The 72,089-nt window shown below is 29.4% G+C and overlaps 6 protein-coding genes across 12 annotated transcripts; 5 read left to right on the forward strand and 1 right to left on the reverse strand.

Annotated features, from left to right (window-relative positions):
• The first annotated feature begins 2,370 nt into the window (after positions 1–2,370).
• LOC112708141 (non-specific phospholipase C6) lies at positions 2,371–5,216 on the forward strand. Its single transcript, XM_025760297.3, has 3 exons — positions 2,371–3,835; positions 4,321–4,497; positions 4,598–5,216. Exons 1-3 carry the CDS (start codon positions 2,707–2,709, stop codon positions 4,894–4,896), a joined length of 1,605 nt encoding a protein of 534 aa, XP_025616082.1. The 5' UTR covers positions 2,371–2,706; the 3' UTR covers positions 4,897–5,216.
• A 1,589-nt stretch (positions 5,217–6,805) lies between these two features.
• LOC112708142 (mediator of RNA polymerase II transcription subunit 30) lies at positions 6,806–13,834 on the reverse strand. 6 transcript variants are annotated; one of them, XM_072201788.1, is made up of 6 exons: positions 11,253–11,662; positions 10,627–10,659; positions 8,933–9,414; positions 8,208–8,303; positions 7,732–7,902; positions 6,806–6,975 (listed from the first exon to the last, which is right to left on the reverse strand). In XM_072201788.1, the coding sequence occupies exons 3-5, from the start codon at positions 9,341–9,343 to the stop codon at positions 7,804–7,806; spliced, it is 606 nt and encodes a 201-aa protein (XP_072057889.1). In that variant the 5' UTR covers positions 9,344–9,414; positions 10,627–10,659; positions 11,253–11,662; the 3' UTR covers positions 6,806–6,975; positions 7,732–7,803. The 6 variants fall into 6 exon arrangements, with proteins under 6 accessions (XP_072057889.1, XP_072057887.1, XP_025616083.1 ...); XM_072201786.1 differs by having other exon boundaries at positions 6,806–6,972; positions 11,253–11,622; XM_025760298.3 differs by lacking the exon at positions 10,627–10,659 and having other exon boundaries at positions 6,806–6,972; positions 11,253–13,834.
• Positions 13,835–19,277: 5,443 nt separating this feature from the next.
• LOC112708143 (protein-tyrosine sulfotransferase) lies at positions 19,278–23,964 on the forward strand. 2 transcript variants are annotated; one of them, XM_025760301.3, is made up of 13 exons: positions 19,278–20,036; positions 20,203–20,268; positions 20,430–20,592; positions 20,685–20,756; positions 20,936–21,224; positions 21,579–21,719; positions 22,020–22,124; positions 22,229–22,370; positions 22,680–22,726; positions 22,845–22,913; positions 23,012–23,131; positions 23,301–23,432; positions 23,618–23,964. In XM_025760301.3, exons 2-13 carry the CDS (start codon positions 20,220–20,222, stop codon positions 23,756–23,758), a joined length of 1,470 nt encoding a protein of 489 aa, XP_025616086.1. In that variant the 5' UTR covers positions 19,278–20,036; positions 20,203–20,219; the 3' UTR covers positions 23,759–23,964. The 2 variants fall into 2 exon arrangements, with proteins under 2 accessions (XP_025616086.1, XP_025616087.1); XM_025760302.3 differs by having other exon boundaries at positions 23,621–23,964.
• Positions 23,965–24,971: 1,007 nt separating this feature from the next.
• Positions 24,972–28,416, forward strand: LOC112708144 (thylakoid lumenal 17.9 kDa protein, chloroplastic). The gene is made up of 4 exons (XM_025760303.3): positions 24,972–25,368; positions 25,880–25,994; positions 26,172–26,241; positions 28,068–28,416. The coding sequence occupies exons 1-4, from the start codon at positions 25,067–25,069 to the stop codon at positions 28,295–28,297; spliced, it is 717 nt and encodes a 238-aa protein (XP_025616088.1). The 5' UTR covers positions 24,972–25,066; the 3' UTR covers positions 28,298–28,416.
• A 3,578-nt stretch (positions 28,417–31,994) lies between these two features.
• Positions 31,995–35,497, forward strand: LOC112708145 (protein NUCLEAR FUSION DEFECTIVE 4). The gene is made up of 3 exons (XM_025760304.3): positions 31,995–32,460; positions 33,458–34,401; positions 34,626–35,497. Exons 1-3 carry the CDS (start codon positions 32,116–32,118, stop codon positions 35,134–35,136), a joined length of 1,800 nt encoding a protein of 599 aa, XP_025616089.1. The 5' UTR covers positions 31,995–32,115; the 3' UTR covers positions 35,137–35,497.
• Positions 35,498–48,708: 13,211 nt separating this feature from the next.
• LOC112708146 (uncharacterized) lies at positions 48,709–53,283 on the forward strand. Its single transcript, XM_072201789.1, has 3 exons — positions 48,709–48,951; positions 49,156–49,266; positions 50,384–53,283. Exon 3 carries the CDS (start codon positions 50,518–50,520, stop codon positions 52,162–52,164), a length of 1,647 nt encoding a protein of 548 aa, XP_072057890.1. The 5' UTR covers positions 48,709–48,951; positions 49,156–49,266; positions 50,384–50,517; the 3' UTR covers positions 52,165–53,283.
• Positions 53,284–72,089: the final 18,806 nt, after the last annotated feature.

Genomic DNA, 72,089 nt, shown 5'->3' on the forward strand with positions numbered 1-72,089 from the left:
AGGTAACTATTTGTATTTTGTTGTTTTTCACATTTTTGGTGTTTTATATTTTTTTTGTCAGATGAGAGGCTTGGAACGCTCCAGGCTCCAGCATAAAGACATGGTCTGGCCCATTTGGCCCATCTAATCTTTGATTTCGAGTCTCTTGTTTGTATCTGGGCCCTATTGGCCCCATGTTTGTCTGAAAATCAATTTCGTTTTCCCTACTTTTTTCTCCCTCAAAATAATTCAAAAGTAGAAGGACCAAAAAAAAAAAAAAACAAACACAGAAAGCAAAGCGCGTCACAGTTCACAACTATTATTTTCTGTGCTCTTTTGACCATAAGCACCGACAGAATCATAACCATGTTACGCTCATAAAGAAATTGCCATTTTTCTTTTGTTAATTTAATTGTTGCCGGCAACAAATTAGTAAATTACACTCGAAAAGATGACACTACCATAATAAAGCTTAAAAGTTAAAACCTAAATCCTAAAGCGAGGTTCATATAAAAATAACACTATAAAGTAAAAGAATATTAATATATAAAACACTCAAATTTAAAATCTGAATTAAGGAATCCAAATGATGTTATGCTAATTGTTAATAATAATACTAAATATAAATAAATAAATAAATTGCACGTTGTTCTTGTCTCTCACATGCATTACTGTGTGCATGTCAATGTACAAGTGACCACCGATTAGTCTACATAACATAACTAAAATAATATAACATAAAATATAACTAAAATAATTTAATTTCCTCAAGAATATAAAATAATACTAAAATATATAACTACAAATTCCCTTGTGGTCTCAAACGCGTGGATTGTGTTGCTAGTTTTCAGAAAATTTGCAGTTTCAAACTTTCAATTTCTGTCCTTATATGAAAAATTCAACTTATTACTTTCATACTCATTTTAATTGCAAGACCAGATAATATATATTTTTTTATTTTATTTTTCCTTTTCTTTAATTAAGATATTGTTGTACGGGAAAGGATTAAAGTCTCTTTCTTTTTACCTGCTTTATTAATTCATGTGGTGGTAAGTTTCAAATGATTGCCACTTTTAATTCATATATTTATTTTCCAATCATAGTAGTATTTTTATTTTGGAACGAATACGAAATAATGAATGTATATATTGATGATGAACTTTATAATTATTTAATGAACGGAATTTGATACTTATCAAGAGACAGCCAATAATAATTTCTACTAAATTGAAGTTGTTTGCAAATGCCAGCTCAGCATCATTTGTCTTTCTTCATCACGAGAAATTACAACTTCGTTACATGACAAGAAAGATTTATAGGATTAAATTAACTTCAAATTCATATCAACAAGCTAAGTACCTAGCTGCCCAAGATTCATGTCTTTCAAATTCTTCCAAATTTAGGATTCTAATCCACATCAAAGGGTTGGTTAATGGTTATTCCGTTCTTGTGAACCCAAATCACTATTTAATCATATACTTATTTCTATTACATGACAAAGTTCTCTTCCAATCATATGAAATATAATTAATGCTTACTAACCTAATGACAAAAGGACTATCATTATTCTATACATGTACAAAATAATTAAATAAGACATAATCACATAGGATATTTCCTTATAGATTATAAAGTGAACAAAGTTTGAGACTTTGAGGTAGTTAAGAAGGAACAAATTTATATTAACAAAATTCTAGTTTGATTTCTTTTTATTAATGGAAGAATTCTTTCTTGCTTCTCTAAACCCAAAAACAAACTACTTAAAAGAAAATAAAAAATAATAATGACAATCCTAACATTCTATTACAAAAGTTTAAATAATTAACAACTTTTTAAGAATAACTAATTAACAACTCTATTTTCATTCTCTCTTCTTCACAAAATAAAGAAAAAAAATATTTGTGTAGTTAGTTTCTTTAATTTGTTTTCTTATGTTAATTCATATAATAAGATTAAAAATATATATATTAAAAATAAAAAATATTATATAAACAAAAAATCAGTCATTATATATTGTGTGTAAATATATATTATTTAATTTATTTTTAATATATATTTTATATAAATAATTAATTTAATAATTAATTTTTTATATACACATAATATAATTAAAAATTAAAAATATATGGTTGAGTGTTCAATTCACTCGTTAACTTAAATAAGTATAGGAATTTAAATCTTATCTTGTGCATGTAGTACCTCATAAGCCTTTAAAAAAGAGTTTAGATAGACGACAAATTAATTCTTATCTTGTGCATGTAGTACCTCATAAGCCTTTAAAAAAGAGTTTAGATAGACGACAAATTAATTCTTGTTCGGTGGCGTGAAAAAAAAAAAAAAAAAAAAAAACAAACTGGTAACAATGCTTTAAACAGAGTGTGCGTAAAAGGAGGGTGTAGGAACCACCACAACCACAATACACGACACTTTCAATTTTCACATTCCCATTAATTGCGTCACCTTTTTCTTCTTTTTCCAAATAATATTCCCACTTGAACTTGAGTGATTGATTCAGTGAGGTAATGCACAAAAACAGAACAACCATAACCAGAAGCTTCTCTTTGCTCTCTCATGTACTTACTTTGCTATTACTGCTATCTAGACACTTCTTCAACCATATCCAGTGTTACAAAAAAACCTTCTTAGTTCTTAGATTCACATTTACATTACGAAATTTGCATTTTTAGATACCCATTTGGCAAAAGAATCCAACTTTGGTGTTTAACAATGGGGGTTATCAAACCCAAATCATCACCACCAAACCTTGTTTCCTTCATTGTTTTGCTCTTTCTCACTGTGTCAAGTGTGTTCCTTAACCCAACAAGTTCTGTTTTTGCAACAGCACAACAACAACAACAACAACAACAACCTATTAAGACCATTGTTGTTTTGGTTATGGAAAACCGTTCGTTTGATCACATGTTGGGTTGGATGAAGAAGGAAATCAACCCTTTGATTGATGGTGTCACAGGTGATGAATGCAACCCGGTTAATTCCACGAACCCAAGGAATGGTACAATCTGCTTCACTGATGATGCTGAGTTTGTGGATCCGGATCCAGGACATTCATTTGAGGATGTTATGGAACAGGTATTTGGTTCAGGAGGTTCAATTCCTTCAATGTCTGGTTTTGTGGAACAAGCATTGTCTCTGTCTCAGAATCTCTCTGAGACTGTGATGAAAGGGTTCAGACCTGAGTTTGTTCCTATTTATGCCACTTTGGTTAGGGAATTTGCCGTTTTTGATAGGTGGTTTTCTTCAATTCCTGGCCCAACTCAACCCAATAGGCTTTTTGTGTATTCTGCTACTTCTCATGGCTCAACAAGCCATATCAAGAAGCAATTAGCAAAAGGGTATCCACAAAAAACCATCTTTGATTCATTGCATGAGAATGATTTGGACTTTGGGATTTATTTCCAAAACATCCCCACAACTTTGTTCTATAGGAATTTGAGGAAATTGAAGTACATTTGGAAATTCCATCAGTATGATTTCAAGTTCAAGAAAGATGCTAGAGATGGAAAGCTTCCACCATTGACTGTGATTGAGCCTAGGTACTTTGATTTGACTGGTATTCCGGCGAATGATGATCATCCATCTCATGATGTTGCTAATGGACAAATGCTTGTTAAGGAGGTTTATGAGACACTAAGAGCAAGCCCTCAATGGAATGAGTCTCTTCTCATCATTACATATGATGAACATGGTGGATTCTATGATCATGTCAAGACTCCTTTTGAAAACATCCCTAGTCCGGATGGAAACACTGGTCCAGCTCCTTATTTCTTCAAATTTGATAGATTAGGCGTTCGCGTGCCCACGATCATGGTGTCTCCTTGGATCAAGAAAGGGACTGGTAAGGTTAAAATCCTCATAGTTTATCATTTTGTAGCTTCTAGTGGGTTATCAAAACCAATTCCATTGGATACTAGATTTGTTTTCCTTGTCCTTGACCTCTGTACTTTCTTTTCAAGGGTATTCTGATCATAGTTACATGAATTCACCAATTAGGTAGTATACTGCGTACCAATTCGCACGTGCTGCGTATCAATTCATCTATGTACTGGAACATATTGCGTCCCATGTAATGATGATTACTATGCCTTTTAGGGATCAGATAGCCTTAACTAACCTTGAACCCAATTCCATTGGTTGATTTTCTAGAGCCTATATATGCTTTTGTCCTTTTCCTTGTGTTTTGAGGTTTGTTCTTTTGTAGTTGAATGTTGAGTAAGTGTGGGTTGTAATTGATTGATTGTATATGTTGGAATCTTAAACTTCAAGCTACCCATGATTAGTTTGAAATGTGAACTAATGTACTACACTGATCTGGTTTTGTAGTTGTAAGTAGGGCAAAAGGACCTACCGAAAACTCCGAGTTTGAGCACTCTTCCATCCCTGCCACCATAAAGAAGATGTTCAACCTTTCATCTAACTTCTTGACTCATAGAGATGCATGGGCTGGGACATTTGAGCATATTGTTGGGGAGTTAAGTTCCCCAAGAACAGATTGCCCAGGTATCAATTCCAAATCTTTTCGTATCGAATTGTCAAGTTCCTTCATGTATGTGGCATCATGTGGTAATTGAATTAAGATTGTGTGGTATGTTTGTTCTAGTGACTCTGCCGGATGTAACACCTCTAAGGAAGACCGAAGCAAAAGAAGACGGCAAGCTATCCGAGTTTCAGAGCGAGGTGGTTCAATTGGCAGCTGTTCTCAATGGTGACCACTTCTTGAGCAGTTTCCCCGACGAAATGGGCAAGAAGATGAGTGTGAAGGAAGCTCATGGATATGTAAAGGGAGCTGTTTCAAGGTTCATAAGAGCTAGCAAAGAAGCCATCAAGCTAGGGGCTGATGAATCTGCTATTGTTGATATGAGATCCTCCCTCACTACTAGAACTTCAATTCACAATTGATAGGAGTAATTAAAGAAAAAAAAAAGGACAAGTGTGGTTATCTTTTATCTAATTATTAATCATTATAGGTTGTGAGATTGTTCTGGTGTTGAGATATTGTTAGGTTATTGAAACTGAAGTTTCAATAGTAGGGAAGGGTGTTTGCCAATGTGGTCTGTTATCTTGTGTGTGAAGAAAGGTTCATTTTGTTTTTATTTCTTCAAACATTTACTCGAAGAGTAATGGTTTGGTTAGTGCTTAAAGTTAGCAGTAGAAAAATTTTAGTCTTCTTGTACAAAGTACAAATCATATTATAAATGAAGCACCACGATTTTATTTTCCTTCTGTTTTCATGCAAATGATTTTCTGGCATTCATTTCGTCGTCGTCGTCGTCATCATCATCATGACATCATCATTACTACTATGGCCAAAGTTTGGTTTGATTCCATTGTTGTCAAAAATTTCATTTGGGTTGAGTGAACTTCCTTTTCAAATCAAACGGCAAACACACCCGTACAACTCTAATAAGATATCTTTTGGATATTATTTTTGGCATCTACAGTAACTGAGATTAGTATCAGTAACCAGCAGATACCTGTGAGATTATCCACAACGAAGAGGCTAACGAGACTTGCAAAATCCCCACGAGACAGAAACTTGCCCGCGAATAAATGGAGATGGGGGCAGGGATTAATATACCTAACTCACAAGGATCCGAAAGAAAATTTCTAATTAAATGTCTTTATATATATAAGTTGTGTAAATAATCTCAATTTATTTTATTTTAATTTATATGTTAAAAATTTTATATATGTTATTATGTTAAACTTATGTTTAAATTGTGTTTGATTTGATATATTTAATTAAATTATATAAGATTTTATTATAGTTGTGTAATTACTAATTAGGCAATTGGGCATTGAAAAGTTAGTTGACAACGATAATCTTGCCTGAAAAGGAGGCAATTTATAAAATAAAAATTCAAGGGTTATATAGAAGTACTGATCAGGAATTCAGAATATTTATTTACAAAACCTATTCTTTAACTCCCAAGTAGAGAAGAAACAGTAAAGAAAGGATGTATTATCTGCAGTATAATAAAAATTATCCCTCGAGTGTCCTAGAAATGTTAAAGAGTCGCATATTTTTCAAAGCAACCATGCTACTTGGGCACAAAAAAAGGACACTAAACTAACTATAATATAAATTTTATAATAAAATATAAAATACACTTCAAAGCCTAAAAATATATACTCAATTTAGATGTGATATGATTACATCGCGATGCCTAAAGACACGATCTAATAGATCATTGTATCAAGTAGTTGAATCATAGTCTTACTATAAAAATGGCTGCGTGCACAGCACCAACTATGAAAAATCCATCAATCCACATGTGATGTGTGAACAACGATAGTTGAATTCCATAGTCAGTAGCTAAGTATGTATAAGAAGACATAGAATACATATGGTGAGCTACAACAATAATCAAAGAACCTAACATAGCTAAGTTAATAAATAATTGGGCAGGATAAGAATCTACAACGCATTAGAACGATCTTATTGACAATCCTTTACTCTGACAACATCTAGGATTCTTCGAACAATGTGATATCTCACACCGGGTAACTTAATCCTTCATCCTCTTACCAAGACAATAAAATGTTTTTGTAAATTATGGCCAATACTGGGTGCTATTCGATAATGTCTATCTAGCATATCCCCTGCTAATCCGAGTGAACATTCAAATATCTGTCCTACATTCATTCTTAACGGAACTCCTAATGGGTTGAAGACCATATCAACGGGTCTTCCATTTTGCAAATAAAGCATATCCTATCTAGGCAAAAGTTTGGAAAAAATACCCTTATTTCCATGTCTCCCAGCCACTTTATCACCTACTTTGATTTCATGTTTCTGCAATACATATATTTTAATAGTTTCTGGATTAAAATTCACATGTATTTATACAAAAATATATGATGACTAATTTGTTCGCTGATTTTTTTTATGCACATAGCATTTTTGTTTTTGAGGATAGAGGAAAATGAAGAATTCCACTAAAGAATGACACGAGATCCGTGAGACCAGAAATCCTGCTACACAACATTGAAAAAAGAAGGTTGTTAGGATCATGTTTAGAAATCAGAGGCATGAAAGAAACAAAGGGAAAGTAAAGAAGATGGTAGGTATAGATTCTTTCACTTTATAGAGATTAAGGATCAATGGACACCAATCTCATCTTGGTTTCTTTTTTCTTTCTTTTTTTTTTTTTTAAAGTTGAAATCCCAACAATTTCCTCTCCCGAAGGTAGACAAAGGCCTTTATCCTTTATTTTCTTAACTCACAAGTAAACAAGAGGGAGATCTTTCCTCACTAAACTTGGAGATTTTTATCACTAAACTATGTAACCACTTTCCCATCCCTTTTTTTTTGTTCATACACAACACATACACACCCACTCACACACTACACTAGAAGCTCTTTTTCAACCACTAGGGATCACGCTTGGTGTGTCTCTCTAGGAGGCAAACATATTTGCCACTAGTACACAAGCCTCAGCCACACTTTCCCATCCCTTAATCAAATATTTCTCAAAATCAAATAAATGAATATGGTAATTTTCAAATTGGACCTGGAAATAATAGGCACCAATCTTAAACCTATATAAAAAAAAATAAGGTAACAAATAAAATTCTTGTCATAACAATCGGATGACTTAATTCTTTGATAATAGTTAGTAAAAAAATTCTAATTGTAAACGCACATTAAACAATAATCTGAGGGAAGGAAAAGATCCCTTTTGTGATCAACTATGCAACTTGAAGTGTTAGAATATCAAGAGGCATAATTACCATTTACTGTACTCTGAACTCAGGTTTTCATTTTACGATACTATCCTCAAATTTAAGAGTTCATCCTAATCTTCAGGTTGAATAAGGACTTTGCCACGTTGATATATCGGAGAGAAGATCACGCAGTTGATCAATGAGTATCTTTAGGTGCATGTTCTTGTTGGCAAGCTCCTATATTAACGAACAGATATTCAAATGTTAAACACAATAAATATAATCTGAAAAACAAAATAGCTTGTTTCAGCAAGCTAAATTTATTAACCCAATTAAGTTGTTTCAGCAGTATTAACCAGTTAGATTGGCAAGCCCCTAGAAGAATAAAATAGCTTCCAGTAAACTTAGCTGACATAACATGGATCCCCAAATACACAAAATTTGAGCCCAAAGTGACAATTTCAATGTTCAGGAGTTGAAATATTTATCATAAAAATAGATCAAAGTTTATAGAAACATATAAAAACTTCGCTGCAACTTACCTTTCTTAGAGAAGAGGCTCGCTCCTCCAATTTCTCAATTTCCATATCATCCAATTCCATTGGACTATCAGTTGAACCAGTGTCAAATGATTTTGCCTGTAATACTGACCTATTTAGTTTCGTGGGAAAAGGGAAAAAAGCATCCCTAGACAAAAAGTTGTAAAGTTCACAATAAAGAATATGCAAGTTTGCAGGCCAATATCCTTTAAACTTCATTTCACACTGCATGGTTCAAATTGCGGCAGATGACATGATAATATACAAGAAACAAGTTCAGTGAAGGTGATATATTATAGTTCTACAACTATGGTTTTGTTGTTTTATCCTTTAGTAAGATCACTATCACACCAGTGTTTATCATAGTCATGGAACAAATTATATATAAAACACATGAATGCATAAGTTTGAAACTCTTGTGAGAAAATATTTGAAACCGCTCAATGATTAACTTGATATCATATGAATATGTCATACACTTAGATTAACTAACCACTTTACTTGAGATAAACATTCGTTAATCCTTCAGCCAGATGGATCATTTTCAGTACTCTATGAACAACAATTACCATAGTATTCTGACAGTTCTAAAAACTTAATCCCTATCCAAACCATGCAAGTGCCAAAAAATAAAATATATGGAATAAATAAGAGTTTAATTTATATGCCACTGTCACATACATAAAAATGGTTTGTCTTCAAATTCTGAAAACAAAAAAAAAATGTACCTTTTGAGAATTGGGAATTGCTTCGAGAACGTTTCGAAGGGAAGCAATAGCGTTCTTATAGCGAAACCTTGCCTCTTCGAGTGCGCCACCAGCGCCAGCTCCTCCACCAACGGCACCACTCTCAGCATGGTGGTTGGAGTTATCGGAGGCAGCATCTCCGGCGCCACCGTTGGAAGAGTGAGAAGAAGGACCGTTGTTATGGTGAAGCGGGGAAGCTGAGGAAGCTGCAGACGGAGAAGCAATGGACCACAAAACGGGGTTGCAGAGCTCGTCGTTCATGGAAGATAGGATCTGAAAAGCGTACTCTATGGTTTCTTCGAGGTATTTCTGGCCTTCCATTGCAAGCTCCTGTGTCGTTCTGGAACTGCTTGAACCTGAAACGATGCCGTTTACTACTGATTGCTCTTCCATTTTAGTTGCTGCTGAGTTCAATCGAGTGTCTTGGATTGTTGATAGTGGGAAATTGGAAAAAAACCCTAACCCTAATTTGGAGAAAAGGAAGTGAAGATTGAAAATCAGAGACAGAGGGATTCGAATCTGTTCGGGTGAAAGTGAATGAAACCCAGTAGAATTCAAGTTTACCTCCTTTACCACGTTCTCCAAATTTTAAATTAATTTGACAAAATTATTTAAAATAAATAATCCATCGAATACCTTTATTATTTTAATTTTTTATCTTTATTAAATTAATTTATAAATTTTATGATTAAAAAGGTTAATGCTCAAATTATAGTTTAATTACCTAGAAAATTAAATAAATGAAAATCCAGAAAACACTTTTTTATTTTCCATCTATAAGTTTTTACTTTTTAATTTGAGGCGTTCTAAGGTGCTGACGGTAGTGATTATCATGAGATGCAGATCATAGGTGTCGCAGGTGAATTCTAACGCGTGATAGGGGTGTTAGCGGGGCGATTTGGTTCGATTTTTGAGAGGAAAATCATTCGATCCGATTATCTAATTAAACTGTGGTTTGGTTTGATTTGGTTTTTTTTTATCAAAATCATTCGAATCAAACCAAACTAATTAAAATCGGTTTGATTTGATTCAGTTTATTTGGTTTTTTTAATCAATATTTAACAACAACAAAAATTCAAATACAACAATTAAAGAAGTTTTTTTGGGTTTACACCAGGGTATCCATCAGGCCGGAAGCCCAATGACTAATCCCTCGGGTACTGCAGAGGCACACAAAGTGGGCGACCCTCCCAAGCAAGCAAGCTCCATTCCCATCCTCCAGTGAGTATCGAACCCGGGAGAGATGGTTAAGGGACACAGACCCTCATCCATCTGTGCCAACTTGCGTTGGTAACAATTAAAGAAGTTTAAAAGTTCAATAGTCAACACAACTGAAAATAAAAATAAATTTCTATTAAAAGTAGCCAAGTTAACATTCTAATAATAAAGAGAATAATTCATACCATGATACATGTGCCCAAATCAATGAATCAACTCAAAATTTAAGAGCATATAAGCCATGCTAACTAAAAAGGTGAATCTTCGATTAGATCCATCGATCCAGCAACCATCTAATCAACCCATTGATACATACATACATACATACTTAATCCATCATCTAGAACCATCTGATTAAAATAAATTTTAAGAGTAAACACTCAACATGATAAAGAATAAAGACATCTACAAAATTTTCTGATTTGATTAATAAAGACATCTATTCAATTCAGAATTACCTCATCGATAATCAATAATAGCAGCAGTGAACCCTAAGTAACAAGAAAACCCCGAATTTGAATCAAATGGAAAGCAACAAGAAATGATGTTGGAAAGTCCAAGTAAAAGCAGAGGCTCAACAAAATCAGACAGCAGAATAAAAATAGAAGTGAAACATATTCAAGGAAGGAAGAAGAAAAAATCGAAATAGTGCTGAGCAAGAACAACAGTGAATCAACAAACAAGAATACCAACAATAAAGTAAACAATACCAACAAACAGCAATAATGAATCAATGATTATTGAACAAAAATTAGTGAAATTACATAGTAACTCATCAGTATTATTAACAAAATTTCAAAACAAGCAAAATAAATGCAGAAAACCAAAAATCAATTCAGAATCACATAATCACAGAATCAAAGAATCATAGAATTTGAACTAAGCAAAACAAGCAAATTTGAACCCAACAACTCAGAAGCATAGAATCTAAGTTATTAACAAGAAACTAACAAAACCCTAAATAAATCCAGCAACTCAGAATCACAGACATTATAATTAACAAAATCAAACCCTAACTATTTCATAATTATAAACCAAATATTTCTAATTAGCTTCAGATGCATAGAAGGAGAGAAAATCAAACCTGAAGTCAGGTGGATGGGAAGGAGGAAGAGCACTGGAAGAGGGCCAACCGGTGGCTGCTGTGTTGTGGGAGACTGGGAGGTGCTGGGTTGAACTGATGATCGTGGCTGGAACCCAGAAACGCTGCTAGTTCGTGGCGTCTCACTGGCGTGGTGCTCTGCCCTGTTGAGTCAGTGGGTAGTGGCGTGCTGGCCTGAAAAGGAAGGCTTCGCGGTGGTGGGACTTGGGAGGATCTCTGCTCTGTCCGCGAAGAGGAAGGCTTCGCGGTGGTGAGACTTGGGAGGAACGTGGGTGTCGCAGCCTCGCAGGTGTGGAGACTCAAGGACGTGGGTCGCACAGAGGGAGAGATTTGGAGAAGAGAGAGCTACTGAGCTAGGTTTGGATTGGGGATTAGTAATTTTTAGGGTTTTTTGCAAAATTGGTTCGGTTCGGTTAGAATTTTTATGATCAAAACAGAAAATCGAATCGAACCGCATAAAAAAACAAAACAAATTTTTTATTTTTTTTGGTTTTTGATTATTTCAGTTCAATCTATCGGTTTAATTCGATCCGAATTGATTTTGAACCGCCCTAATGCGTAGTAGTGTATAAAGTAGAACGGAACATTATGAATATAGCCAGTGTGATAGATTTTATTTTTCCGTTTGTAGTTCTATACATTTTTAATTACTAATTAGTAATAATGAAGTATTTAGATTAAGAAATAGGATGAGCCAAAGATTTTCGGCCAAAATATTTTATTTTTTTGGTAGGGTACGAACAACTCAGCATGGGTTCAAAAATGGAGATAGGTTTTTGGCTTCAAAGTGAAATATTGAGCGCTGTGTTTTTGGAGGAGGACGGCAGAACAACAGAAGAGTAGAACTTTTAAGTCTTTATACGAGACACAAATGAAGAAAAGCATATTGTTACTAGTACGTATAAAATAAAAATTGCACCATCTTTTTTAATTAAATTACGGCTGATTCTCTCAAAATTTAATAGTATTATTATATGCAATATTATATTATTAATTAATTATCGATTAATTTATTAAAAATAAAAAAATTACATATAAACAACTCAATATACATAATATATATTACAATATATCAATAAAAGGTAGCGTTTAAATAATAATAAGAATAAAGAGTATAAATATATTATGTATGAATATGTCATAAATTTATAATAAAAATAATAAGTTAACTGATTTAAAAATTAAGTTGATTCAAATAAAATAAAATAAAATAAAAAAATTTTTATTAAAATTTATTTTATGTTTTAGCATGTACTCTTCCTAAAGAAGGATATAAAATTTTTTATTTTTTTGTTACAATAATAAATGAATGAACATTTTTAATTATAAAAATTATTAAAAATTTTGAAAATAAGATAAAAGGTGATTATTTTTTATTTAATTATATGATTATGTATATTAAAAAATAATTGGTTCAAATTTTACTTTAATAAAATTTAAAAATATTAAAATCTTAACTTATGTTACCGAATGCTAGTTTTTTCAAATTTTACTTTAAAAAAATTTAAAAATATTAAAATCTTAACGTATGTTATTGAATGTTAATTTTTATATAATATAATTATTAATTTGACATATATACTATAAATTATAATAAAAAATTTTAAATTATCGATATTCAGTAACTTTAGTTGTTGGTTTTAATTATATATATTTTTTATAATTAAGATTCACCACTAAAATAATTAAAATATCAGTATTTAAAAAATATCTACATTTTTTTAAATATATTTTACTAATTTTATTATATTATAGTTTAGTTTATTTTATATTTAATTGTTGGTCTTTCTCTTATAAAATTTTTTATTCTGTCACTAATTATGACTAATTCTATCTAATCCATTCGAAAATTCATTTTTTTTTTCATCGACCAATTCAAAAATCACCATAAACCAATGATTAAAAATGTGTTTCCTCTTTTTTTCTTTTTCTTTTAAAAGGTCATTTCTTTTCTTTTTTTAAATTATCATTTTTTTTCTTAGCATATTTTTGGCACAATATATTTTAACATTATTCTATCTTTCAATAAGACCTAATTACCATTATCTTAACACAATTCGATCTATTTATACCAAACAAAAAAGAAGGCCTAACAACCACACTTTTTCTAGAGCTTAACTCTTCTTCATTACACAATTCTTTAAATAAATATGGACAGTAAACTTAAACGAAAATCATAATCCTCCATCACAACGGATGAATAAACGACATTCAACCCAACTATTTTACGGATACGTGTTATTCTCATTACGTGATACCTACTGTCAACGTCACATGATAATTTACATTGTCAGCACTATAGAATTTTCTATTTTACTCTCTTCATTTATAGCGAAAAAATATATTATATATAATATAAATAAAAGTGTTATTAACAAATGTTATAAAAATATTATATAAAAAAATAGTTAATGGTAGACATTTATTCAATGATCAATAAGAGTTTAGGTCTACGTTAGACTGCATACAATAAAAAAAGAAAAAGAAATTTTTCAATATTAACATTAAAGAAAGAAATATCTAGAAACAACAACCGTATAAAGAAAAAAGAAAAAAATTAAAGATCTATTTCATTACATGTTCTTCTTCTTTAACCACAGTTACCATACTTGCCACAAAATCGTTCTCTATCTTTTTTATCATGGCTATCACTTGTTGAAGATCAAACTGTTCGCCTCCAAAGAGGAATCTATTGTGCACCTTCCACACTTTTCCATAAGAAGTTAGCAGTTTCAACCAATTTTTTCTTACTTTTACTCATTTTCTCCAAAAATTCCGACCACACAATTTAAGCCTCTAAAATCATACGTGGGTTGGGTATTTTGATTCCAAAGATGTAAGTATAATACCCATAACTTATTGGCCCTAGGATCACTCACTCATATAAATGACACTATCATATTTTTCATCTCTCAAACTCATTAACACTCATAAAACAAGGGAGAGAATTTTCACATTTCAAAACATACACATTTCATTATAGAACACACAAAATACATAAGGCATATATGCCTTTATATAGGCAAAGTTTCATACTAAAAGTTTATGATTCTACTAACTTCTTAATACACATACTTATCCAACTTTGCTTCTTCCTTTGACTATTCAAATAAGTAATTTCTAGCACATCTTGAAAATTCTTCATTAAGCTTAGTCATCAATCTTGAACCTTTCAATGCACTTCATGATTCTTCTAGTATGGAGGTGATGAGTGCAACTTTCTTTCAATTCCAATTCAATTTGATTTTGAACTTCTTCATTGTTGTAGAATGTTGTAGTTATACTACTCTCTTGAATGTTCTTGGTTATTCTCCAAATTTTCAACATCTTCTAGTAAATTAATGATTATTGTTTTCAATTCAAACTTTGCTTCTTCAATTCTTTAACCATGTTTCATGAAGCTTCTAGTCCATGCAAGTTGATTTAAAATTTTAATCAACATTGCCTCCCTTAAATCAAACTTGCAGAATTAAGCATCTTCTTCAATTTGTAAAATAACTCGATCTTTAATGGCTTTATAAATATATTAGCAACTTGTTCTTCAGTTGGACAATACTCGATCACTGATTTTTGTTTGTATCCTTTTGCAACTAATCTTGCTTTGAAACGATCAACTTTACCATTGGGTTTGTACTTAGTCTTGTAAACCCACTTTACTCCAATCGGCTTCTTATCTGTTGGTAAATCTGTCAGCTCCCATGTGTCATTCTTTTCAATGGCATGAATCTCCTCATCCATTGCTTTCTTCCAATTGTTGTCTTTAAAGGCTTCTTCAAAGTTCAACGACTCGCAATATGAAAATAGAGCAAAATTTATGATTTCTTCATCAGACGGATCCTTGTCATTGCCAACTTCATAATCTGCTAATCTAGCAGGTAGTCTCCGCTCTCTTTGAGGTCTTCTAGATGATTCAGGTTGTTCGGTTGCATCTGGTTGTCTTTCTTCTTCATCATCACATGTATTTGAAATTACAATCGGATATTTTTCTGTCTTTGTGTCCCAGTTCCACATGTCTTTCTCGTCGAACGTCACTTCTCTGCTGATGATTACTTTCTTTGTTTCTGGATTGTACAACTTGTATGCTTTTGAGTCTGTGCTATAGCCAATAAAGATACACTTCTCGCCTTTGTCATCTAACTTCTTCCTTAATTGATCTGGTACGTGGGCATAAGCTATACACCAAAAGACTCTGAAATGATGAATGGAAGGACGCTTTCCACTCCAAGCTTCCTTTGGAGTTTTATCACGAACACTTTTTGTTGGACACCTGTTTAAAATATGAACTGCTGTTGCGACTGCTTCTGCCCAAAACTCTTTAGGCATTTTTTTTTACTTGAGCATGCATCTGACCATATCCATGATGGTTCTATTCTTTCTTTCAGCCACTCCATTTTGTTGAGGAGTGTATCTAGTTGTTAGTTGGTGTTGAATTCCGTGTTGCTTAAAGTATTCTGAACATGTAAGATATTCTGTTCCTCTGTCTGTTCTGAGAATTTTGATTTTACAGCCACTTTGTTTTTCGACAAACGCCTTGAATGTCTTAAAGACATCACATGCTTCTGATTTCTGCTTCAGAAAGTATACCCATGTATATCTACTAAAATCATCAATAAAAGTGATAAAGTACCTGCTACCACCATTACTTGGAACTTCTACAGAACAGAGATCTGAATGCACAATTTCAAGTAATCTTCTAGCTCTCCATGATTTTCCTGTAGGGAATGGATCTCTGTGCTTCTTTCCCAATTGACAAATCTCACAAATACAATTGGGAATATGAATCCGTGGTAGGCCAGAAACAAGTCCTTTTCTTGACACGTAGTTTAGGCCAGAAAAATGAAAGTGCCCAAACCGCATATGCCACAACCAGTTATCATCAAGTATCACAGAACTCATGCAAGAGGGATTAACATGTTGAATTTTTAACGGAAACATTCTGTTTGAGGTCATCTTTGCTTTATCTATGAACCTTCCGTTGTTATCAAATACAGTACAATATCCATGATAAGTTATCATCTTATATCCCTTCTCAGATAATTGCCCCATACTCAGTAAATTGTAATCAAGTTCATGAGCATAGAAAACATCAGAAATATAACTCAGAGAACCATCCTTCAATCTAATTGGTATGTGCCCTTTTCCTTCAATAGGGATCTTTGTACTATTACCAAACTTCAATAATAGTTTAACTGAATCATCTAATGAAGAAAATAACTCCTTTCTACCAGACATATGATTACTGCAAGCATTATCCAAGTACCATATATTTTCATCTTTAGCACATGAATTACTTGTAAAAAATAAAGTCTGAGTACCCGGATTGTTATCAGTATTTTGATGCTGATTTTCTGCAATGTGTGCTTGATTATTATTCATCACTTTGAATCTGCAATCTGCTGCTTTGTGTCCATACTTTCCACAATGAAAACAGTTGAAATTGGTTCTTTCTTGATGAAAATTTCCTCGACCTCTTCCTCGGTTGACAGGCCTGAAATTCGTTCCACCTCTTCCTTGATTAGGTGGTGTAAAGTTATTGTAACTTCCTTGGTTGTAATTGCCACGACCTCTACCTCTAAAACTTCCTCTGCCTCTACTTTGAAAATTAAAACCACGACCTCGTCCTTCTTGTGTACGGTTTGATTCTGCAACGTTGTTGAAATTCACTCGGCTTTTCAGGGCTTCCTCAGTTGATTTTTCTGACTTCTCCAGTATTCTACTGATGTGACTTTCCATGGTTCCTTACAACTCTGCAATCGTCATAGTATCCATATCGTGGGACTCTAGTATCGTAGTCACCACATGGTCATACTTCATCGGCATGGTGCGAAGAATTTTCTCCACCACTTTGCTATCGGGAATATCTTCTCCATAGACTCTCATCTTATTGACAAGATCTGTAACACGAGTAAAATATTGCTCAACGGTTTCTGAGCTAGACATCTCGTACCTTTCATATTCTCTTCTTAAAGACTGTAGCTTTGCTTTCTGAGCTTTATCTACGCCTTTGTATGACAGCTTCAACGTGTTCCATGCTTCCTTTGCACTTTTGGCATTTGCTATTTTGCCAAACACCGTATAATCTACTCCTTGATGAATTTGAGATAGCGCCAATTGATCTCTCCTTTGTTGGGCAGCATCTGCTCCTTCTTGCAAACCTGGTTCAATGAAATTCCACAGGTTTTGGGCCTTCAAATGGGTGGACATCAAAGTCTCCTAATAACTATAATCAAGTTTCCCATCTAACTTGGGACCGGACCACACAATATTGAAAGTGTTTGCCATACTGACTCTATGAATTAACAACTATGTGAGAACTCTCTCACACCTCACAAACTCTCAAACACCAGGCGCTGGATTAACCAGCTCTGATACCAAATGTAAGTATAATACCCACAACTTATTGGCCCTAGGATCACTCACTCATATAAATGACACTATCATATTTTTCATCTCTCAAACTCACTAACACTCATAAAACAAGGGAGAGAATTTTCAAATTTCAAAACATACACATTTTATTATAGAACACACAAAATACATAAGGCATATATGCCTTTATATAGACAAAGTTTCATACTAAAAGTTTATGATTCTACTAACTTCTTAATACACATACTTATCCAACTTTGCTTCTTCCTTTGACTATTCAAATAAGTAATTTCTAGCACATCTTGAAAATTCTTCATTAAGTTTAGTCATCAATCTTGAACCTTTCAATGCACTTCATGATTCTTCTAGTATAGAGGTGATGAGTGCAACTTTCTTTCAATTCCAATTCAATTTGATTTTGAACTTCTTCATTGTTGTAGAATGTTGTAGTTATACTACTCTCTTGAATGTTCTTGGTTATTCTTCAAATTTCCAACATCTTCTAGTAAATTAATGATTATTGTTTTCAATTCAAACTTTGCTTCTTCAATTCTTTAACCATGTTTCATGAAGCTTCTAGTCCATGCAAGTTGATTTAAAATTTTAATCAACAAAAGAGACTCCACACCATCTTAAATTTTTACAGCTTACCAAATAATGGAGGATTGTCTCTCCACAATATCAACATAAAGAGATTATTCCACCAACTCTTCTGTATAATTATAACTGACTAGAATTCTACTATAACTATTTTTTCATAGAAAATTTTTTACTGGCTAGCGCTGCAAATCTCAAAACTTGTTCCAGAATTTTTTTCGGTTGACATTAGATTGGGAGAGGTTCCAGAAGTGCATGTAAAAAATTATGAGCAATCTGATACCTTGATACCTAAACACCATTGTATAAATATTCATTTTATCTCTTGGCCAGGTAATATAGTCTTCGACATCTTTTATTTTTGTCTGTAGTATAACTTGTACAATATCTGAGCCGAAATGAGTGTTTAATCATTGTTGATTCCAAATTAATTTTTTTACAATTAGTTGTTCTACCCATTAATTTTTAACTACAACATTAATGAGATTTTTTTTCACTCATTAAAAATAATCACCGTTTCTAGTGCTAGAACTTTGTTAAAACTTTATATTTGTTTTAATTAAAACTTTATATTTAACATAAGTGAAAGTAGTCTTCTTAAATTTCTGTATCATCGAGAGAAGATCTAGGTACTTATCCTGATTTTTCACATGAAGTACATACAAAATAGCTGTCAATTACTCTTTAGTCTTAGTAGGAGTATTAAGAACAAAAAATACTAATGACTTATCCAAATGTTCACTTGATCATTGATAGAGGAATATACCTGTAACATATTTATTAAGTTTTTACGCGCTTCCTCCGTAGCTTTACTAAAACGAATTGAGTTGTTTGCAAAAAAGAAAAAAAGAAAAAAAAATTAATAGTAGGACATTTGTAGTTTAGCCTCAAAATCATAATTTTGCATTTCTGTTTTTCTATGTGGAGTAGATGAGATAAATCCTTTACATAAATTAAAAAAAGATAAAAAAAGAGAGAATATCTCGTCTCAATCCTCTATATGATCTAAAGAAATCATAAGGTTAAACTTACTATTACATACTTCTTTACTATTTTTTTTTAAAATCCAACTTTTTTATAATTGTTCACACAAAATTTCATTTCACTCAACCATAAGTTTATATCAAACTTTAGAGTCATATCATGCTCACGCAATCTTTTATTTTTAAAAAATACATAAATATTTAATTAAAATTTATTAAAAAAGATTTTTTTATTTTTAATACATTAAATATACGAAAATTTTAAAGAATTTAATTTTAAAATATTATTAATATAAAATAATTTTATGTGTACATTCAATTATATATACTAGGTCCATCAAACTAATTATTTTTTTATATCGTGTGTGTGAATAATTATAAAAAAAAAATTAATTTTATCGTTATGTAAAATATTTTATTGTAATTATATCCCTCTCACCGGCACCGCAGCAGTCGTCGCGTCGCGCGCCTGAGAAACCTCAGAGAACGTTGTCGTCGGGCGAGAGGCAGCGCCGTCGCCGTTCAGAGGAGAGTCATCTTCGTCGGCGTCCAGAGGAGAGTTCAGCCTGGCAATATTACCATTTTGCCCATCATTCCCAGAGAGATTGCACAGTAGCTTGCAGTAGCTGAAAGCCTGAAACAGTGAAAACAAGACTCTCCTCAGAACCTTTCATTCTCTTTTGTTTTGTGTTGTGTTGTTCATTACTTCACTGCCAATAATTGTTGTCGCAAATTCCTTTTCCCGGAAAAAAGAAGGTCTCCTTTTTCTCAACCAACAACAAGGTTTTGTTTCCAGTGGGTCCTCCTCGATCTTGTGGTAACTCCATCACCTACTACTGTTCCATTTTCCCTTGCCGTAGTTTCGAATCCCTTGAAATTGATGCCTCGTTTTTTTTAAATATTATTAGGTTTTGTGTGATTTTTTTGGTCATTTTTCTTTCCTGATTTTTACTCTGCTGACTGATTTCTATTGCCTGCTACAGGATTAGGGATTTCGTGCATGGATCCTGCTCTCAAGCTCTGTGCTTTGCTGGTTCTTAATTTATTAGGTATCAACGGTGGATGATTTTAAAAATGTGGTTAAATTATTCTTTTTTAGTACTTAGGTGTTAGAACTTAGAACTATGCATGAGTGCGTATCTTATGGTACTAGTGAATGGTTCTTATAGTACTTTGATTGTTTTTCCTATGTTTATTGTTTTGGTGCTAGTGAATGATGCTTTTGCAAGTGATTTTGGGCACTGTGAGAGAGTTGTTAAGAGTTGGGCATACACTTCCCTTGATAATGAAATCAGGGAGGATAAACACACGCTGGGGGATTTGCTGTTCTTCCTCCATGTGCCTAGGACGGGAGGGCGGACATATTTCCACTGGTAAATTTTGTTTTGTATGATGTAGTTATTGAGGCAGCTGAATGACTTTGAGCTGTGTTGTTGACAAGTTTGTCGACCTTTGTGTTTTGCAGTTTCTTGAAAAAATTGTATCCCAACTCTCTGGAATGCCCTCGCTCTTATGATAAGTTGCGCTTTGATCCAAGGTGCTATCTTGTTCTTACTATCATGCAGATGTAAAGCGTAGCAGCTTCTCTAAGTTCACAATATTCTTACTGTTGGTTGTAGTTTGTTCTTGAATAGCCATATTATACATACAAAAGTTTACTGTAAACTGAAAACAGATTACTTATTTAGTGTTTTCTCTGTGTTTGTCAATTTGTAGCAAACCAAAATGCAGGCTGTTAGTTACACATGATGACTATAGCATAACATCCAAACTTCCAAAGGCGAGAACTTCAGTTGTTACCATACTTAGGGATCCGGTAGATCGTGTCTTTAGTATGTATGAATTTTCAATAGAGGTTGCAGCTAGATTTTTGGTGCATCCCAACTTGACATCTGCAACACAAATGACTTTACGCTTGCGCTCTAAGACCAAAGGAGTTAGTACACTGGATATCTGGCCATGGAAGTATCTGGTTCCATGGATGCGGCAAGATCTTTTTGAAAGGGTATATCATGTTTCATTTGTAAAGCTTACTAATAAGTTCTGTGTCTGACCATCTATAGTAGCATTTATTAGAGGAGGATGGATATTGCTGATATAGTAGCATTGAAGAGCATATGCATCTAGCCTGGTTCTTGTGTGAAAAGTAATCTTGGACTTGCTAGGTAGTCTATGTTTAGGTGGATAACTTGTTTTTTATGGTATGATTATGACATAGATGTGTTTAAACCAATTGCTTATGTTGACGATGGAAACATAAATCCCCAAATTTGCCAAGGAGAAAGTAAATTATTTACTCCGTGATGTTCTCTATTTCGATGCGTTGCATATATGATTTATGTGGACCTTAAATTGACAGAGAGATGCAAGGCGCAGAAACGGACAGCATATAATAGAGAAGGATGATTATTATGACATGGAAGATTTTGCAATGCCATTATATGAATACATCAATCATCCTGCAGCCAGGGATATTGTACATAACGGAGCCACATTCCAAGTAATTCAGCTTGCATTTCTTTACAAGTATAGGGATTTTAAGTCATCATTTTATGCAATTGCCATGATATGTGTTATGCTGATTTCTCAAATAGTGGTTCAACTAGAATTTGTTGGCAAGAATTTCTTTCTTTCTTTCTTTTTTTTTGGTCAAATCTTATGTTGTTGATTATTGCCACAAGAAAATATGGATGAATCATGAATATATTTTCATTTGACTATAATTTACATCACATTGTATTAATTAGTTTCTTGGTAGTGGTGACCATAATCAATAAAAAAATTTGACTCTGACTATCAGGTTGCAGGTTTGACGAACAATTCTTATCTGGCAGAAGCACACGAAGTGCGCCATTGTGTACAGAAGTACAAGATTCTTGGCAAATATGTGCTACAAGTTGCAAAGGTAATAAATAAGCTTTGGAAGTTGTGATAATTTCAACATGTAGTTCTCAGCTTCTCCCTGTTCCTTTTCTCAATATGTGTTTCTTGTGCTTGTACATCTTGCAGAAGAAACTGGATAATATGTTATATGTTGGTCTTACTGAAGAGCATAGAGAATCTGCAACTATGTTTGCAAATGTGGTTGGTGCTCAGGTTATATCACAGCTTAATGCTCCAAACACTACCCTGGAGCTTGTTGATAAAACAGGTTAGTGTATTATATAACTTTATTAGCAATTTTCAGTTTCGGTCAAACTTTGGGGTAGGTTACAAAGGGGCTGTAAAATTAGTACAGAATTTAGAGCTAAGGCTATGTACCTGTGCATGTAATGCTTTCAGATGATATCGGCGAGCTTGTCTAATATTCTAATATCGCGTTTTACACTGAACTTTGGTAGACATTGATGTTGTCATCTTATGTTTAGTCTTGGGCTGTTGGCCATATTTTTTATTTTTTCTTTAAAAAAAATAAAAATAAAATTCAATGACATCTATCGTTGTTGTACATGTACTGCAGAACAGAGTTCAGTTTTGGATTTTGATCCTGATAGCAGTGAACATCAGGTAAGAAGCACCTCTTTCTTGATGTTACTTGGTTATTAAAGTTTGAGTGAGGGTAAATCCCTTTTCATTAAAAAATATAAAGGGAAGCACTCTTATAGCATTTCTCCCTTCAAGACAGAATAGTACCTCAGAGACAGTAGCAAGTGAGGTTACTTCAAGTGACAGTGGTGAAGCAACAAAGTTGAAGGTAAAGATGTTTCACACAACAACTATGCCGGTTTTATGAATTTATCAAATAGTTTATTTCCAATCTCTGATTGCATGCTTATTTTTCATCGATTTCAGATGTCTGCTAAAGAGCTCATGGATGCTTATGAAGGCTGCATCTCTAATTTACGCAAGGCCCAGTCAAGCCGGCGTATCGCTTCTTTGAAGGGGATTTCTCCAGTGAACTTTACTAAGGAGGTAAATAAATAGATATAATGCTAAAAGAATATCATTCCACAATTCTGTTCAATGAAGCATGAAACCTGGTCTTGTTGCTTGTTTGACTTGGGCATTGGATAATTTAAAAGCCTACCATTAACTTGCAGTGTTGTGCTATCCCTTGCCGATGACTCTTATGATTTTACAGGCACGGCTTCGAGTTAGTGAAGATGTTCTCCAAGAGATACGGTCTCTTAATGACCTGGACTTAGAGCTTTACGAGTATGCAAGAGCCATTTTCGATAAACAACATAAAGCTACAATGCGGATGTTCACTGAGGTATGTGTTGAAGGTCTGATCTTTCTTGTATTTCCTCTACAGGTATTAAAATAGTTAGGATAAGTAACAAAAGATATATTTATTAGGCTATGAAGTTGGCTTAACTATGAATTGGCCTGTTTCTCGCGACTTGCATGTTTCCGTGTTTTTTAATTTTGATTGCTTTTTACCTTTGCTAAATGCAGCAGAGATGGGACAATATATCAAGCAATGCCTCTGAAATCACTTTCTGGAAGTTCCTTCCATTGGCAATTACTTTTGCCTTCCTCATTTTCGTATCGCTACTAATTGTAAATGTGAGAAGAAGAACGTTGAAGATTAAGTAAGAACTGTACTAAAGTGCCATCTTTTTGTTCCTAGTTTTGTCCCTTCATATAGAAAGCTCAATTCTCAAGTCTTGGTTGGGGGTTCTTTCTGTTTTAACCATTTAGACATTTCGGTGCAACTATAAACTGTTATGATCATGATGGTATTTTTGTACCAACCAGTTCTACACATACAAGTATATGATTATAAGGAAAATTCAGAGCAATAGATTGGGCCCTTATTTATACTCTTCATATTCTACACTCTTATCAAAATTCCCATAGATTAAACGACGTCATTTACCTCTATCATGTATCAAGTCACAGGGAATTTGTTTACATGAGATTTTTTTTTTTACCACCTCAAGTATAGTAAATTTCTTGTATCAAGCAATATGTTATATTTCACTCTTATTTAAACACAGCTTTGCAGAAGTTGCTAACTTTATCTTGAACGAAAGGTTTTGATTTACATTGTACTGAACAGATATAATTGAGCATTCCAAAATGGTGAAATAATTGATTGGACACCTGTATCCTTCATATTCTACAGTACACTTGCTTTCAATTGTATACACTATGAGGTTTGTTATGTAGATGTATTATTACATTAGTATTTGGATTATCCACTGTGTAAAAAATCATATAAATGCAATATTTAATTGGACAAATAGTGTAAGATTTTTAAAATAATATGAATTCATAAAAAATTGATTTTAATGTATGTTTAGTTTTCTAGCTTTATAGAGGCAAATCTAACCAAACTTAAATGGACTAATCTTTACCTCAATAATAATGAAAAAGGTTTTCAATGGAAAATGAAAATAATATTGATCTATTTTTATTGATGGGATACTATGTACATAAAAAATTGATCATATTAATATTAAGTTATAAAGGAATTTCAATTCAATTTATCCAATACATTATGAAACATCATTTTTAATGTAATAATTGTGTGTGTGTGAATAATTATAAACAAAATTGTAAATACATTGCTGTGTAAAATATTTTATTATTATTATTATTTATCTAATAAATTTAGTTTTGATGCACTAAGAATATAAAATGTTTTACACAATCGTGCAATTATGACCGTTCTCTTAGATAACCATTTACGTATTTAATATAAAAAGTAATTATTTAAAATTAATTTTTTATCTAATACCCTCAAACACTTTTTAGTTTGAAATGCAGTATGTAACTGTAAATTTGTACTTTCACTTTTCAACAAAGGATTAACATTCAACAACCTACATACTTGTGTGGCTCTAACAAGCTTTTAACTGAAGAGATGGATAGAGAAACTGACTTCACTTTCATGAAGTCATGAGTTTTATGATTTTATCATTCCTCCCTCCTCTTACTTCTTCTTCTTCTTCTTCTTCCACAAACACCAACAATCTTCTTCCAACACTGAAGAAAACTCACCCTCACAATCCAAAACTTGGTGGACAAAGCAGGGTCCTACCTAATCTTCTGTCTTTGGCCCTTGCAGCTTCAACATTAACCTCTCCCTTCCATTATTCACTTGCAATTCCTTCCCTCAATTCTCAATCATTCCCTCCACCAATCTCTCCCACAACTCCTTTCTCTCAATCCAAGAACTTACAGCTTGGACTGGAAAATGGGTATGTCAAAATTCTCAATTATTCATCATATATTGCCTTGTCTATTTTTAATTTTGAATAGATATCCAAATTGTTCTTCTAGAATTCTTTGTTGAATATTTTGCATCTAATTACTAATTAGTTTTTATTTTAGAGAATTATTTTTATCAGACAAATTAGTTCAGTCGTACTTTCTAGAAGTCTTAAGAATTACTTAGACAATTTCTGAGAGAACAAATTTGTTTCATAATGATATTTTTAAGAACTAAGACTGCGTTTATTTTTTAGAATAGGATAAGATAAACAATAGGAATAAGATTTATGTATAAGTGAAATTTGTTAGAGAGTAAAGTATCTCATCTGAACTAATTTAAATGTTTATTCTTTAAACTTATATATTAGACTAAGTTTTATGTATAAGTGAAATTTTGTTCAATTTTGTAGTTTATAGCATGTTTTATAGTGTTTTTTTTTTAATAAAAAGGAGTTATAATTACCAAAACTCTTTTTGTACATTATTATTCTCTTGCAGAAAAATTAGACCATGTCCATCATTCAATCCAGGATGTATATCAACAAATGCTAAGTCTTCATCATTTGAACTCCCTTGGACAATTCCAGAAAATTCCTCAGACAATGCTATTGAGGTTACTATATATTATATCATTAATCATTAATCAATCAAAAGTGCCCTGTGTTTCTTTTATCCTAATTTCTTTGTTTGTGACTTTCTTGTTACATTTGCATTTTACATTTATGTCTTCTAGCCATTCCTCATGATCATCTCTTGAATTTTCTCCCATTTTTTCTATTTTTTTCCCCAGAAATTGCGGGAAGCAATACTAAAGACCCAGAAAAATGTGAAATTTCAGGCTGTGGAAGATACCCCTGATGGTAATGCATATTGCACTGTGAAGACTTAATCCATGTTTGATTTTAGAGAAAAGGACAAATTCATCCCCATTTTTTGGTCGACATTTAAGTATCTGAGAATTTAAAAATACATTTAAGTCTCTGAACTCTTCAAAATACTGACATATTGATTCTTGAGTTTAATTTGTCCAATTTTAAAAACTCTCTTACGTGTGCATCCGTATCAACCAGGTCAGTACAACGGGAGTCACGTTTGATTTTTCTGTTGAGTCACAGACTCAAGTGAACATGAGGAATCGATATATCCAGGTTTTGAAAAGGTCAAAAACTTAAATATATTTTCAAATTATCAAAAACTTAAATATTTGCGGATCAAAAGGTTAAGGACCTATTTGTCCTTTTTTCTTGATTTTATATCAACTTTTTATAATTTGACCATTCTTTTCAAAACTTCTATCATAAACTCTCTTGAGTTTTGAACACAGCAAAAGCTAGTCTAAACTAATGTAACTTGCTCTATTCAGCTTTTAATTAATATACAAATTTGTTAGGGTAAAGAATATTTTTTGTCTTTAAAATTTAGTAAAAAATTTTAAAAATACTCTTAAATTTTATTTTGTTTCAATTTCGTCTTAAAATTTTTCGATTTGCATCAAATATACTCTCAACAGCTATATTTTCAAAAAATTTAAGACCAATCCAACAAAAATACATGAAAATTATGCTTGATTTGCTTGGATTAAAGGTTGTTTTAATAAAATTGTTAATGAATTGGTCCTAAATTTCTTTAAAAGTTTAGTTGTCAGAGAATATATTTAATACAAATTAGATATTTTTTAGATAAAATTAAAATAAAATAAAATCTAAAAATATTTTTAAGGACAAAAACTATAATTTACCCTATTTGTTATTAATACCAGTAAGCAGCAACAATGATATAGGAAGTTACATTAATTACCAAAAGTGTCATGATTCATGAACCATTTCTTCTTAAGGGTTAAACTATTAAATAGTCAAACATGTATTGTTATATATCTTATCCATTCTTAATATTGCAGTGTAAATATATTTACCTTTGTCTTATAATGAAATTCTATCTTAATTTACAAGAATGAGCATTGTCATGTAAGTTGTTTTATGATATAATATTAGAGTTTTTATAACAAAAAATATAGAGTTCGATTTTTATTATTATAAAAAAAAAGAATTTTAGTATAAAACAAAAAAAAAGAGGAAAAAAGAATTTATGTAAACTTTACAGATCAACTCCAAAATTAGTCTTTCGTGAAATAAAATGTTAGATATAACTATTCGTATCATTATCCATTAATAAAATTTTGGAATAAAGTATATCTTTTGTTCTTGAAATTTGATAAAAATTTTAAAAATATCTATAAGTTTTTTTTCTTTTAATTTTGTCCTAAAAATTTTCGATTTACATCAAATATATTCCTAACAGCTAATTTTTCGAAAAATTTAGGACCAATTTAACAATAATTTCATAAGAACAACATTCAACGCAAACAAATCAAACATAACTTTCATGTATTTTTGTTGGATTGATCTTAAATTTTTTAAAAATTTAGCTATCAGGGATATATTTGATGTAAATAAAAAACTTTTGGGATGAAATTAAAACAAAATAAAACTTATAGATATTTTTGAAATTTTTGCTAAATTTCAAGGACAAAAAATATATTTTATCCAAAAATTAAAATATCAAACAAAAAAAATGAATAATTATATATCTAACAAAAAGAAAACAATATACCATAAGCAACAATATAAGAATGAAGTTCTACTTATGATAACTTCATTAATACTAGGAATAATTCATATATATGCAGGGCAATATCTGCAAGCAGAAGTTGATGGAGGGTTTGATAGAGATGTACTTGAATTTCTAGTGAAAGGTGATGTAGTTTTATACAGATGTATGGCAACAAAAGTAACTTATGTATACCCTTTCACAACAGCATTTGGAGATTCTAAGGGTCAACAATCAAGACTCAAGCAAATTGGAGACCAATTGGGATGGTATGCTCCAACTTTTGATTCCATGCAAGAACAACAATAATAATGCACTTTCAATTATTTGTATCAAACTAGCAAAGTTCATTCATTATTGATTCAATGTCATCAACACAATTCTCATATATATCAAATATATAAATAACAAAGTTCTATTATATTTTACATTTTAGTATTATTAATCTCAGAGTCTCACACTCACCAAGACAGAAACATATTTCTGGATATGATTCAATATTTTTTGTTTTAATGTGTCATAAAATTATTTATTCTAAAAATTTAAATTGACAAAAATAAATACACGAATAATTATATTTTTAATATGTTTTTTGTGTAACAATTTTTTATTTTAGGTTTACGTGAAATTTTTAATTGTTTATATCGTATTGAAATTCTTTTCTTTTGGAAGTAATAAGAGACAGATTCTAAATCTTTTAATCATAAAATATTTTGACAATATATTATAAAAATATTTATTCTAAAAATTTAAGTTGAAAAAAAAATATATAAATATTTTAGCTTTTGATGCACTCCACTTAACTAAAATAAATAAATAGTTGCAAATACCTTAGAACTAGGAGTGAAAAAAAGTCAGACGGCTTGTCAGGGGCCTGTAGCCTGGCCTGTGTTTGGCCTGGTCTGGCCTGTTATAAAATAGGTACAGGTCTAGACTCTTTTAAAAGTCTTAATATATTAATAGACCAGGCCCAGGCTTACTAATTAGCTTTATAGGCCTGTCAGGCCTGCCTGGGCCTGTTAATATATAATTTTTTTTTTGGTGACTACTGTTAAAATATAATTAAATATATAAATAATTATTTATTATTAATAAAATTATGAGATATTTTAAATTTATTATATTTTATTATAAATATTTTTGTATATTTTAAATATGTTAAAAATTTAAAATTTTTTATAAATATTAAATATATGACATATTACATATAACTATTTTTATTAAAAAATAATTTTTTAAATAATATTTTTATTTTTGTAAAAAAAATTATCAGATTTTTTAACAGGCTTCAGGCCAGGCCAGGCTGAATAACAGACCAAGCCTAGTAATTTATAAAGAACTTATAACAAACTACAGACCAGGCTCAGACCAATCAACTGTATGACAGCCTTGGCCTGTTTCCACCCCTATTTAGAACAACACGGAATAATTAATAATTTAATATTCTATGTACTTTCCAAATTTTAAACCAAGGTAGAGAATTTCTTGTGAGGAAGGATGGTAAATTACTACTTAATCTTAGGCATTGGGAATAAAGAGATCAATAGTATTGCCCTTTTATGACTAACAGAGGAAAAACATAATTTTTTTATTTATTTTTGAAAAAAAAATTGACAAAAAATGCTAGTTATACATGTTACCATAGATGTAAATATCATAAATATCTTTTATTCAGATTTAAATTTTATTCACTTATTATAAGTTCAAATGACTTATCATCATATATAACCAGTTGTTAACAACTGCCTATACTATAATATATACATATGTGTGCTTCTGAACCACATTCTTCTACACAAAAATCATCATTATTTCTTAGTTTTTATAATTTTGAAATATATTTTTTAATATTTTTTTCAGCATCACATACAAAAGGTTGAGCCCTACATGATGTGATGGATCTAAAAGGCCTGATATTTCTTTGGGAGTATTGGCAAGAAGGACAGTTAACAAAAGCCAATTAATAAAAAAGACTAATTAAATTATATCATTATTATTAAAAAGAACTTATTTAAATAAAACTTATAAAGAAGGACCAACATCATTATTATTAAAAAGAACTTATTTAAATAAAACTTATAAAGAAGGACCAACATATTATTTTAAAAGCACAATAACGTTATTAATTAATCTCTAATGATATTTTAAATATCAAACAAAAAAAATCTTTTTAATTTTTTCAGTTTCAATTCATTATTCATCTTTACTTTTAGTGTAATTTTAATTTTTTTCACAAAAAATCACATATCAAAATTAATTATCAAAGATAATTCAAAGAATAACCATAACCAAGTCTCAAGGCAAAATAAATTTGTATATAAAAAAAATTCTTAGATTTTCTAAATTAGGCTATAAAACTTACTTTGTTAATTGGCGATTTCTTTTCTTTTATTTTTTTTGATAAATTTCTTCAATTGATTCTCTACTTTTAAGTATAAATAGAATTAGAGACTTAGATGAGTAAGATTTTAGATATTACAATATTTATAAAAGAAGATTAAAAATTTAGAGTTATTAAATTTAGGGATTTAGAAATTAAAAAAAACGAATTAGGGTTTTTTTAATATTTTTTAATGTTAAAAATTGATTAAAGATATGATTGTCTATTTAAAATAATTATTTAATCCTTTTTCTTAAATTGATTTAAATTGGTCTTTTGAAATAAGTTTAATATAATTAGTCGTCCTTTTTAATAATTATTTATTGTTAGTGGTCCTTGGGATTAAATTTTCCCTATTTCTTTTTGAGACTCCAACACCTTTAATAGAATAATATCTTCCAAAGAAGTATCAATTCCATGATGGAAAGTGATCAAGAGAGAGACACTAAGAAATATCTTTACTATAATTACAAAACTATCATCTTTAGTATTAAGATATAGGCTATCACAAATATCCAGCAGTTTAAAAGTATTCTTCAATGGATTTTCTCTTAATAAGAAAGATATTTTCGTCCTTACAAAATTTTGGATATATTAAGTTAACACACATTTCTTTCTATATCACTAAATGAGATATAAAATTTATAGTCAACATTTAAACTGGTCCCTAAAAGATTTTAAACAGGATCTTTTATTTTTAAGAAATTTTTATTATTTTAAAATTATTTTTATTAGATATATATATATATATATATATTAATTTTTTATTATTTTAAAAGAAACTAATTTATATTATATTAATAGTTTTTGAAATTAATTATCTTATAATAAAATTTATTAAAAAATTTATTTGTTCAACATACATATTAAAATTTTAATTGAAAGTGATCAAAAGACTAATCTATTCAATAAAAATAATTTTTAAGACTTTCAGTGTAACAAAAATCTGTTGATGATCTATTTTAAAATTTATTAGAGATTAATTCGGATGTTACTAACTCTTATATCACATTCTCAATATGAGAGATATTTTTGTAATCTTTTTATTTTTAATGTGATAATATATATAAAGAAAACAATGATAATATTTTTAGTTAAATGCACATCAAAACTTTTTCGCCATATAATATAAGAGGTAATACTTATATCTTATATATACTTTACATTAAATCTAATTATACAAAATAAAAAAAATGTATATTGAATCAATTTAAAAATATAGTACTAATACACACACAAAATGACAAATATGATCTAAATAATACCTACATTCAATGATAGCAAAAACTCGGATTCGGATATTTTAAAGTTTGAATTTTACTTTAGAGAGTAAAGTGTGATCTTTTACTCTTAAATAGTTTTTCTTTCATATTTATTATTGGTCCCACCTATGAAATTAATAGTGAGAGATCATACTTTACTCTCTAAAATAAAATTCAAACTTTAAAGAATCCAAATTCCAAAAACTTACCTGCAACTATTTTTATTTTTATCTGAAGTTGATAATTAAAAATTGTTATATTTTAATTTAGTTAAATATGTTAAATTATTTAAAGACTTTTAGCTATCAACTTCAAGTGAATACAACTAGACGTGAGTCTCCACCTTCAATGATACATGAGTGCATACCTTCCTTCATTATATATACTGGTTATAATGCTAACTTGACAAGTTAACCCCACAATCATTCAAGAAAACTAGTGGCAAAAAGGAGCAAGATATAGAGCAACCTGAAGCAACACATAACATGGTTGTTTCAATGCAGAAGAAGAACAAGATGAAGGAGTTCATAGGACACAGATGGGTAGTGTTTGTGTGTGCAATATGGGACATGTCATTTGCAGGAACATCATACATGTTTGGGAGCATTTCTCCAGTGATCAAGAGCAGCATGGGATACAATCAGCAACAAGTGGCGTTTTTGAGTGTTGCAAAGGATCTTGGTGACAACGTTGGACTCCTTGCTGGTAAGATCAGTGAGGTTTCACCAACTTGGAGGGTCATTCTTGTTGGGGTTATTCAGAATGTTTTTGGTTATGGCCTTGTTTGGCTTGTTGTCACTCATAGACTTCCTTCTTTGCCTTTGTGGATGGTAAGTTAGTTAGTTAGTTACTCACTATCCAAATTTCTTTTGAGTAAATTAGTTCACCATAAATAGTAATTACTTCCACGAAAATATTTTCATTTAAAAATAATATTGTGAATAGTTAGATAATTCAGTCAAACATGGTTGAAATATCTAACTGTTTACAATATCACTTTTTTATAAAAATGTGAAGTAGCTACTATCATAAATTAGTATAATGTGGTACCTTAATTTTTAATATTTTTCTAGTTTGAAACAATTCTTTTGTTAAACCATTTCTTACAAATAGTTTAATGCCTAATGACACTTAAGATATTTATATTTTAGTTATCATTTTTGTATAAAAATATTTTTATGTAAATAATATTTTTAAAATATGTCACAATTGTTTAATTTTAATTTATGCGTAAAATCAATGAAGTACATTTTAGAAACTTACTCTTTGATTTTGTTAATTGTTGAAATCCTAATACTGCATTTTTTCGGTTAATTTTTGAAGTTGAATTAGGTATAGTCGTAAGATTAATGAATGATTAGTGCATTATTACTCTTTTAGGTTTAAACTATATATGTCTACCATTATTTCTCAATTATTACCCCCTTAATAGTGCTATATATTGTTTATTTGTTTACTATTTTAATTTGTTTGCGCAGATAATGATTAATAAAAAAATCTGTTAGTTGGTTCGTGGATATTATGTCTTTCTAACTTTCTTTGTTCTGTTCAAGAAGTTGTTGAATTGTGGAGAGGTTTACAATGACCACAAAGTGTTTGATAAAATTCCTAAACGAAAAAATTCAGCATATGATCTATTATAACCTTGAGAGACTTCACATAATATGTTATTATCATATATCAACAAGGTCACATTTATCTTACCTAATTCATATTACTATGCATTTTTAACTTGATTATATCTTGAGTTTCTTCTAATTGCTATACTTTTTTTTTTTTCCAATTCATATTCTGTCAATACTTTCTTAACATGACAGTGATTTGCAGCTATGCTTTTTCATCTTCTTGGGACAAAATGGATCTACATATTACAACACGGCCGCGCTAGTTTCTTGTGTGCAAAGTTTCCCGGAGAGTCGAGGACCGGTGGTGGGGATACTGAAGGGTTTTGTTGGCTTAAGCGGCGCAATATGGACTCAAATTGTTGCAATGATCAGCTTCCCTGATCAAGCATCTCTGATTTTTGTCATAGCAGTTGGGCCTGCTATGGTTTCTTGCGCTCTCATGTTCATCATAAGGCCTGTCGAAAGCTACAACAAGCAATCTTCTAGATCCTCTGAGGATGGTTCTGGCTTCATGTTCATCTATAGCGTTTGCCTTCTCTTAGCAGCATACCTTATGGGGGTTTTAATGCTAGAAAACATGTTCAATTTGGACCACAACACCATTACATTAATTGCGATTGTTTTGATCATTCTCATTTTGCTTCCAATTATAGTTCCTATCTTTATGGTTTTCTTTACTCAACCTCAAAATCTAGATCAAGAAAGCCTTCTTCAACCAGAAACAAGAACAAGTACATCAACGCGTGTGGTAGATGGTGAGACTAGTGCAAGTTCTTGCCTTGTCAAAGAAGATAAAGCTCAAAAGCAAACAGGGCTGCCAGTAACCGAAAGGCCAGGAAAAATTGTTAAGTTTCAAGCTAAGCTTTCGCGAGTAATCTCTGAAGCTGTGAAGAAACTGAAGCAGAAGAATGGGCCGCATCGAGGAGACGATTTCACCCTATCACAAGCATTGATGAAGGCTGATTTCTTGATCATGTTCTTCTCTATTGTCTTGGGGTGTGGATCAGGTTTGACAATGATCAACAACATGGGTCAGATTTGCCAGTCCTTGGGAGACAATAATGTCAACGTGTATATATCAGTTATTAGCATATCAAACTTCCTCGGCCGAGTCGGCGGTGGCTTTTTCTCAGAGGTTATAGTAAGGTTTGCTCTCTTCCTTTCTTGATTTTGAACTTTAGTGCTGCCTAGTGTTTGGTTGCGAGTTTTGATTTTGGATAGGAAAGTCAGGATCAGAAGGGTTTGAACTCTAAAGTGTAAAGCTTAATTCATTTTATACTTCAATTATTTCACATCCTTACCTTTCCCTCCAAAATCAAAACTCCAAATCCTATAATCCCTTTACTGATGTACCCTTTTTCCCTAAATAGAAATTTTGCATACTCGAGACTTCTTGCATTGGCAGTGGTTCAAGGAATGATGGCAGTGGGACTCTCCTACTATGCCATGGGTTTGGTTGGTCAAGTTTATGTAGTGGCCATATCAACGGGTTTTGGCTATGGTGCACACTGGTCAATTGCAATTGCTGCAGCTTCGGAGATATTTGGCTTGAAGAACTTTGGAACTTTGTACAATTTTCTCACCGTGGCTAGCCCAACCGGATCTCTATTTTTGTCCGGATTCGTCGCGAGCAAAATATATGACTACTATGCAGAGCAGCAAGCAAAACAGAGAGTGCAGAGTCTTAAGGCCTCATTGAACTTTACATTGCCTTATGTCGCAAGAAACGAAGAATCGCTTGTTTGTGAAGGAAACATATGCTTTTCCCTAACATGTATAATCTTTGCAGTGGTTTGTCTGTTCGCTGCAGCTTTGAGCTTGATCTTAGTCCACCGGACTAAGAGGTTCTATGCGCAACTTCATGTGAAGTCTCTATCTTGAGTAGTGTCATTAAGGTTGCTTTCGAAAACTGTCTCAGGATAGAAATATAGATATCGAGCGACACAAACCTATTTGTGCAAGAAAATAGGTGTCTCAGAATATATTTTTTGGCCACAATATAGGACAATGGAGACAGATTCAGTGTTTTTGAATTCAATGTCTTGAAGTTACAAAGATCCTAGGTTTGAATGTTGTATTGGATGTGTACATGGTCTATTATGTGTAATTGTTGTGGCCTTTCTTGTCCAAGATTGTTTTATTCATATTGCCTATGTGAGCTTGCTTATATAGAAATCCCTTCTTGGAGATCATATGCAAGAATATGTCCAAATCAAAATAATAAAAAAGAATTTTGTATCTCCTTTTACTCTTAGCTTGAAGATGTTTGAAACCCACTACATACTTTTGGAGTTTTAGGTTAGTTTATTGATAAATAAGAAGAATTTTACGGTTAATTTTTTTTATATGAAAAAAAATTGTGTGTGATTCATCATCATGGATTATTGGTGTGTTTTTCTTAAATATGGATTTTTTTTTTTAAATTTTGAGTAACAAATCGGACTCTCAGATTTGGGGGAGTAGAGAAATCTGAGGGTTAGATTTCATAGGGTTATAAATCTGAGGGTCAGATTTGTATATTGAAAAAAATTTAAAATAAAAAACTTAAATCTGACCCTCAAATTTGTATTATTTTAAAAAAAATTAAACCACAAATCTGACATCAGATTTGTGGTTATCAACAAAAAAAAATAAAAACACTACAAATTTGACCCTTAGATTTGTGGTATCCATATAAATAAAAAACACACAAAATTTTCACCTTATTTAAAAACACCACCTTCTACCCCCATATTAAAAATACAAAGTGGAATTTTACACCGTTGTACAATTAAATTTGTTCTTTTAGATGACCATTTACGTGATCAAAATAAAATATAGTTATTTTTATTGATGTAGTATTACGTAATTAGATGCATATGTAAAACTATTTTATACTGGCATTGCATCAAAATTAAATTCTAAATAAGAATTTAACTTTACGATAAATCATATTTTAAAAAATATTTTCTAATTAGCTATGGGCTGGATAATTGAAACCGAGGCCTTGTTGTTGTCATTTTTGTGGATTTGGGCCTCTGACATGTTGTTTGAAGATATTATTGTATTTATTGTTGTGTGTGGAATATAAAATTGAAACGAGAATTAACTTGGGTTGGTCGAGTGGTCAACTCATTTGTCCGTTTAAGTAAGTGTCTAGGATTTGAATTCTACCTTGTGTATGCAATAACTCATTGGTCAACGACAAACCCTTAAATAGAACTCAAATTCGCGACAGATTAATCTTTAGTTTATTGGACTGAAAGATACCGTAGACAACTAACAAAAATTTAGAATAAAAGACAAATAAGTCTCTAACCTTAAATGCAGACATTTTTGTCCCTTAAAATTGAAAAATACATTTAAATTCCTCACCTTATAAAACGCGTGACAATTATACCCTTCTGTCGAGTTGGGGTTCAAAACGGCAACGGAGAATGTTGACCTAGAGGGGGTGGAGACTGAACTACTCGTTTTGCCTGATGATGTGAATGAGGAACAAATTATTAATGAACAAATTCGTCCTTATGCTCCAAAACGAATATATTTAATTTATGTTTCTATGATAATAATATATTTATTGTTATTATTACATCTTATAATGATAATTATATATTTTTTATATTTATTAAAAAAAATTTACTAAAAATTATGTAGCTATTGCTAAAACTTTTTAACGATAAAGTATAAGCCGATTAAAATTCAATTTACGATAAACATATTAATAACTATTTTTATTATCACTAAAAATAAATAAATGATCGTTAAAAATTATTTTTGTAGTAGCGATTTGATATATATTCTCCTTTCTAAATTTGTATACATCCGTATTTATTATATTAATAGCATTAAAGTTTGAATTTAATATTCATATGTCATCAAACTCGTTGTTTACTTTTGCCTTGGAAATAGGATATGAGTTAATGGATACTGTGACTATCTTGTCCTACGTGAAGAATTCTAATATAAGTCATGAGGATTTTGGTGTCTCTAAAAAGTCAAAATAAAGCATTAATGGAAGAGTTAGGTTTTTTATCTAAATAAAAAATTTCATATTTCTTAGTTTATGTTATAGGAAAGGAAACTACATACATTTTTGTGCATTATGTTAAAATATAATTTCGCATTAGCGAAATTGAGAAAGAAAAGTAACCAGTATTTAAAACTATGGCTTAAGAAATCTTCTTCTAATACACAAATCTAATTATGCATGAAAATTAAACACTTTATATATTTATCATACATTTTTTTATAATTCTTATTTTATTTGTCACTCTTAAATTGAAATGATCACAATATAAACTTATTTTTAGAAGGAATAGATATTGTAAGTTTGTAACTGTTATTTTGAAATACGATTTCTTTCTTCATAATTTTTACAAACATACAATATAAAAAATTTATACGTGAATTAGGATGGCATTATAAAAAATGGAAGTAGAATTTTGATTTCTTATTTTTAGATTATAATTAGTTGTTAAATGTTATATATATATACTATTTTCTTATGTATACTACCTTGTATTTTTAATTTAAAGCTTTTGAATTTAATACATTAAAATTACACACTAAGTAAAGTTATAGAAAAAAAATAAAGGTGAAAAGTTTGTCTTTTGTGTATAAAAAAAAGTATACTTAATAGTATACCAAAGAGTAGTACAAATATAATTTCCAATATAACTAAGGTGATTATTTATATAAAAATATTTTTATATAAAATAATTACTAATACTATTAGATAATTTAATATGTTTAATTAATTAAACTATTTAGTATTAATAATCAACTACCAAAAATAATATTACACATGTTTATAACTTAACTGTTATTCTTCGCATGAAAATTAGTCACCTCAAAATAATACCAAAAATATTATATATAAGTACATTAAAATTAGTTGTAATGTATTTATATATAAATATATATTATTTAATTTATTTTTAATATATATTTTATATTTTAACATTTATTTTATATTAATAACTGATTTTAATATATATTTAATAAAATTTGAAATAAAATAAATACTCACGTGTAGTTATTTTTATGTGAAATTAATTAAGGGAGAGTACTTGAAAAATTTTTGGAGGAGGGAAAAAATTTTGTAACATAAAAATTATATAAATAATATTTATATTAAATAAAATTTATAAACATAATTATTCATAAATTTATTACTAATATGATAATAAATAAATAACTATGTAAATTAAATAGATATTATAAAATACTTTAGAAATTTTAGAATTAAAATTATAAAATAAATAATTATATAAATAAAAAATATGTTACTGTAATTAATTCTAATATTAAAATTGTAAAATCTAGTTGATAATGAGAATAATAAATAATAATGAGGATAGAATTTTAATTTGTATAAATAAGTTAATACAATTTTTAATTTGTAAAAGTACATTAAAGTTTAAGTCCAAGATGTTATTGTAAAAAAATAATTATATAGATAAAAGAAATTAATTTTACTACCACTAATTTCGACACTAAAATTATAAAATCTTGTTGATAATGAGAATGAGATTTTAATTTGCATGAATAAGTCAATAAGATTTTTAATTTGTAAAAGTCCATTAAAATTAAGTCTAAGACGTTAATGTTTAAAATTAAAAATAATTAAAGTTTTGAATTTAGGTTTGACGATTTAAAATTTAGGATTAAAGGTTTATATATAATTTAGAGTTTAAGATTTAGGGTTTAGAATTTAATAATTAAATTTTAAAATTTATGATTTAATATATACGCTTTAGAGTTGAAAGAACATCACACTCCTTAGTTACTTTCTCTAGAGTGCAGCAGCATTCACCATTCATATGTAATATTTTGAAACAGAAATTTTAGGCATTCCAGACTTGTGGCATTAGTTTACCGGACTAAGATGTTATATGCCCAAATTTTCAGAAGAATTTAATTTTGATATACGGTCAGTATAAATTAAAGTAGGTTTACACGTATATTTAATTATACAATGTCACATTAGTAAAAATAATTACTTTTTATATTAACTACGTGAATAATTATCCAACAAAATGAATGTAATTATACGATTATGTAAAATACTTTACACTAACAGTGTATCAAAATTAAATTCTTTATAAAAAGTCTATAATAATCTAATTTGATTGGTCATGTTGATTGCTAAATTTATATTGTGTAATGTTGTTATTTATGTATCATGTCTGATCTAATCGAATTTAGTAGACATTAGTAAATTACATTAATTTATTATGACGATAATAATGTTATAATTAGTAAAGAAATAATATCCTTCAAATATATTTGTGAATCTAATAAACATTTATGCTATGAAACGTGTTATATTTTATTAGCAGGTATAGCTTAATGGGAGAAGGACTTAATATTCTTAGAATACATTATATTTAATAAGTATTTTAGGAGCAAATATAACCACTTATTCAGTTATTCTCAAACTTTATTATAAGTTTAAATAATAACGTGAATTAATTTAATAACAATATTACATAATCAATAAATATTATTATTTTTTATTAATATTTAATTAATAATAATTTACACATAAAAAATATATAATTTATTAAAATTTTATATATATAAATTAATACAATTTATATCATATTTTTTAGAATTTATATATAAATTAATAAAATTTATTTACTAAAAATAATTTTAATATTTATACTGACTAAATAATAACTAAAAATTACTGTCCCAAAAATTTTTTATAATTTAATAATAGTATCTTTGTAAGATGGCATAGTCTTAAGAGTTGGATACTGTAAATCATAGCCTCCAATTTTGGTCGGATATTGATTTGTGATCCTAATCATACTTGGTAATAGAACTCTCATAATCCAATGATTTATTTAAGGAAACATTAATCATATATATCTGCATTTAAGAAAAAACAAAATTGAGGTCATCACCATAAATTGGTTAAGAAATTAAAATGTATGGATCTGTACTAAATAGTTTTTTTTTTAAAAAAAAAAATAGGAATGCATTTTCTTTAGCATACCCCGGCCCATAAATAATTTTTTTTTTTGTCCTTATACGAGTTAGTTACTTCATTGAAGCACCGTTTCACAAACACAACGTTTCACACGCAAGGCTTCGTTTGAACACAAGAATAATAATAATAATAATACTCAGAAGAGTTGAACACACAATTTTCAAATATTTATTTTTTATCACTAATAATTAGTTTACAAAAGGATAAAATTAACAAAAATATCCATATGATAACTGACCAAGTTCTTCGAATGAAAAATGATAACTCTGCTACACTTTTAGTTAGGCCATAATGATATTACCCTTAGTTATTATAATACATCTTCTAAAATAATTTAATATCATCAACATTATTAAATGGTAATATATATATTCACATTGTTAATGTAAAAGAATTTTAGAGAGACAATTATTATATATTAACATATGGACAAAAATAACTAATTTTTTAAATTTATTATTTGAAAAATTATCTAAGAGTTAGAATTTTAGATGATCTACCCTACTTATAGTTTACAATTTATTACCTTTAAGTTTATAATATGAGTGTCGGCGTTTTAGAATTGCTTCTGACTTTCTCGAAAACTTATTTATTATATACGTGGGCACATTAACTGTTAATGTCCTGGCCCAATAATAAAGGCTCAGGTCCAAAAGAAAGGCTTAGTCCAAAGGATTAGGCTTAGTCCAAAGGATTGACCTTTGCTCCGCACCGACCTTCGTGCTAAGAAGTCGGTGTCGACTACGATTTGTCCTAAAGAAGTCGGGCACAAGATTAGCTGGCAGATAAACACTCATTCAAATGAGTAACCGCCCCTAAAATCTCTCTAACCGCTTCATCAAGCCATATCTTAACCTCCCTAAGATAATGGGACGGTTAACACCCTAAAGATGTGGCACTACTCCAACGGTGGTTATTGGCTCACCACTATAAATACACTGACACCCCTCAGGTATCTCTAAGTCCAATACTCTCTAGACCTGCTCACACTCTTGCTAACTTAGGCATCGGAGTGTCTTTGCAGGTACCACCCCCCTCTCCTCGCACAAACAAGTCAGACGGAGCCTCCCGAGTTGCAGATCCATTCGGACTCCTCCTCCTTCATACATTTGGACCAGCCAACGCCATCCATTCTATTAACATCCGGTTACCCACCGTAACATTAACCATACTGAGAACTCCCGGTTCTCATCCTATATACGATATTGTGATTTTTCAGATGCAAGTAGAGATGTATTTTGATGAGCGTCTGGAATTTTCTCTACAAGCGAAGTTGGTTATTCTGGGATTACTGTATTTAGTATTATGCTTTATATATACGTATATAGATTCTCCACCCTTGTATTTTGTATTTTGCCCCTCTTAGAGGTTGACTTGAAAAAACAGGTGTTTTGTCTTATGATTGAGGTTACTCTTTTGGGTTATATATACGTATATGTATATATTTACTTTGGCCGAGGTGGTTTCTACAGATGCCATTGTGTACTTCCTCCAAGACTTCTTCGATTCTACCAGTCGGGACATATTTCAGTAAAGGTGCAGATACTCCCCTTCTGTAGAGGACGTTTTGTACCAAGGTATAGTTCTGAACTTCCCTCTGAATTTTTCTGGCTTCCTTTGGTTCCTCGGGAAGGATGCCAAATTTTAAGTATTCGATAAAGGGAGTCATTCATCCGAGGTTTAAGTTGGAAACAGGTAGAACGTCTGACTTACTATTTGACTTGATAACAGAGGGCTCTTTGAGGGTTTCTTGTATAAGGCTTTTGTTGTTTTTCCCAGGTTTGGTACTCGCCAGTTTGGAAAGGGCATCTGCTCGGCTATTGAATTTTCGAGTTATATGTCGGACTTCGGTGTCACTAAATTGTTGCAGGTGCTCAAGAGTTTTCTCTAAGTATCTCTTTATATTAGGATCTTTCGCTTGGTATTCTCCATTTATTTGTAAAGTTACTATCTAGGAGTCACTGAATATTACTACGTTGGTTGCTCCTACTTCTTTGGCAAGTTTTAGTCCTGCAATCAGGACTTTATACTCGGCCTGGTTGTTGGAAGCGAAAAACTCAAATTTTAAAGAAACTTCTATTTGAGTTCTTTTTTACTGACTAGTATTATGCCTACTCCACTTCCGATCTTATTGGAAGATCCATCTACATAGAGTTCCCAGATCGTGGAGGTCTCAATCTGATCTCCCGTATACTCTGCGACAAAGTTGGTGAGGCACTAAGATTTGATGGTTGTCCGAGTTTCGTATCTCAGGTCAAACTTAGATAGCTCTATGTCCCATTGCACCATTCGACCTGCTATGTTGGTCTTTTGGAGTATCTGCTTCATGGGTTGATTTGTCCGAACCTTTATGGCGTGTGCCTGAAAATAAGGTCGGAGTCTCCTATATGCCACGATTAAGGCATATGCAACTTTTTCTATTTCTTGATACCTTAAATCTAGCCCTTGTAAGACTTTGCTAGTGAAATAAATGGGATGCTGACCAACCTCATCTTCTCGTATCAATGCTGACGCTACTGTCTTCTCAGCGACAGATAGTTACAACACCAGTTCTTCTCCTACTTGTGGCTGGGTGAGGATGGGTGGTTCACTTAAGAATTTCTTAAACTCTTGAAAGGCCTATTCGCATTCAGAGGTCCAGTCAAATTGGCATCCTTTTCTAAGTAGTGAAAAGAGTGGCAAGGATCTCAAGGATGAGCCTGCCAAAGATCTGGACAAAGCGACAAGTCGGTCATTCAGCTATTGGACTTCTTTTAAGCAAGTCGGACTCTTTATTTCTGAGATTTCTCTACACTTGTCGGGGTTAGCCTCAATTCCTCTTTGTGTAAGCATAAATCCTAAGAATTTTTCGGCTTCTACTGCAAAGGTGCATTTGGTGGGATTTAGTCGCATTCCAAGCCTCCTTATGGTGTTAAAGACTTGCGAGAGGTCGGACAAGGGATTGATCTCATCTTTGGTCTTTACCAACATGTTGTTCATCACCCTTTGATATGTAACGCCCGCATTTTTTAATTCAAAAGGCATGACCACGTAGCAGTAGTTCGCTCTAGGCGTGATGAACAACGTCTTCTCCTGGTTCGTCTTGTTCATCGAAATTTGATTGTATCCCGAGTAGACATCCATGAATGATAGGTACTAGTATCCTGAAGAAGAAACCACCAAAGCATCAATGTTGGCCAGGGGATATGGGTCATTTGGACAAGCTTTGTTTAGGTTGGTATAATCGACGCACATCCTCCATTTTCCATTCTGCTTCTTTACCAGTACCACATTTGCCAACCATATCAGATATTTGACCTCCCTGATTAATCCGACTTTGAGTAGGGCTTGAACTTATTTTTCAAGAACTTGAGCTCGCTCTGGTTCGCGCTAACGACGTCGTTGCTGGATACGTCGAGATCCGGGATAGACCGTCAGCTTATGCGTCATGAGCTCATGGTCTATTCCAGGCATATGAGATGCCTTCCAAGCAAAAAGGTTAGAGTTTTCTTGTAGGAGTTTCACGAGATTCTTCTTCAGATCCGTTCTCATATTGACTCTTACGTTGGTATTTTTTCCTACTTCTTCCCTGATTTGGACTTCTTCTATCTTTCTCTCGAGTTTTTGAGATAACCATCCATTTATCTTAGGATTTTTGAGATCTCTCTTCTAGAAGTGGGTGAGAGATATTAGGAGTTAGTTACAACTCCTTTTAGGGGAGAGTTATCAACCTATAGCGTTCTTGTCCAACCTCTCAGGAGGTCGGTTATATGGTAAATATCACTTGGGCCTTGGTATGTTTTTGGGCCTGGCTGATGCTTTTGGGCCAGGTATGAACAAAAACTTTTGTCGTTTTTGGCGAAATCATGCACCACACAGAGTAAGACTCTGAAACTCTCTTTTGATCGGAGCCAAATTCTCTCAAATTCCCAAACCCAACATCATAACCTAAAGCAACCACCTTTCTTAGCTCAAATTCCTCATTCGCTTCATTTTCCGGTCGCCATTTCAGCTTTTAAGTTTTTTGGCGCCACTTTCAGGTACCTCTTTGTTATGATGATCAATGTGCCTTTTCTCTTTTATGATTTTGATTTTGGTTTTTGTTTATTCTTTTAATCTGTTCTGATACTATCTGATATTAAAAAAAATAATCTACGGACTTTTAATCTATTCTGATACTATCTGATATTAAAAAAAATTAATCTATGGATTGTGATTCTATGTTTGGTTTTGTATTATTTTTTTTCGAGTTTTTATTTGTTGTTGTAATAAGAACTGTCATTGGGGTTTGTGAAAATTGCAAAAGCTAATACAGAATCTAATACGGTATAAGGACTCAATCGAAAAGAAAAAAGTATATGGACTTAATTGGAAATTCAGTAAAACTATAGGGATTGACAGAGTAAAAATAATTATCTTTTACATTGACTACGTGAATAATTATCCAAAAAAATGAATGTAATTGTACAATTATATAAAATACTTTACACTATCAATGTATCAAAATTAAACTCTTTATAAAAGCTCTATAATAATCTAATTTGATTGGCCATGTTGATTGTCTAAATTTATAGTGTAATGTTGTTATTTATATACCATGTGTGATCTAATCGAATTTAGTAGACATTAGTAGATTACATTAATTTATTATGACGATAATAATGTTATAATTAGTAAAGAAATATCAGTAAAATATTGTGTCTTTCCAAATAAATTTTTTATTCACATAGTTAGACTTTTTGAAAGAGTGATATTTGATTAAACATAACAAATGTATTTTATTCTTATGGTGCCTTATGCTAAATTGTTGTAGGGTACATTGATTTGACAATATGTTGCATTCAACTCATTAAATCATGATAGGATGTAAAAATTTATCACTTTAAACTCAAAACCCTATTAAATTGGGTGAAAACTCAGGTGAAATCGACTTTATATGAAGTTGATATCTGAGAACCGTTAAATAAAAATTTAGTTATATCAGTCAAATCAACTAACAACTCTCAAATATCAACTTCACGTGAAATCGACTTTACTTGAATTTCTACCACTAAATCATGATAATACAATTTACGTATAAATGATAAAATATTTTATCCTATTATGAATTACATAAAAAAAACAAATAAATAAATAAAATTAATTTAGAATAATCGTATAATATTAATTTTTAAATAATTTATTTACGTAAAAATCCCTTATGCCATAAAATAGAGATATTTTATATGTTGTTATATTTATTTTATTTTAAATAAGTTTATATATGTTCTTATTATTATTTTGCAACGGTTTTTAAATACGACCTAAAACTTGAATAGTATGTAATAATCAAGTAATGTTTGTTATTGTTTTTTTTTTTTATTAAAGATAGGATTGAGATTCGAACTCGCTACCTCTAAATAAGTATGAAGAGATTATACCATTTGAACTATAGTTTATTGGCAGTAATAATCTTTATTGTTTGAAACTAAAAAAAAAGAAAGAAATTTATTTTGGTCATTATCTTTCTTGTCATTATTATTTGTGAATCTAATAAACATTTATGCTATGAAACGTGTTATATTTTATTACTTTTTAAAATACACTTTGAAGGGATACCTTGAAATAATATCCTTCAAATATAGTGAGGAATAAAAGACTTAATATTCTTAGAATACATTATATTTAATAAGTATTTTAGGAGCAAATATAACCACTTATTCAGTTATTCTCAAACTTTATTATAAGTTTAAATAATAACGTGAATTAATTTAATAACAATATTACATAATCAATAAATATTATTATTTTTTATTAATATTTAATCAATAATAATTTACACATAAAAAATATATAATTTATTAAAATTTTATATATATAAATTAATACAATTTATATCATATTTTTTAGAATTTATATATAAATTAATAAAATTTATTTACTAAAAATAATTTTAATATTTATACTGACTAAATAATAACTAAAAATTACTGTCCCAAAATTTTTTTATAATTTAATAATAGTATCTTTGTAAGATGGCATAGTCTTAAGAGTTGGATACTGTAAATCATAGCCTCCAATTTTGGTCGGATATTGATTTGTGATCCTAATCATACTTGGTAATAGAACTCTCATAATCCAATGATTTATTTAAGGAAACATTAATCATATATATCTGCATTTAAGAAAAAACAAAATTGAGGTCATCACCATAAATTGGTTAAGAAATTAAAATGTATGGATCTGTACTAAATAGTTTTTTTTTTAAAAAAAAAAATAGGAATGCATTTTCTTTAGCATACCCCGGCCCATAAATAATATATTTTTTTTTGTCCTTATACGAGTTAGTTACTTCATTGAAGCACCGTTTCACAAACACAACGTTTCACACGCAAGGCTTCGTTTGAACACAAGAATAATAATAATAATACTCAGAAGAGTTGCACACACAATTTTCAAATATTTATTTTTTATCACTAATAATTAGTTTACAAAAGGATAAAATTAACAAAAATATCCATACGATAAACTGACCAAGTTCTTCGAATGAAAAATGATAACTCTGCTACACTTTTAGTAGGCCATAATGATATTACCCTTAGTTATTATAATACATCTTCTAAAATAATTTAATATCATCAACATTATTAAATGGTAGTATATATATATATACTACCATTTAATAATGTTGATGATATTAAATTATTTTAGAATATGTGTGTATGTATTCACATTGTTAGTGTAACAGAGACAATTAATTATATATTGACATATCGACAAAAATAATTAATTTTTTAAATTTATTATTTAAAAAATTATCTAAACACATAAATTTAATGAATGATCATGTAAAATTCTTTACATTAAAATAGATACAATATTTGTTTCATAATGTATTTAATAAATAATGAAATAATATCTTACTGACTTATTACTTGGTAGACAAACATATAAATGAGGACGCATTACCATTATTACTGCCGTTGTTATTTATTGAATTTTGTTTTGATAACAAAAGTTAAAATATTTAATTTTATGTTGTCACCTAATTAAATTCATTTTTACTTGGTAGACAAACATATACTATTATTTTGGCTTTAAAAATATTTAAGTTTTTTCTTTTATAGAATAACCTTAAAAAAAGAAATGATATTTTTATCTTTTAAAGATGATTTCATATAGATAAAAGAAAGAGATATAAATAATAATATATTTAGGCCAAATCTTAATTTGGTCTCTAACATTTTAAACGTGATATTTTAGTCTCAAAAACTTTTAAATATTCTATTTCAATTCCAAAAAAGTTTTAAGTAAGTTTAATATTGTCTTATCATTAAATTTATCACAAATAATTTGCATATTAAAGAATCAATAGCATTTGATTTTAGTATATAAGTAAAATCGATCCACTAATAATCACTAATATAAAAAATTTTCTTTTAATTTTGAAGTGTTGATGATTAATTGTTAGAATTTGGAGTTTTATATAAAAAGAAAAATTGAGGAGAAGTGTTACAAGAAAATTTTGGTTATATTTTTCTAACACATTAAAGAAGATATGACTTAACTAGCAACATTATTAATATTCACGTCACTTATTCTATTAATTATCAGTACCAAATTTAACTGTAAAATAATATTGAACATGTTTAAAATTTTTTGAGATAGAAATAGGACGTTTGAAATATTATGAACCAAATTAAAATTTGGTCCAAATTGTTAGAGACAAAAATAATATTTTACCTTTAAAATTTCTACCAATAATAACCTTAAAAATTTATTTAATACATTTATACTAACACCAAATTAAATCATTTATTTGTAGTTTTACTAAATTTATAATTGAGTTCTTATTTTTTTTGAATTGGATCTCTATACTATTTTTAGTTTTGTAATTAGATCATTGTCAATATAAAAAATATTAAAATTCAAAAAATATTTCTCTACAAATTAAAAGTATTCACAATTATATATTTTTTGAGAAGAATATTCAATCAATTTAAACGTTTTTTATAATAAAATAATTTAATTATAAAATTAAAATAATATAAAAATTTAATTAAAAATATATATATAAAAATTTGTTAAAAGTATCGAAAGAATAGATTAACCAAATTTTTATTTAGGTTTAATTACTCTATCAGTCATTATAATTTTATTGAATTTTTAATTAATTTTTTATTTATTTATTTATTTTTGATTGAGTCTCTATACCGTATTATTAAATTTTATAATTAAATTTATGTTATGATAAAAATGTTGAAATTAATAGAATATTTTATTAAATAAAATAAATATGTTTGATACTTAATTGAATATTTTATATAATTAAATAGAATATTTTGTTAATTTTATTTTTTTTTACGATAAGAACCTAATTATAAAATCTGATAAATATAAATACTAATTTAAAAAAAATATAGAAAACTAGTTAAATATTCGATGAAATTATAGAGAGTGAGAGAGTAATTAAACTCTCCATTTAATAGCATATTTATGATGATTGGTTTTACATAAGAAATTTGTGTAGCATCAATGTGATGAGAAAACATTATAAAACCTTTCGTCCTTTTTGGCGAAACCATGCACCGCACAGAGTAAGCTCTCAAACTCTCTTTTGATCGGAGCCAAATTCTCTCAAATTCCCAAACCCAACATCATAACCTAAAGCAACCACCTTTATCAGCTCAAATTCCTCATTCGCTTCATTTTCCGGTCGCCGTTTCAGCTTCTGAGTTTTTTGGCGCCACTTTCAGGTACCTCGTTGTTATGATCATCAATGTGCCTTTTCTCTTTTCTGATTTTGATTTTGGTTTTTGTTTGTTCTTTTAATCTCTTCTGATACCACCTGATACTAAACAAAAATCAGAAAAAAATAAATATTAAATTATGGATTGTGATTCTGTGTTTGGTTTTGTACTATTTTCTATTTTCCGAGTTTTTATTTTTTATTGTAACAGGAACCGCCATTGGGGTTTGCGGAAATTGCAATGTTCGTGATTCTCAGTGTTCATGTGTGCTAACGGTATCAGCGCTGCTGTGGAGAATTAAGAACCTTAATTCCTATGCTTGTAAGTATGAACAATATTGAATTTTGTTTTATTTTTGTTGTTCTTTGGTTGTTGTTGTTGTTGATTGTTCATTTGAAGGGTTGTTTGGGTGAGTTTATCTGTTCTGAAAAATCTGGAAGAAAAATTACATGTGTTTTGTAGTCAGCAAAATTTTGAATTTGGTTTTTGTTGTTCATATCTTTTCTGTTGTTGTTGTCGTTGTTGGTTGTTCATTTGAAGGGGTAACTGAGTGATGAATTTGTGTGTCTTTCTGAAAGGGATGGACAATTAGGAACCCTACTTTATGTTTTTGAAAGTACAATTTTTTTGTTATTTTTTTTATTTTGTTTTCTGGCTTTCATTGTTCATTCCTTTTTGTTGGCAATTGTTCTTGCATGAGCCACAGATTTTATGTTTCTTGAGAAAAAGGAAAAAAAAAAAAGCATTAGACAAGTTTTTCTATGTTTTGAATTTGTGCCTTTCATTTTTGGTTACCATTGCCTGTTCATTTGTAGGGTGCATGAGCAATGAATTAATATTTTTTGAAAGCCTTTCTTTTGAGTTATTAATTTTATTCTAAGCTCTTGTTGTTCCTTGTGATTGTTGGTAAAGTATTTGCATTTGAATAGCTCCATGGGCAAGAATTTAGTTATAAGAGAAGCATGCTCTGTTTTGATGCCCTAACATTGAGAAAAGGGATTGAAATTACAGTTGGTCTTGGTATGTTTAGAAATTGTGTTGTGGTATCCCATTCTCCTTGCAATTTTGTTGGGGGAAGGATTAAGATTTTCCCTGGATTGTGGTTGGGGAAGTATTAATAGACTTAAAATGCTAAAATATGTTGGAAAAAACTTTTAATCATGAAATTTATATGCTTCTTTGAGCATTTCAGTACTTAATTACATGTGTTCAATTTGTGGTTATTTAGGTAACATTTTGGTATGGATTGAAGTAAGGTCTGGATGGAACTCTGTTATTCATTGACTGCTGTTTTTGCTATATCTTAAAAATTGTCATTAAGGAGTGGACATTAAGCATTATTTTGGTTATCTTAATAAGATTTTGTCATTATTATTGTTTGATTCTTTTTTCCTTCCTTTGTTGGTGACCTAGTTGTGCCATTTTGGATTATTTATAGGGTTTATAAGATATTGTAATTGAAGAGAGCAACTTTATACTGCACATTTATGCCAAGCACTAGCAATGCTTGAATATACTGAAGCAAAGATAGAAGAGGAGTTAGTGGCTATTTAGAGAAATAAACTGCCAAACATGGAATGTAATAAAGATGACGCCATAAAGGCTAAAGAGCTTGCCGAGAAGACGCTACTTGAGAGGGACCTAAGCAGTGCAAAGATATTTGCAAAGAAGGCGCAAGACATGTATCCTAATCTTGATGGCCTTCGTCAATTGCTGGCCACTATTGAGGTGTATGCTTCGGCTGAAAAAAAGGTTAATGGTGAAGTTGATTGGTACAGGGTCCTTGGTGTTGAACCAATGGCAGATGATCAAACAATTCGAAGACATTACAGGAAACTGGCTCTTATTCTGCACCCTGATAAAAATAAATCGGTAGGGGCAGACGGGGCATTTGATCTTATCACACAGGCATGGACTTGTTTGTCTGATAATGCCAAGAGAGTCGAGCATGACCAAAAGCGCAACTTCTCTGGCATATATTGTGGGAAACCGTCTGCACCAGCTCGTCAGAGTGGTTTCTTTGGTAACTTAAATGCTGCTAACTGGAAGAATAGAGATCAAGGGAGTGCTACACATCAAACTCAAACTACAAGACCTCCCACGTCGATGAACCCGACATTTTGGACCATGTGCTTGTCCTGCAGGACAAAGTTTGAGTACAATGCTCATTTTGTCAACTGCAGACTTACCTGCGTCAACTGCAACAAGACCTTTGTAGCTTCTGAGGCATCGCCCCCACGTGTATATAGAAATGCTTCATCTACTTCAAGCATTTCTCAGATGAACCAAAATAACCTTAACAGAATGGGAGCAAACTGTCATGTTTCAGGAAAGGTACCAATTCCTGCTGTCAACTCATCATTCGGGTCAGGTTCTCTCTTCATGCCTGGTGGCGTTTCGAGAATGCCGTCATTTTCTGCTGCTGCTGAAACTCCTGGTGTTTTCAAAGTTCCATCTGATACTTTGAAGAGGGCATGTGAAGCTTCAACACCCGACAATGCCCTTGCTGCTGAGTTTACTGGTGTTGCAGGTTCAACATTTCATTCCTGTTCATTTGGTTCAAATTCTTCTCTGAAAGGAGATGGGCCAAGGAAAAAAATCCGCATAAGTGAATTCAAAGTAAACAGTGATAGGAAATATACACAAAATGGGGTAGCTTCTCGACACGAAGGAGTAAGCTTGGCAAACGAACTTGGGTCTGAAAAGTATAATTCTGAAACCGGAAGGATGAGTGCTGCTGGAAACTACAAACGTAATGTTTTTTGGGAAATACCACAACAGAAAATGAAGAAGATTCTAATGGAGAAGGCGAGAAAGGAAATTCAGAAAAAGCTTGAAGAATGGAATGTTGCTTCTGAAACAAGGAATTTGGAAAAGTCAAAGGATGCTGCTACAGAGATCATAGAGAAGGACAAGAAAAAGGCCAAAGATGGCATAGAGAAGGAGAACAAAAAGATTTCATATGCTGTAAAACCTGTCGTGAAAAATGCTATTCATGGTGCAAAACCTGGTGCACAAGAAATTGTTGCTTCTGATAAAATTGGCAAAAAGCATATCCCTCCTGCTGATCCAGTTGTGGCTGATTATACAGTCTTGATGAGTGTTCCAGACCCGGACTTCCATGATTTCGACGGGGCCGTATTGAAAATGCTTTTGGCGCAAACCAGGTGTGGGCTGTTTATGATGAGGACGATGGCATGCCACGCTACTATGCTTTGATTCACGATGTGATCTCAAAGAAACCGTTCAACATGAGAATTAGCTGGCTTAACTCGAAGACAAACGATGAATTGGCTCCAATAAAGTGGGTTAGTTCTGGCTTTCCCAAGACCTCTGGGGATTTCAGAATAAGCAAGCGTGCTGTCTATAACAGTCTTAACTCCTTTTCGCACAAGGTTCAATGGACGAAAGGTGCAAGAGGAATTGTGCATATATATCCCAAGAAGGGGGATGTTTGGGCCTTGTACCGGAACTGGTCTGCTGACTGGAACCAATTTACCAAAGACGAAGTCATTCATAAGTATGACATGGTGGAAGTGCTGGAAGACTACAATGAGAAGCAAGGTGTGAATGTTGCTCCGCTTGGTAAAGTTCAGGGTTTCAAGACAGTGTTTTGCCGGAACAGGGATCCAAGGAGAATAAAAAACATTCCAAAGGCAGAGATGTTTCGCCTCTCGCACCAAGTACCTGCGTACTTGCTCACTGGTCAAGAAGGCCATAATGCTCCTAGAGGCTGCTTGGAGCTTGATCCAGCCGCCACACCTATGGAACTTCTTCAAGTAGTCACAGAAATACCCGAGCAAGAATCGGTAGATGAATTTCAGAGCAAAGAGAATCCCGGGCGTGATGAGAAGAGTCGAAAAATTAAGCAAGAAGATTCTGCTCAGGAAATTCCAAGAAAGGAAGGGGCTGAAGCAATTGGAAAGAAAGATGGTAAGCCTGATATTTTGTATGTATATAGGAGAAGACATCTAAGGGAAAAGAGAGCAATGTAGTGTGTTACTTGTGAAGAGATTGTGTTCACCATATAGCTTACAATCAAGAACTCAAAACAAATTAGAGCAGGATTTGGAACTTCAAAGTTTTTCTTTTGTTTCTAGTGATAAAAAAGAAAAGATAACAGAGTTGGGTGCACTTGTAGAGTTGATTAAGATGCTCTTTTAGTTGTTGGTGTATATTGGCTCTTTCAGTTGTCAATGTTAATTGTTATAGTTGCTTTTAATCAATGAAAATCATCATCATCATTCTAAATTCAGCATAACAGCATCACATTAATAACCATATCAACATACAAGAACAATTTGCATTTGAGCTTGTAATACATACATTGCTTGCTCTCTTTGTTCATAAGATTTTGTTATGGAGACATATGAATTGTAACACTTTACTAACAGAATACCATGTTTAAGTCATGATATCGTTGTCGGACGTAATCTTACTCGTATCTACATACTGTAAGAGTTTTTATGTTATTATCTTATTAACATTTTCTTAGAAAAATTTTTTCTTTTTAAAGCGATTACATAATGTAGAGACGAGTAAGTCTACTTAGTATCCTTGCCAACAGTAATATCACGAGTTAAGCATGATATTCTATTAATAAAGGTGTTACATGAATCACCAACTGCTACATATAGTAAATTTCCATTAATTTTGTTATTCTTGAGCAAAATTATATATAAAAAGTTGCAAATTTCAATTTTATGTCCCTAGTGAATGTGTGTTAAACTCTAAAGAATTGATATGAAATTTTCCAATCTTTTTGTGAGAAGCAGTATTAATGCTCTCAATTAATCCGCGACGAATTAGTTCTTAGCATGTCAGGCTAAGGAATACCATGAGAAACAAAAAAAAAAAAGAAATGGGCAAATTTCATAGACTACATATTTTTCTAAGTTTTACCGTTCTATTTTTCTAAGTAATTTATGAAATAACCGTTTATATGAAACATAAATAAATAAACGAAGAATAATATTAACTGGATAACTTATAAGTTAGAACTTTGACATTTAGGCTTAAATATTGAACAGATATTACAAAGTAAAAGTAGAAAAAGGAAAGAATTAATTTTGTCTCATTAAATGGATTTTGTCATTAGTCATTCATGCAAAACAAGAAAGAAATATAATCAATAAAAATCTTATATTAGACAACATGAAAATACTTGATTGAATCTGTTAATATAAAATTGCAGTGTGCCAATTTGTTTAATATTCAATAGAAATACAACAAAAAGAAGTTAATTGGTTATAGTGACTAGTGAATCTAATTATATGTATGTTTGAATTAACAAAATACATTAAAAGTACTGAAATTGAGAAACAGATCAAGAAAAAAAAAGATTTTGAATCTTATATTATTATTATTATTATTATTATTATTATTATTATTATTATTATTATTATTATTATTATTATTATTATTATTTGAGAAAATGATAAATATATCATTGATCTTTTGGTTTACAGACATTTAAATTCCCAATAATTTAAAAATACATTTAAGTCTCTGACCTTCTTAAGATCTAGACACATCGATCCCTCTCTTCACTTGAATCTGACAGACCTAACGAAAAAATCAAACATAACTTCCGTTGTACTGATCTGCCGATATACAAATGCATATATAGGAGAATTTTTTTTTGTTGTTACATAGAATTTTTAAAATAAGACAAATTAGACTCAGAGATCAATATGTCCAAATTTTAAAAAAGTCAGAAATTTAAATGTATTTTCAAATCTTCAAGGATATAAATATTTGCAGGCCAAAAGGTGAAGGACCTATTTGTTCTTTTCTCTTATTATTATTATTATTATTATTATTATTATTATTATTATTATTATTATTATTATTATTATTATTATTATTATTATTATTATTATTATTATTACAAGTAGAGTTAATTATATTATAAGTAAAGAAAATAGAAAATCGAATTGAATATATAATATAAATATAATACTTAGAATTAATACTGACATTTACAGTTTTTAATTCGTTTTATTAATTATAATTATGAGAAATTGACCCTTTACTCTCCTTTATTTACAAAATAGATAGTCTTCTCCTCTACGAGATTAAAAATAAATATTCTTTAATCCATTTAATTAAAATACTCATTAATAATCATTTTATATATATATATATAGAGGGGTAAAGTATTATTTAGTTTCCAACATTTGAACCGAATCCTAATTTAGTTTTGAACATTTTAAACATTTTATTTCAATTCCAAAATGGTTTTAAACGGGCTTAATATTGTCCACTATTAAATTTGACACAAACAATTCGTATATTAAAGAATCAATAGTATTCGACTTTAATATATAAGTAAAATCGATCCATCAACGATCACTAATATAAAATTTTTTTTTTTAATTTCGGAGTGTTGATGATTGATTATTAGTATATAAAGTTTTTTACAAAATAAAATTAAGGAGAATAAGTGTTATAAGAAGATTTTAGTTATATTTTTCTAACACATAGAAGAAGATATGACTTAACTAGTATTGTTATTAACGTCCACGTCATTTATTCTGTTAACTATTAGTGTCAAATTTAACGGTATGATAACATTGAATATGTTTAAAATTTTTTGCAACAGAAATAGGACTTTAAACGTTAGCGACTAAATTAAAATTTGACCAAAACATTAAGGACTAAATAGTATTTTATCCTATATAAATTATTAATAATTGCTTGATTGATAATAATAATAATAATAATAATAATAATAATAATAATAATAATAATAATAATAATAATAATAATAATAATAATAATAATAATATAAAATATATGTTTATTATTATTGTAATAAATTTTATTTATTTTTAATATTTTATATTAATCAATCTTATAACAAGTCAAAATTTTTATATGTTTTACGATTAATGATAAAAATATTAAAAATAAATAAAATTTATACTAATGACTAATTTGATAGTTAATTTTTTATATATATGTATCAGAATTATTTTTTCTTATATTATATAGATAGATAGATTACCAATTTCATATTTCCTATACAAAGTCAACAAAATTTATATGGTGATCAAAAAAATAGAAAGAAATCTTCAGTAATTAATAATTTTTTTTATTATTCTTATAAAGGATCTGGGTTTTACTATTTTCCTTTTAAGGTTATATATATAGAGGAGATTATATTATAATTATATACTAATTTAATAATAAAAAATCAAATTTACGTTAATATTATACATGTTCATGTATCTATCCATGATTACGGCGTTAGGTGAAAATATAGTAATTTTTTTAAGATGAAATGAGCTTATAAATACTCTTGTCTATAATGCAATTTCATATCTCAACTATTATCATGAATGTTAGGTGTTTTTTCCACAATATTATTAGAGCTCTTATATGGCTTTTGTTTTTCTTTCACCAATACCTTTAATTTCTTCTTCTTATCACCAAAATATCGAAATTTTTTAATTGCTTATACTAAGTCATTGTCTTCCATTTCAATATATTTTGTTTATATTGTAATATATTATTATTAACATTAAACTTAAAATTTTTGTTGATGGCAGTTTTTAGAGTAATTTTTATAATTAAACTAGTTGAAGATGGATACTATCAGGTTATTTTAAATTTGTTGAATGCACTATAATTTTATTCTTTAACTTTTTATATAAATCATGGCACTTCTATTAGTTTTAAATTTTTTTTATAAAACTTAGCAGAAGACTATAATTTATGTTTTAAATTTGGTGGAAACTCAGGTGCAGTCGATTTCACGTGAAGTGGATACCTGAAAATCATTAGATGATTTAACTGATTTGACTAAATTTTTATCTAATGATTCTCAGATATCAACTTCACATAAAGTTAACTTCACCTGAATTTTCACCTTTAAATCTATATTTATGAATCGTTGTATTGTTACATATTTTAAAGGTGTGAGAAATGTGATCCTTTTTCACATGAGAACAACACAATTTATGTCAAAATCAAAACCATGGACGAGTGAGACAAAATCATGGGTGCACAAAGCATAAGTAGTGGGTTCAGGGGTGATTTTAAATAAAATGAATGAAATCATAAAAAATGTGAAAATTCAGGTGCAATCGACTTTAGGTGAAGTTGATGGTTGAGAGCTGTTAGATGAAAATTTAGTCAAATCAGTCAAATCATCTAATCGCTCTTAACTATCAACTTTATGTGAAGTCGACTGCACTTAAGTTTATACCAAGAAAAATCTACTATTTGTGGTAAGAGGTGCCTAAAATATATAAGGAACCAACTATTTATACATAGCTTTTGTCCAAGATACATCTCTGGAGAGTAATTAATTTATTAGGATCACAAGTAAATTAAACGAGAATGAGATGTCAAGAAAAAAGTGATGTATAAGTTGTTGGTGCTTTACATGTTTTACGCATCCATTACCACAAATAGTAGATTCTTAGGGGTTTCATCATTCATCGTTTCGTTTAAAATCAGCCATAAACTCATTACTACTTATGCTTTGTGCGCCTATAATTTTGTCTCATTTGTCCATGATTTTAATTTCAACGTAATCATAGAGTCCTCATGTAAGTATGTATTGCTATAATCAATTTTAATACAAATATTATCAAACATAAATCATATTAACCCAAACTTATTTTTCATCAAAATTAATTTTGTAAAATTAATTTTATACAAACCCACGTTTGTAAATTGAAATTCAAACACACACGTACTAGTACAACTATTTAAATTATAAGTATTTAGTAGGTGAGGAGAAGATGTAGTATATCCTAAAAAATATCATGTTATTAGAAGTGATGAATAAAATAGCAGATTATGAGTTTTAATATTTAGAAATAAATATATTTTTATGTGGGAGTAATATTAATTATCCTAAAAATATTTATGAATAGAATTTTTTTTTAAGAAAAATTGATGATTAGATATTTATCTTTTTGTTCATTCTTTTTATTACACATTCTTTTTTTCTTAGTTACAATTTTAAAGAGTAGAGACATTTATCTCTATTAGAGTTTTTACTTCTTACTACTACAGTTTTAAGATTTTTTAAAAGTTTGACTAAATTTTTCAATATATAACTATAAAAAAAATTAATATGTTAATAAATTTTGACAAAATTCTACTAATGGATTAATATTCTTTTGATTATATTCATTATATATTGCATTTAGTTTGATATATTAAAATGTATAGGAAATATTTTAAGTATATCGAGAATATCGGTATATCAATTGTTTTAAATGTTGATCTGAATTATAAAAAATATATATAATATATATTAATTAAAATCAACAGTTAAAATAACTGATACACCGATACTCTCGGATGTACTTAAAATATTTTCAAATAAGTATAAATCATTATGTTTGTATTTATTGCTTCCGTTGTTTGTCTTTCAGGCTACTGCGTTAAAGGATTCTGACCATCGCGGAACCAATAACATGAATGTCAGATTGAATGTTAAACTAAAAAAATTTGAAAAATTCTACCGTGCTGATAGCAAAAAGGTGTGGTTAGTGTCCCGTTTTTCATTTATGGCATAAAGAATAATAATAATAATAATTATAAATCCTTCGAAAAAATGTTCTTTATCTTACACTTTGTTTGGTTTGCAAGAATTTGAAAGGAAAAAAAATAAAAGAGAAAAAAATAGATAGAAAATTTAGTTTTTTATTGTTTGGATCAAGAAAGAAAATGAATGAAAAATATAAAAATATATGTGGGATCCACATTAAAATTTTTTCTCCAAAATTAAAAAAAAATTTAGATTAGAATAAAAAAATAGATAAAATTACAATTTTGTCCTTATAATATTAGTATATTATAATTTATAAAGGATATTAATGTAATTTCATTTAGATATGATTTTCTCTCTTCTTATTTTTTCTTCCATCCAAACAAAAGAAAAATTTCTTTCTACTTTCTTTCTTTCTATTTTTTCTTCATCCAAACAACACAAAAAAAAATTAACTTTTCCTTTTATTTTCTTTCCTCTCATCTTCTTTCCACCCATTTTCTTTTCACTCATTTTCCATTTTACATCTAAACAAAATGTTAATAATTTATATAATAAATAATCATAAAATACGTATGTCTTAAATATTTATAAATGTTTTCAAATATTTTTTGGCTTACATATTTTTCTAAAATTTAGATTTTTCTTTTTAGGATTGGACAAAATACAAGTTTCTGCCAAATCATAATTGCATTTTATGAATATTTATAAATAACATGCAAATAATATAAGAATTTATCCAATTTAATCGAAGAAATTGCAACAAATCCCAGATATATTACATAATTGTATCAATAATCATGGCCTATTATTTATGAAATATGGATACTTTACTGAAATACGGATATTTTACTGAGTTATCGTATTCACGTATTAGACATATTTTGGATATAACACTCCAACCGTGTCTTAATAAAAAATAAAAAAAAATTTCGGACATGCTTAGACACACCTAAATACCGTCACGTGTGTCAGCGTATCTAATCTTATTCTTAACATATATTTTTGAAATAAACTTAGATATAATATATATTATTATTTATTAAAACAAAAAATATTTTAAATACTTGATATAACTAAAATAAAACATTAAAAATAATTAAAAAATTAATTTATATTTTAATATCAATAAAATATTAAAATATTATTATAATTTATTTAAAAAATACTTTATATTTTATATGTATACGTGTCTTTATGTCTTATAAAATTTTAAAATTCGTATGTCAACATGTTTCGTATCCATGTCAGTATTTCTGCATCACAGCCTATTACTCATTACATTTAAATAATTTTTTTGTTGAATCACAAGCATTATTGGTCCTGTAATATAAAACTTTTTTTTTAAGTTAAGAATGAGATACAAATCCATAATTTCTAAATGAATATAGAAAAATTATGTTATTTGAGCTATAGTTCATTGACCTGTAATACAAAACTCTTGTAGAAAAAAAAAACCTGTGCTAAAATATTTCTTTAGTATGACTTTTCTTTTTTTTGTAATATTTTTTTAGAATGACTTATTCATCTTTTTTTTTCAATAAAATCCTGTTATCAATGTCTACGAACTATCAAATAAATATTACACTAAGTCACCAAAAAAAATATATTACACTAAAGAAAATTGGGCCCACATACCTATTTTATATAATAATTTAATTATGTATAATTAATTTTTATGCCATAAATAAAAAATGGGATACTAACTGTACCTCCATGTTAATAGCATAAACGGTGTTCTTTTGTTACATTCTGCAATACACGCGTCGTCATTCTACAATGCCATGCAGTGTCATCATCACATGATGACTTTTACTATCAGCACCACGGTAGAATTTTCCAAAAAAATTAACCTTCCAATTTTGTTATCATTTCATTTGAATTTTAGAGACTCATTTTAATTGTATTCGATCAATAATTTAATGATTCATTTCAAATGTACTTTTTTTTATGTTCGCATTCTCAAGTATGCACCAAATAATAGTAATTATTCGGTTAGATTAGAAACATATGTATTATAAGTAAAACAATTCAAGTGATGATTGTCATTCTAACTCTAACATAAGATTACACATGTCTTAACTAGAAGTATATATGCTTGAAATTGGATTATTGGTTAGTCCTTGATAATATAATCTAAATACTGGTCCTACTAAAGAAAGAGAAAAATAAGATAATATAGTACCTTTAATTTACTTAATTAATTTGGATCTATGAACTGAGCTAATGAATTTCCATTCTCATTCAATAAAGGGATTTATATATCACTATTAAATCTCGCATATAGATTTTACATTAAAAGCAAAAATAATCTATCATTTGATGAAAGTATATTGCTGATTGTCGAAGAATATTTACAAATATTTACAAATAATTACAGATATTTACACTCCAAATAATTATTTCTGAAATTTGTCTATACCAAAACTAACATCTAAAAAAAACAATAATGAAAGATAATTTGTATAATTTGAAGTTATTCAACAGTCATTCAGAATTTGACGATGATTATTTTAAAAGTATTTTTATTAAATATATATAGATGTATTAAAAAACTTTAATTTTTTTAACTTTATATTAAACATATATTTGACTTGCACTAAATATAATAAACGCACTAACGTTATACTAACTAAAAAATTTGATCAGTCACAAAAAAAAAAACTAAGAAATTTGATCATAGCAACAAAACTCATGAAACGAGATACATGCTATAAGGAAATTAACTTTTCTTTCCTGTTAATATCAATTAATTTTTTAAAATTATTTAATTATTTTAAATTTTTTATTTAAATTATAAAATTTTAATTATAAATTTTAAATTATAAATCTAAATCTTAAAATTGACTAATATTAATTAATTAAAAATTGATTCTTTATATTTTTTAAAAATAAATAACGTGGGGATAGGCATAAGGCTTATCAATTGTATTGCATGCATATAATGAAAACCATTAATCTAATTAACATGCATGCACGTCCATATCCCAAAGACAGAAGCAAAACATTAAATAATCAAAATAAGTTGCAACAAAATTAAAGAAATCACCATGCAAGAGTGCATGCATATATCCTTTTAGGAAAAGTATAGGGTACCAACATATTATCTGCCAACTTTTGCCAATTCTTATTTATATTTGTGTTTTATGGAAGTGTGTTCGTAGATGTGTCTAGTAATTAATATATTTTAAATACATATATAAAGAGACACATCCAGAAAATATATCTATAAAAGACACTTCTATTAAATACAGTTATAAAAAAGACATTTTTATTAGACACATCTACGAACACACTTCCATAAAACACAAATATAAAAAAGAGTTGACAAAAATTGGCAAATATGTTGTTGGTAACGTAGCGGAACCGATCCTTTTATATCTCTCATTCATTACATAATTATTTTCATTCATTTCCACCTCATGTGTTGTATCTCCTAACAAGCACAATCAATTCAAGAACCCTACTTATATAAAATGCATACCATTCATCTTCTCCCTTTCAAAAACACACTAACAAATTAATAATTAACACAATGGGAAACCAAAATAATACTCGACAACATCAAATAGAGATTGAAAACTTATGGTCCTTTCAACGTCGCGAGGTGGAACAGGCCCACGATTTTAAAAATGGCCTGTTCCCCCTCGCCCGTGTTAGGAAGATGATGAAGGTCGAAGAAGACGTTGACCGGATCTCAGCCGAGGTGCCGGTTGTCTTGGCCAAGGCATGTGATCTCTTCATTCGTAATGTCACCCTCCAATCATGGCACCAAGCTCAGGAAAATAAGCGTTCTATCATCCAACGCCAAGACATCAACTCCACCATGGATTCCTTTAGGGATGCTTACCATAACATTGAATATTTTAAGAGATTAATGAGCGCATCTTAGATTAACTATATTTGATTAAACTTGTTATTTTAAATTAACTATATATATATATATATATATATATATATATATATATATATATATATATATATATATATGCACTTCAAAATTCAAATAATGGTCAAATATACAATATCTTCATCTTTTTTTTTCCTTTCCTTTAATTTTTCGTTGTTATTATTATTATTATCTCTGTCAGAGTCCCCACTTAGTGGGACAAGACTTTGTTGTTGTTGTATCTCTATTAGAATATAGTTAGAATCAATTAGTAATATTTAGTATATTTAAATATTTATTATAGAATATATATTATGTATTTATAATTTTAATTCTCTTAATACCTATAAATATTTTTTTATATTGTATCATTTTATACAATTTGAATAGATACAAATCCTTTATTTACTGTTTTCTCTTATTTTTTCTAATATAGTATCAGAACCATGGTATCCTCTTTGAGGAGGATATGTTAATTCTTTTGGTAGAATCACCGTATTTTTTATACTTTTTTTCTGTGCCATTTTTTTCTTTCTCTTTTATCAATGCTTTGATGTTTTTCTTATCTTATTGATTAGCTCATTCACTACTTACTTATTCTCATGGAGAAATCATATGTTTTTTGTCACCTTCCGATAGTTTGCCATCTTTTCGCACTTTGTCACTTTTCAACAATTTTCCGGTAGTTCACCATCTTTTTACCAGTTGGTCACTCTTGCGGCAATTTTTTCTCCGCTTTCCTTGTGGCAGTTCCGTCTGCATTCCCTTCTGACAGTTTTATTTGCGCTTTTCTCTTCTGGCAGTTCCATCTGTATTTTTTGTAGCAGTTTTTTTTTGCGTTTCCTTGTGACACTTCCGTCTGTGCTTTCTTTTGGCAGTTTCGTTTACGCTTCCTTGGCAGTTCCGTCTACATTTCCTTCGGCAGTTCCATCTGCGCAAAGGTAGTTCCGTCTAGACTCGTTCTATCAGTTTATGCATTTTTTTATTTCGTTGTTTTAAATAAGTTTCAAACTCAAGTGACAACTTGAATTTGAGGGGATGTTAGAGCTTTAATTAGAATAAATTAGATCAATTAGCATTATTTAACATATCTAGATATTTATTATAGAATATTACGTCTTTATTATTTCGATTCTCTTAGCATGCACCTATAAATATCCTTCTATATGTATCATTTTACACGATTTGAATACACACAAACTTTTTTCTAAAAGAGAATAATAGAAAAATGATTTGTATGTATTTAATAAGTTGTATGAAATGATACAATATAGAAGGGTATTTATAGGTGCTAAGAGAATCGAAATAATAAAGACGTAATATTATATAATAAATATTCAAATATGCTAAATAATGCTAATTGATTTAATTGATCCCAATTGTGCTCGAACATCCTCCCTCAAACTTAAGTGACAACTTGAGTTTGAAACTTATTTAAAACAACAAAATGAAAAAAATACCTAAACTGATAGAACGGTGCAGACAGAACTACTAGAAAGAAGCACAGATGAAACTGTCGAAAGGAAATGCAGACGAAGTTGCCGGAAGGAAGTGCAGGCGGAACTGCCGAAAGGAAACGCAGAAACAACTGTCGGAGAAAGTACAGACAGAACTGCTAGAAGAAAGCGTAAACGGAATTGTCACAAAGAAACGCAGACGGAACTGCCACAAGAAAATGCAGACGAAACTGCCACAAAGAAATACAGACAGAGCTGTCGGAAGAAAATACAGACAAAACTGCCAAAAAAAACGCAGACGAAACAGTCGGAAGAAAATCCAGACAAAACTGTTACTAGAGTGGCCAACTGTCGAAAAATTGCTGAAAAGATTGCGAACTGCCAAAAATTAAAATATTCTTTAATCCATTTAATTAAAATACTCATAATAATCATTATAATTATATATATAAATAGTTAAAGTGTTATTTAGTTCCACAACGTTTGAGATGAATCCTAATTTGGTCCAAAATGTTTTAAACGTCCTATTTCAATTTAAAAAACTTTCAAACATATTATATCAATCCTAAAAAAAATTTAAGCGGGTTTAATATTGTCTCACTATTAAATTTAACACAAACAATTCGTATATTAAAAAGGCAATAGCATTCAATTTTAGTATATAAATAAAATCGATTCACCAACGATCATAACAAATTTTTCTTTGATTTCGAAATGTTGATCATTGATTGTTAGTATCTAGAGTTTTGTACAAAAATAAAATTAAGAAAAAGAAGTGATACAAGAAGATTTTTGGTTATGTTTTTATAACACATAGAAAAAGATATGACTTAACTAGTAACGTTATTAACGTCCACATCACTTATTCTGTTAACTATTAGTGTTAAATTTAATGATAAAACACCAGTAAACATATTTAAAATTTTTTGAAATGGAACTAGAACATTTAAAATATAAGGACCAAATTAAGATTTGACTCAAATATTATATTAAAGATTAAAATAATATTTTATTCTATATAAATTAGTAATAATTGCTTGATTGATTCAAATAATAATAATAATAATAATAATAATAATAATAATAATAATAATATAAAATATATATTTATTATCATTGTAATAAATTTTATTTATTTTTAATATTTTATAATTAATTATGAAAATTATAAATAATTTTACATTAATCAATTTTGTAACAAGTCAAAATTTTTAAATATGTTTTATGATTAATAATAAAATATTAAAAATAAATAAATTTATACTAATAATTTAATAGTTGATTTTTTATATATACATATCAGAATTATTTTTTCTTATACTATAGATAGATAGATTACCAATTCCATTTTTCGTATACAAAGTCAATTAAATTTATATGATGATAAAAAAAATAGAAAGAAATCTTCAGTATGTAGTTATTTTTTTTATTATTCTTATAAAGGATCTGGGTTTTACTATTTTCCTTTTAAGGTTATATATATAGAGGAGATTATATTATAATTATAGTAATTTAATAATAAAGAATCAAATTTACGTTAATATTATACATGTTCATGTATCTATCCATGATTACGGCGTTAGGTGAAAATATAGTAATTTGTTTAAGATGAAATGAGCTTATAAATACTCTTGTCTAGAATGCAATTTCATATCTCAACTATTATCATGAATGTTAGGTGTTTTTTCCACAATATTATTAGAGCTCTTATATGGCTTTTGTTTCTCTTCCACCAATATCTTTCTTCTTCATATAGTCATCATCTCAAATCAATAAAATACTAAAATATTTAATTGCGTCTACTAATAATTCATTGTCTTCCATCTCAATATATTTTGTTTATATTGTAATATATTATTATCAATATTAAACTTAAAATTTTTGTTGATAGCAGTTTTTAGAGTAATTTTTATAATTAAACTAATTGAAGATGAATATTATCAGATTATTTTAAATTTGTTTTGAATACACTATAATCTTATTCTTTTAACTTTTATATAAATCGTGGCACTCCTATTAGTTTTAAAAAATATAAAACTTTGCAAAAAAAAAAAAACTACAATTTATGTTTTAAATATGCATATATGAATGATTGTATTTGTACATATTTTAAAGGTATTAAAAATGTGACTTTTTTTTTACATACCACAATTTATGTCGAAATAAAAAATATGGACGAGTGAGACAAAATTATGGACGCATAAAACATAAGTAGTGGGTTTAGGGCTGATTTTAAACAAAATAAATTGTTCAAAGAGATGTGTAAAATATGTAAAAAATACTAACAATTTATACATAAATAGTTGATTTTTTACATATTTTACACATCCTTCACCATAAATTGTAAGTTCTCACGGATTTCATTTATTTTCTTTAAAATCAGCCACACTCCCATTACTTATATTTTGTACGTCCATAATTTTGTTTCATTTGTCCATGATTTTAATTTCGATGTAAATCGTGGGGTTCTCATATAAAAAAAAAGTCACATTTCTGACATTTTTAAAATATGTACTAGTAGAATTATTCGTACATGCAAATTTAAAGTATAAATTGTAGTCTTCTACTAGATTTTATATTTTCTCCTAAAACTAATAGAAGTGTCATGATTTATATAAAAAAAAAATTGAAGAATGAAATTGTAGTGTATTCAGATTTAGAACAATTGATAGTATCCATTTTTTATTAGTTTAATTAGTAAATTACTCATTCTTATTATATGAATGAGACAAACTTGTATAACATAATCATAATTTTATTTTTATTATTATTATGTAGTAAACTATTATTTTAATATTTTTATTACTCCTCTCTCTCCCTCTCTTTTTTTTAATATGCAATTATATGTTTATTTACTAAATTTTTATTTTATAGGTTATCAACTACTCTATGGATTAACTGTTAGTGTTGCAAGTGTGAGGAATGTTGAAGTTAGTCTCACATTAAAGAAAACAAGGAAGAGTAAAGAGTTGATAAGATGAGAGATCCATTAACTTGACATTTTAAGATTTTGAGTTGGATGTGATGTATTCTCATCTTATGTTATCTTACTTGATTCCTCTCCCAAATCTTTGCTATTAAATTGATAACAATATTATTTTTGGAATATAATAAAACTTTAAATAGTTGAGGAGAGAATGGAAGATGGATACAACAAAAGTCTAATTACCTAAAGATGTATTTAGTTTGTGTTTGTATTTTTATTTTCTATTTTTATTTTTAATATTTTTTGTTTTTTTAAATTTTATGAAAAAAATGTAAAAACAATAAAATTTTATTTTTTATTTTTATCTCCTGTGTTTATTTTTATTTTTTTTACAAAATTTAAAAAACAAAAATTTTAAAAATAAAAAAAATAAAAATACAAACCAAATACATCTTAAGATGTCAATGCAAATTATAAGTATATCTAGTTAGTGAGGAGAGAATCTAGCGTATTCTAAAAAATAACATGTTATTAGAAGTGATAAATAAAGTAGCAGATTATGAGTTTTAATATTTAGAAATAAACATGTTTTTATTTGGGAGTAATATTAATTATCTTAAAAATATTTACGAATAGAATTTTTTTTGAAAGTATTGATAATTAGATATTTATTTTTTTGTTCATTCTTTTTATCTTTTAAAAAGAAAAGACATTTGTCTTTGTTTAAAGTTCTTGTCTCTTACTAGCTATCACAGTTTTAAGATTTTTCAAACTTTGACTAAATTTTTCAATATTTAACTATAAGAAATAATTTAATATGTTAATAGATTTTGACAAAATTCTGCTAATGGATTAATATTCTTTTGATTATATTCATTGTATATTATTGTGTTTAATTTGATATGTTAAAATGTTGGATAAATCATTATGCTTATATTCATTGCATTGAAGAGTTTTGACCATCGTCGAGCCACTAATACCAATGCCAAATTGATATAAGTAATGTGATATAAAAATATAAAAAAATATAAAAAAAATTATTTAGAACGAAAGTAACGTGATTAATTAAGTGTAATTTATGTAAATGTGATTAAAATTAATTGAATATTATATACAATAAAAAATTTTATTATTGAAAGATAAAATTAAAATTTATTTTTATGTATAGTTTTTATCCTCAGCGTTTTCATTCTATTTAAATCTCTAATATTTTAAAATCATCTCAATTTTGTCCCGCCGTTAATTCTGTTAACAGATCCCTAACTACAAGACAACATTGAGCTAATTTTAGACGATTAAAATGTTAGAGACAACTTTAAAACTTACCCTAAACGTTGAGAACAAAAACGATATTTTATTCTAATTTATAAATATGAGTTATTTTCTAAATTTTTGAATTTATTTTTATAATTATTTAAATTTACTCAGTTTTAGTTTTAACTAGTATTTTTACCCGTAATACTATTACGGGAATATAAGTCTTTTAAGATTACGTAGGTCCTGGTATTATAGATTATGACACGAAAAATTTATAGCATTAAACTACTTTTATAAAATAGTTTTAAGGGACAAAAATCCCCGTTGGCTAAGAAGACTAGAATCTTAAACAAAATTAAATAATAAATTTTTTAGTTATTATTTTCAAATGAAAGAGTTTAATTTTTTTACTTAATTTTAACATTCGTTATCTAAAATTTAAAAGAATTTAACGTGTATATTTTTATATTTGATTAGGTATTAAGTTTGTTGCACAAATAGAAATAATTAATTTTTATACTTGCTATTTAAAAATAATATTTTTCTATATATATAAAAATATAATTAGATATTAACATAAAAAAATTTAAATTGATAGTTATAAAATTAATTCATTATTTTAAAAACAATTGAATCTTGATTCTAATTTTTAATCACAACATTAGTATTTTTTTAAATTATATATAATAAATATTTAAAAGAAAAAAAATAAAAATATATATTAAAAAAATAAGCATAAAAAAGTTTAAATTTAAATAAAATATATGTATATAATAATATTTTTTATTTAAATTATATTATGTTGTTAATTTTATTTTTTGTAGAACATAAAGTTAGAGAAAAATAGAGAATGAGAGAAAAGAGAGAGAAAGATAAAGAAGAAGAATGAGAGAGGGAGTTTGTTAATTTTAAAAGTTGAAAAAAATTTTATTTTAATTATAATGAAAATATTTAGTGACAAATTTTGATTTGTCAAATTACTAATATAAAATATGAATTATAAATTATATATAGAGTAGGAAAGATAGAGAGAAATAGAAAAAAAGAGAGGTAGATAAAAAAATATAAGAAGGATGTTTAGTAATTTTAGAGAAAAATATTTTTTCTAAATTTTAATAAGAGAGTGTAATATGACACATTTTAGTTATTAAATGAGTTAGTAATATATAAATATAATATATAATATAGATATATTTCAATTTTAGTATTTTAATTTAATTTAAATACAATTAGAGAATGTTATATTGTATATTTTGACCTTGATAATGATAATTATATAGAGCACCGCTAGGGAGACAATGAAATATGTATACAATGTATACAATGGGCTGTTTATTAAGCCCGATTAATATTAATAGAGAGAATTAACCCATTAACAACTCTAATCCTATTAAGGCTGTTTAGGTTAACACACCACCTAATTTTTCATATTTTCACTTTTTTCCCAAATCACTCGACCCTTATTTTTCGCCGTTCTCCCCCCCCCCCCAACACCCAAACCCTCCCAATCCGAATCTTTGCACACACCCATTACGGCGCAGAAGCCTGAGAACCTCTCAAGTTGCAACCGAGGAAGGTCACCCCTGAACGCAATACTCCTCATCGTTGGCATCAAGGACGGCGGCCTCTCTCTGCTGAACATCCGGCCGTCTCTGCAACCGAGCCGCCGGGCGCGACGCCACTGACCAGGAACGCAATCAAGGAGCCCTCATCGACGAACTGAGCAGTAGCAGAGTTCTCCTCGCGCGAGCGCTTTCCTCTCCATAGCAGCGGTGCAGCCGACCCGGGAAAACAGTCGTCTGATGGTCAACAGTTCACCGGAAATACAATGAACATCATCTCTGGAAGAATCCTAACCATCCAATGTAAGTGGGTTTAGTTGTTCATGTTTCAATTGGTAATCGCTCTTGCATGTTTGAATGTAGATAAATTTTGTTGATTAAATCCTTGATTACCCATGATGAACAAGCCGTGGTTGCTTATTTTACCTGCAGCTTTACATAAAGTAAATTTCTTTCAGACTCTGAAAAGGATGTCAGATTAACTCATTCCACCAACTTCCATACTTGCCTTATGGTTGTTTAATTGTTAGGTTGCAAAACTATGATTTTTCACTGCCTTGTCTCTGTTTACTTGATTTGTCTATTGTCTAGCTAGTTTCATCTTTCATTTTTTTATTGAAAATAACAAATGATTTATTATACTAACTAGTACCAAATAGGTTATTAAATTACTTATTAAATTGGGATATTTTATTTTGATAGACTGGTGCATGATATGTGGTTGTGTTTGGTGTGTTTGTAATTGATGGTTGTGCTCCTCATGAGTTGTTAATAATTTCATTTGTAGAATTTGGACAGTTGCTTTGATAGGGAATTGAATGGTTGAATTTCGTATTTGCTGCTATATCTTCATGAGTTAGTTTTTTATCTCATTTATAGATGGTTACAAAAGGGAAATTGTAAGGTTTGATCTTCATAAGTGATTGTCTTTGGATTTTTTATGTCACTATATATATTATAAGATCATTTCTTATTGTTAAATACTCTTGGAATTGATTTTGAGAGCATCTTGGATTGTTGTTGAAATTGAGGGTAGAATGAGAGTCGAGTGTTAGAAACGAGGGAATTTTATTTTATTTCTTTTCCCTTAATGAATTAGTACTTGCATATATCGTTGTTGCATTGGTATTAGATGTATACTTTTTTTTTATTTGCTACTAACTCGATTTACACATGATGAAATTAATTACATGTCGGATGGTTAGTTTTTCACGCAATTGGATGGTCATTTTTCATAATGGGATTGCTATTTTGATTTGATTGTAGTGACAGCACCTTTTTAAAAGGTAATGCTAAAAGTGTCTCTGTTTTCTACGTAAACTAGTGTATATATGGTGCTGAAAAGCAGGTTATTTTAATTTATTTTGTGGTGGTTATTTTTTGCTGTAGCCATTGTTGTTTGGTGATAACATGTTGTGCTGTGTGATTCTTATTTACCTTGCTCATTGTTGTGTTTATAATTGGTTGATTTAGTCTCTAAATCTAGTTAAATTCTTGCTGAATATTTTCTTTCTCTACATGGGGCTGCTATTTTTTTTATTAGCAGTTGGAATGAATACAATTTTTATGTCTCATGTTGTTTTAATTTTTCTTACTTGATTATAAATTGAATAGAATATTCACTTGGATTGCAGAGAACCTATTGTGTCAGTATTTATTTACGACAATTCAATCATACATTCTCCTACAGTCCAAGGTATAAATCAGATGGGTAAAAGGGAAGTGAGATCACCATTCACGACTCCGAGCACGAGGACGTTGAAATAACATACAGAAAGATTGCCAAAAGAGAAAAAGTTCAAAGGAAGAAAAACTTAGCATACTTAAGATAACGTACTTGATAAGATTTGAATATTTACCTTATTTACTAGTTAGAGTCTTTGGAATTTATTTATGACACATTGGGATGACATTTTTGTGGTGGATCCCTTTTTTTTAGAACTTATGTGAATCTGTTGGTGTAAAAGAATTCAGGCATGACACTGACGAGTGAGTCGAAAATGACCATCTATTTTTTTTATAAAAGTAACCATCTAGATACATGGTGAACCGAACATCCAGTATACTATTTTTTAGTATAGAGATATCTCTTTTGTATTTCAAACTGATATTACTTGAATATGATAAGTGTTGACTTTATTATCGCTGTTCTTGAACCAATATACTATAATTTGTTTTGAGTACCTGCTACAGTTTACAAGGGTTGAATACCCAAAAACAACCATCCACATATATAGTTATAGTAAACATCCGATTTCATATATAAATGAACATCCAACACATCTAAGTAAAGATAAACATGTAACTACTATCTAAAGCAACTAGCTGCACACCAAATGAAATTAATCAAGCTCCTTATACAACAAAGCATCTGAACTTATCTAGATTAAATTGATTCATTGAAATTAATCAAGTCTAGTTTCTTGCAACAATTACGAATACACCGAATACCTATATCTTTAGAGAATAAAGCCACCTATTGCTGACAACAAAAGCATCACACTTGGCATTTGCGTCTTTGAAAAATATCATCTTCATCTAC

The sequence above is a fragment of the Arachis hypogaea genome, chromosome 8 (genome assembly GCF_003086295.3).
Source record: "Arachis hypogaea cultivar Tifrunner chromosome 8, arahy.Tifrunner.gnm2.J5K5, whole genome shotgun sequence".
Lineage (NCBI taxonomy): Eukaryota > Viridiplantae > Streptophyta > Magnoliopsida > Fabales > Fabaceae > Arachis > Arachis hypogaea.

Bases quoted from the DNA above. Each gene is read 5' to 3' on its own strand.
- LOC112708141 (XM_025760297.3), top strand. From the start codon at position 2,707: ATGGGGGTTATCAAACCCAAATCATCACCACCAAACCTTGTTTCCTTC. The intron at 3,836-4,320 runs GTAAGGTTAAAA...CTGGTTTTGTAG, and splicing joins TTGGATCAAGAAAGGGACTG to TTGTAAGTAGGGCAAAAGGA. The intron at 4,498-4,597 runs GTATCAATTCCA...TGTTTGTTCTAG, and splicing joins CCCAAGAACAGATTGCCCAG to TGACTCTGCCGGATGTAACA.
- LOC112708142 (XM_025760298.3), bottom strand. From the start codon at position 9,343: ATGGAAGAGCAATCAGTAGTAAACGGCATCGTTTCAGGTTCAAGCAGT. The intron at 8,304-8,932 runs GTACATTTTTTT...TCAGTATTACAG, and splicing joins CAATTCCCAATTCTCAAAAG to GCAAAATCATTTGACACTGG. The intron at 7,903-8,207 runs GTAAGTTGCAGC...TCGTTAATATAG, and splicing joins GAGCCTCTTCTCTAAGAAAG to GAGCTTGCCAACAAGAACAT.
- LOC112708143 (XM_025760301.3), top strand. From the start codon at position 20,220: ATGGATCCTGCTCTCAAGCTCTGTGCTTTGCTGGTTCTTAATTTATTA. The intron at 22,727-22,844 runs GTAAGAAGCACC...CCTTCAAGACAG, and splicing joins CTGATAGCAGTGAACATCAG to AATAGTACCTCAGAGACAGT. The intron at 23,132-23,300 runs GTAAATAAATAG...ATGATTTTACAG, and splicing joins CAGTGAACTTTACTAAGGAG to GCACGGCTTCGAGTTAGTGA.
- LOC112708144 (XM_025760303.3), top strand. From the start codon at position 25,067: ATGAGTTTTATGATTTTATCATTCCTCCCTCCTCTTACTTCTTCTTCT. The intron at 25,369-25,879 runs GTATGTCAAAAT...ATTCTCTTGCAG, and splicing joins CAGCTTGGACTGGAAAATGG to AAAAATTAGACCATGTCCAT. The intron at 26,242-28,067 runs GTAATGCATATT...ATATATATGCAG, and splicing joins TGTGGAAGATACCCCTGATG to GGCAATATCTGCAAGCAGAA.
- LOC112708145 (XM_025760304.3), top strand. From the start codon at position 32,116: ATGGTTGTTTCAATGCAGAAGAAGAACAAGATGAAGGAGTTCATAGGA. The intron at 32,461-33,457 runs GTAAGTTAGTTA...AGTGATTTGCAG, and splicing joins CTTCTTTGCCTTTGTGGATG to CTATGCTTTTTCATCTTCTT. The intron at 34,402-34,625 runs GTTTGCTCTCTT...TTCCCTAAATAG, and splicing joins TTCTCAGAGGTTATAGTAAG to AAATTTTGCATACTCGAGAC.
- LOC112708146 (XM_072201789.1), top strand. From the start codon at position 50,518: ATGGAATGTAATAAAGATGACGCCATAAAGGCTAAAGAGCTTGCCGAG.